The sequence below is a fragment of the Chiloscyllium plagiosum genome, unplaced genomic scaffold, assembly GCF_037043375.1.
Source record: "Chiloscyllium plagiosum isolate Xiang-an unplaced genomic scaffold, Cpla_swu_hap1 HiC_scaffold_39, whole genome shotgun sequence".
Taxonomy (NCBI): domain Eukaryota; kingdom Metazoa; phylum Chordata; class Chondrichthyes; order Orectolobiformes; family Hemiscylliidae; genus Chiloscyllium; species Chiloscyllium plagiosum.
The window spans coordinates 101,948,884-102,020,972 of record NW_028270177.1 but is presented as its reverse complement, the minus strand read 5'-3'; positions in this window follow the sequence as shown (position 1 = coordinate 102,020,972).

Genomic DNA, 72,089 nt, shown 5'->3' with positions numbered 1-72,089 from the left:
GAATTTCTCACCCCATCAATGTCTCTTTTGGAAATAAGTGATCGCTGCCACTCCTCGCATCACCATTTCTTCATCTCTCACAGTTCTACAGATCAAACACTCAGCGTCTTCACTCTATCCTCATGTTACCATCACCCGTATCTGTGGTAAGGAGATAATTCCTTACAAAGGAGATCAACTCTGTAGAGAGTGTCCCTAATGCTCTCTCAGCAAGGCTCTACAACTGCAGGAAGATGGCTTTACTTATGTACTCGAATCATCGTGCAATGAAGGACATCACACCATTGTCTGCACCCATTACATACACAGGGTTTGATTCGGAGCAGTCAACATAGACCTGTAAGTGGGAGATCATGCTTCCCAAATTTGTTAGAGTTCTTTGATGAAGTGACCAAGAAAGTTGACGAAGGCAGAGCAGCAGCCATAGTCTCTATGGATTTCAGTAAGACCTTTGATAAGTTTCCACATGGCAGGCTGCTCAGGAAGGTTACATCATATGGAATGCTGGGGAAACTGGCCAATTGGATACACAGTTGGCTTGATGGTAGGAAGCAGAGGGTTTAGTGGAAGGGTGCTTGTCAGACTGGAGGCTAGGTCCATTGCTGTTTGTTATCTATGATTTGGTTGAGAATGTACAAGATATGATTAGTAAGTTTGCAGATGACACTAAAGTGAGTGGGAGCATGTTCAGTGAGGAAGTTTATCAGAAATTGCAGCAGGACCGTAATCAGGTGGGGAAGTGGGCCGAGAAATGGCAAATGGAATTCAATATAGAAGTGTGAGGTCTTGCATTATGGAAAATCAAATCAAGGTAGGAGTTTCACGGTGAATGAGAGGGCCTTAATGGGTGTAGTGGGCAGAAAGACCTTGGTGTTCAGGTGCACTGTTCTCTCAGAGTGGAGTCACATGTAGAGAGGGCAGTGAAGAAGGCTGTTGGCACACTGGCCTTCATCAGGCAGGATATTGAGTAAAGAAGTTGGGAATTTATGTTGCAGTTACACAGGACTTTAGTAAGGCCGCACTTGGAGTATTGTGTTCAGTTTTGTCACCTTTGTTATCAGGAGGATGTTATTAAACTAGAAATAGTGCAGAAGAAATTCACAAAGAAGTTGCCAGGACCCGATGGTTTGAGTTATAGGGAGATGTTGGACGAGCTAGGACATTTTCCTTAGCGTGTAGGGTGTCCTAATAGAGCTATATAAGATCACGAGGGATATGAACAGGGTCAATGCTCTTCTTCCAAGGTGTCGAGAATTGAGGACTGGATGGGATCAGTTTAAGATTAAAGTGGAAGGAATAAAAGGGAACCTGGGGGGTCACTTCTTTACCCAGAGATGGTACGTGGTTGAGCTGCCAGCAGATGGGGCTGAGGGGGTACATTAACAATATTTCAAAAGCATTTGGATAAATATGTGGATAGGAAAGGACTGGAAGGATATGGGCCAACTGCAGGGAAATGGGGTGAGCGTGGGTGGACATTTACAAAGTAGAGTTGAACCCCTCTGTTAATTAAAGCCAAACACCCACAAAAGCTCGTAATCTTGTAAAATATGAGCAACACAGATCTCCTACATTCCACTATTTAAACAAAAAATAACAAGTTAGTTTCTTATCTTTAATAGTGAATACTAAATAACAACTATTCACGAATACACGCCCCTCTTTTCTTAGCTACTTACTATCTGACTCCAACTCTGTAAAAATATGCTGTTCCAACAACCCACATATTAAACATTACAATCTCAAGACCACACAGAATCTATCTTCCCTGCTGTGTTCACTCTGCCAGCTGCTGATCTCCCTGGGTCATGTTTTTTTTATATATTGCAAGTAGCTTTTAAATGGACATGTATATTTGATAGAAAGTGTTTGAGATGAGCAGTTAGCACTCCTGCTCTACAGCAGTTGCACTGCTGTTGGATGGCAGTGGCTCTCCCTCTAGAGTTCAAAATGCTGGGTTTATATACTCCCGATGATACAATAATTCTCATAATTTGATTGCTTTCCAGGTGTCCAAACAATAATATTCAAATTCCGTTGGCTTCTGGTATCCTGAGCGTTATTTAAACTCTTTGGTTTTATTTGAATTGTTGTCAAAACAGAAACCAAAACTCAGGTATCCATTTCCCAGCTAATGGTGACATGTGGAACAGAGTGAACTTTAGCTGGCATCTGTGGCTGTACTTTCTATTCAGCAAAACCCGTTCTGTCTGAAAGTGACTGGACATGCTTTCGGCTTCATAACACCTCCCCACTTCAGAGAAAAAAAAACATGAATCAGCAGAATGAAAAAAATGGTTTCATTTCTTTTCCTCTAATTCTTAATCCCATTATTATGAATTCCAAAAGTATTAATCTCAGCCATACATATTATTTCTGCTCACATATATAACACTGCAATAGGTCAAATCTTATCGAAACTTTTTCCTTTAAATCTAGCATAACACATCTACTATTGCATTTTAGGACCCACTGCATGTACGTTTTGTAAGGTTAAAGTCGGTAACATAAGACTCCAATGAAATAGTCTCATATTCTGTTCTTTAAATATTAAAAAAAAAGCGAGAGGGTTGTCGTTGCCCACAACCATCTCTGACAATTTGTTTGTCATATAAACATCAAAATATTGAGGTAAAAACAATGACTGCAGATGCTGGAAACCAGATTCTGGATTAGTGGTGCTGGAAGAGCACAGCAAATCAGGCAGCATCCAAGGACAGGCAAAATCCTCGGACTGCCTGAATTGCTGTGCTCTTCCAGCACCACTAATCCAAACATCAAAATATTGTCAGTCCCGTGCGAAACTTAATCATTCTTTTACAATAAGGGAGATTTTGTATTTTTTTTTCTGGTGGATATTGTTTTTTCCGACAAGTAGCTAATTGGCCATTCAATTCCAACATCATCTTGCTGTATCAATACTTCTCCAACACCTATACCCCTAGCATCAAATACAATTTTCAAATTTTTCAAAATATTTGGTGCAGCTAAAACTAGTGCGATGATTAATCCGGCTTTAAAATTCTCGAATGCCTCCTGGCATTGTTCTGTCCACCACAATTCTGTGTCTTCTTTAATAAATCCAGCAGTGGTGCCAATACGCTGCTGAGGTTTGCAACAAACTTCCGATAGAATCCACTCAGTTCCAAAAATCGAAGCACCTCTTTCTTCGAGAATGGTCGTGGAAATTCCTCAAAGCCCTTCGTCTTTGTGTTCCATGGGGTCAACCTTCCATGTCCAATGTAATGTCCCAAGAACATCACCTCTGCCTTCGCGAATTCTGTTTTCTTTAAGTTTATTACCAAGTTTGCTTCTTGCAATCATTCAACATTCTCTGCCAACTGTAACATGTGAACTTTCAATCACTTGCTAAAGATCACTACATCATACAGATAAACTGCACAATTTATTCAGCTGGCCACAACTCTGTTCCGGAGTCTTCAATGTATCTGGAGCATTATTCATTCACATGACATTCTCTGGCATTTTTTGTCATATCCAGTACCTTTACCAGATAGATTAACTGACTCAACATTTTTTTTAATTTGAAAGGGGCCACTAAACCTGGCTTTGAAGGGATTTCCTACCACTGCTGGCAATACTAATATGTCATCCCACGGGAAATCGTCAAAGTTTCAGCGTTTTTATCTGTCACCTGCTTCATTACATGCTGTGCCCTCTTTAGGTGTTGTTTAGCTAACTCACCTACTCCATCTAATTTCTCCCTTACCTCAGATACATCATCCAAGTGTGAGATCTCCGACTTCAGTCTGCCAATTTAAATTTAATTAATTTCAAAGGACCTCTCACTTCATATATGAATATTAACTCAAAGGATGTAAAGTGAGCAGATTTATTTGGGGCATCTCCAATGGCAAACAATATAATGAGACGCATTTATTCCAATCATTTGGGTAATTCTGACAGTACGCTGTTAATATTGTCTTCAGCTTCTGATGCCAACTTTCCAAGGCCCCCTGGGATTCGCGATGGGATGCACTTGATTTAAACTGCTGCGTGCCGAAGCTATCCATGACGTCCTTAAACAGCTGAGCGGGAAAATGAGACCCTTGGTCTGTCTGAATTACACTGCGTAGCTCACAGTGAGTAAAGGTACCAACAACTCCTCTACCTCCCTTTTTGCCTTAACACCCCATAATGGAATTATCCATGGAAATCTGGTAGACACATCCATTATGATCAGCAAATATTGGTTTCCACTTTTACTTTAGAAAGGGGAGCTCCACAATTAATCATAAGCCACGTGAAAGGTTCTACGAATACAGGAATTGGCAAGAATATTGGAAAGTTATCTTTTAACTCCAATTGCCCCACTTGCAATTTAAGTTTTTTTCCAACTCGACTGCAGTTTCCTGCTTCTCTGATACACCAAAGTGCTTGACCAACTCCATTATGGTGACAGCTTTCCTTTTGACCCTGGTGAAACCCAATTCTAATCTACATGTTAATTCTAAAAGTATGCCCTTCCTTTGTCTTTCTAAACTTTGTCGGCAAACTTGTGAATCATCTTCAAATCTCAGAACCTTTTTACTAATGTTAAAAGCCATTTCTTTTCATTTAACCAACCACAAGGAAGCAAAATTAAATGAATTTTGTCACCTGTTTTATTTGAAGATCTAGGTCACTAACTACCAAGTGATGGAATCTGCTGGACCTTTTGTATCCCAAATCTGTTCAAATCCCATACGACAAGCCCTCAAACCGTTATGATGTCGATGTCTAACCCCTCTGTTAATTAAAACCACACAGCCAAAAAAGCTCACCTCGCCTCGTAATCTGTTAAAAGCTGAATAACAGAGAAGTCCCAAATTCCACTATTAAGAGAAAAATAACCATATATAAGTATGTAAGTGAGCTCGCTGAGCTTGAAGGTTTGTTTCCAGATGTTTCGTCACCATGACTAGGTAACATCATCAGGAAGATGCTCTGGTGACGCACTGTTGGTATGTCCTGTCTTTCTATTTATAGGTCTTGGTTTCTTAAGGCGCATGATGTTATTTTCAGTTTTTTCAAGGGAAGGTAGATAGGATCTAAATTGATATGTTTATTGATGTACGTCTGGCTAGAATGTCATGCCTCTCAGAAGTTTCGTGCGTGGCTTTGTCCTAGGAAGTGTGTGTTGTCACAATCAATGTGGTGTCCTTCTTTATGATAGTGGGTCATGTCTTTTGATGGCCAGTTGGTGTTCATATGTCCTACTAGCACGACAACAGGACAGTTTGAAATGGAGGAAAAATGATTTTATATACACTGTTTAATCAGTGTGTGTTCACATAAATGCAATTTTTCATATGTGTACAACACATTCTGAATGAACAACGGAGACACAGTTAACGAAAAATGATGCACATGATGTACAACATTTATAAAGCATTAAAACATTATTTGATCCTCATCTGAAGTGATACCTTCCCTTTCTCTCAACTTTCCCCCTTTTCTGATATTCCCAACTCTAGTCTCATTCTTATCAGGATGTGTGTTATAAATTCTTGCTTCTCATATCCCAACTTATTTTAGTTAATCCTCTTTCTTCCGGGAATTCAATATATTGGCCTGCTAGGTTCTTTCCAAAGTTAGTGTCTGTCATATTATTGGAAAGAAAAGTTCTGGCATCAGACCCAGCATTTGAACATATTGTATGTGCACTGTACAAAGGACCACAGCACACAGGAATTGCCAAACATTGAGGGACAAGGCAGCCATGAGTGATAAGGCCTCAGACCAAAAGAGAAAACATGCAATGTGGTGAAGATGATTGGGAATCCAGGGAATTCAATGGCTCTGAAACTACATAAGGCTGGCATCATTGACACTACAGGGTCCAAGGAAGTTCCTGTGGAGTGAAGAGTGAGGCTTTTGCTCAGAAGTCTTTGACAAGGAGGTTGAGTGAAGTGATTACGCCACAGTTGAAGAGGATGAAGACATGACTGCCCAGCTGGTTCAGTGCGCTACGTGCTTGATGTGGGAGGTCAACGACTCTGGTCTGTGTGGCTCGTTTAAGTGTGGAAAGTGTGTGCACATTCAGCTACTGACCGAGCATGTTGCAGCGCTGATGAAAGAACTCAAGGACCTTAGGCTCATCCGAGAGAACGATATCTTTCTGGGCAAGACCTTCAGTGAGGTTATTACACCGACCATACCAGAAGAGAGCAGAAGAGAGCAGACGATGTGGAAGGCAGAGAGGAGACAGGTGCAAGAGACTCCGGGGAAAGTACCTGTCAGGAACAAGTTGAATCTTTTGGAAACAGTAGAGACAGATGACACTGCCAGTCCACCAGGCGGCCAGGTCTGTCAATCAAAAGTTGGCGTGGAGACAGAGCGGTAGAGTCGGACATCGCACAGAGCGGTGGTAATAGGGGACTCCACAGTGAGAGGAACTGACGGGGTTTTGTGGCAGCAGGCGGGACTTAAGGATAGTGTGTTGCCTTCCTGGTGCCAGGGTTAAATACATCACAGACAGAGTGCAGGAAATCCTCAAGGACTAAGGTGAAGAGCCAAACGTGGTGGTACATGTTGGCACAAATGATGTTGGGAAGAAGAGGAGGAACATACTACAGCGGGACTTCGGAGAACTAGGAAGAAGGCTGAAAAGCAGGATGTCCAGGATGGTTATCTCCGAATTGTTTCCAGTTCCTCAGTCTGATGAGGCCAGAAACAGGGAGATAATGGACTTGAACGTGTGGCTGGGGAACTGGTGCAGGAAGCAAGGATTTAAATTCTTGGATCACTGGGGTATGTTTTGTGGTAAGCATAAATTATACAAGAGAGACAGTTTGCACCTTAATAGGTTGGAGACCAGCATTTTGGCAGGCAGGTTTGCGACTGCAACACAGCTGCGTTTAAACTAAGTGGGGGGTGGGGGGTGGTGGAGGGTGGAGGGGACAAACTGGATGTTGAAGAAGGAAATTGAAGGGAAAGTTAGAACAAGGGAAGTCAAGAAAGACAACTGTATCAATGAAGCAGAAAACGCAAAAAGGGATCATACTGTCAGGTTGCGTGAAATAGGAGTTGATGAGAAGAGTGAGGGCAGTAACAAATTAAACAAATACTTTAAATATGAATGCATGAAGTATGATAAATAAGATGGATGAGCTTGAGGCTCTTTTGAAAATTGGCAGATACCATATTCTAGTGATAACTGAGACGTGGCTTCAAGTGGACAGTGCTTGCAAAATGACTATTCAAGGCTACACGTGCTATCGTAAGGACAGACTGACGGGCAGAGGGGGTGGGATGGCCCTGTTGGTAAGAGGTGATATTCAGTCCCTTGTGCGGGTGGAACCTAGAGTCAGGGGATGTAGAGTCAGTGTGGATAGAGCTGAGAAATTCTAAGCGTAAAAAGACCATCTTGGGAGTTATCTACAGGCCCCCAAACAGTAGTCTGGATGTCGGATATAAGTGAAATCAGGAGCTGAAATTGGCCTGTCGCAAAGATATTACTACAGTTGTTATTAGGGATTTCAACATGCAGGTAGACCGGGAGAATCAGGATTGTATTGGACCCCAAGAAAGAGACTTTGTGGAGTGCCTCAGAGATGGATTCTTCGAACAGCTGGTGCTAGAGCCGACCAGGGAGAAGGCAATTCTGGATCTGGTATTGTGCAACGAACCAAAATTGATCAGGAACTTCGAAGTGAAGGAGCCATTGGGAAGTAGTGACCATAATCCAATAAGTTTCAATCTGCAATTTGAGAGGGAGAGAGTACAATCGGAAGTGACAATATTTCTGTTGAATAAAGGGAATAATGGAGCTATGAGGGAGGAGCTGACCAAAGTTCAATGGTGCAATACCATGGCAGGGATGACAATGGAGGAATAATGGCAGATACTTCAGTGTATAATGCAGAAGATGCAGGATCAGTTCATTCCAAAAAGGAAGAAAGATCCTAGGAGGAGTCATGGGTGGCCGTGGCTGATGAGGGAAGTTAAGAAACATATAAAGTTAGAACAGAAAAAGTATAACTCAACAAAGATAAGTGGGAAAACTGAGGACTCGGAAGCTTTTAAAGAACAAAAGAGGATTACTAAGAAGGAAATATGCGGTGGAAAAAAAATGAGGTACGAAGTTAACTGGCCAAAAATATAAAGGGGGATAGTAAGAGCTTTTTTAGGTATGTGAAAGGCAAAAAACAAAATGGTTAAGACTAAAATTGGGCCATTGAAGACAGAAACAGGGGAATACATTATGGGGAACAAAGAAATGGCAGAAGAATTGAATTGGTACTTCTGATCTGTGTTCACTGGGCAAGACACAAACAATCCCTGAGGTAACAGTGGCTGAAGGACCTGAACTGAAGGGAATTTATATTTGCCAGGAATTGGTGTTGGAGAGACTGTTAGATCTGAAGGTTGATAAGTCCCCGGGGCCTGATGGTCTAGAACCCAGGTACTGAAGGAGGTGGCTCGAGAAATCGTGGATGCGTTGGTAATTGTTTTCCAGAGTTCGAAAGATTAGGGATCAGTTCCTGCGGATTGAAGGGTGACGAATGTTGGACCACCTTTTAAGAAAGGTGGGAGAGAGAAAGCAGGAAATTATAAACCAGTCAGTCTGACATCAGTGGTGGGAAAGATGCTGGAGTCGATTATAAAGGATGAAATTACGACACATCTGGATAGTAGTAACAGGATAGGTCAGAGTCAGCATGGATTTATGAAGGGGAAATCATGCTGGACTAATCTTCTGAATTTTTTTGAGGATGTAACTCTGAAGATGGACATGGGAGATCCAGTAGATGTAGTGTACCTGGACTTTCAGAAAGCTTTTGATGAAGTCCCACACAGGAGGTCAGTGAGCAAAATTAGGGCGCATGGTATTGGGGGCAAAGTACTAACTTGGACTGAAAGTTGGTTGGCTGACAGGAAACAAAGAGTAGTGATAAACAGCTCTATTTTGGAATGGCAGGCAGTGACCAATGGGTATCGCAGGGATCAGTGCTGGGACCGCAGCTTTTTACAATATATATTAATGATATAGAAGATGGTATTCGTAATAACATTAGCAAATTTGCTGATGATACTAAGCTGGGTGGCAGGGTGATATGTGAGGAGGGTGTTAGGAGATTACCGGGTGACCTGAACAGGTTAGTTGAGTGGGCAGATGCATGGCAGATGCAGTTTAATGTGGATAAATGTATGGTTATCCACTTTGGTGGCAAGAACAGGAAGGCAGACTAGTACATCAATGGAATCAATTTAGGTAAAGGGGCAGTACAAAGAGACCTGGGTGTTCTTGTACACCAATCAATGAAGGTAAGCATGGATGTACAGCAGGTAGGGAAGAAGGCTAATACATTGCTGGCCTTCGTAACAAGAGGGATTGAGTATAAAAGCAAAGAGGTTCTTCTGCAGCTGTACAGGGCCCTGGTGAGACCACACCTGGAGTATTGTGTGCAGTTCTGGTCTCTAAATTTGAGGAAATACATTCTGGCTATTGAGGGAGTGCAGCGTAGGTTCACAAGGTCAATTCCTGGAATGCGGAACTACCTTACGCTGAAAGACTGGAGCGACTGGGCTGGTATACTCCTGAGTTTAGAAGACTGAGAGGGGATCTGTTTGAGACATGTAAGATTATTAAAGGATTGTACACTCTGGAGGCAGGACACAGCTTAAAAATATGGGGTAGACCATTTAGGACAGAGATGAGGAGAAACGTCTTCACCCAGAGAGTGGTGGCTGTGTGAAATGCTCTGCCCCAGAGGGCAGTGGCGGCCCAGTCTTCAGATTCATTTAAGAAAGAGTTGGATAGAGTTCTTAGGGATAGTGGAATCAAGGGTTATGGAAATAAGGCAGGAACAGGATACTGATTAAGGATAATCAGCCATGATCATATTGAATGGTGGTGCAGCCTCGAAGGGCAGAATGGCCTACTCCTGCACTAATGGTCTATTGTCTACAGAGATGTTAATCATGGTCAGGGAGAGAAACAGAGGAAACACATTCACTTTAAACACAGAAGATGGCATTTCGCAAGGAAAAAGATTCAGCTGAATTAAACATTTGAATTAAACATTTAAATTAAGATCAGTTAAATGTTTTTGTGGAATGTGTCAGATTGGAAGCAAGACCCAGGGAGACAGACCCTCAGCAGAATGAGTGTTTGAAAATGGAAGTATTTCCACATCAGAAACCAGGTTAGGTCACTGAGTGCAGGGCTGATGGGTGAATAGGTTTCTGAGAATTGGGGAACAGACAGCAGAATTGCATTGCAGATATTGCAGCTCGAAACTGCGTATTTATGTAGTTCTGTAAACCACAGCATCAGGAGAAGCAGAACAGCATTCAACCACAACCTGTAACATTTTGCCAGGATGACACCTCAGTCTGTCATTACCATCAACACCATCTATGGTTCGGTGACGAGTGTGGGTGAACATGTCAGAGTCAGTATCACATGAACCTTAACCTGATGCTAACTCATTAAAGCTACGGGACTTGACCTAAAGATCTGAACGAAGCCCAGCAGTTCTGCCACAGTCAGTCATAAATGGTGATGGACAATTAAACAAATGACTGGAGGCGAGGGCTCCACAAACGTCCCCGTCCTAAATAATGGAACTGACCTGCACATCAGTGTAAAAGAGAAGGATGTTTTATCTGCACCATCCTCTGCCAGAAGTGTTGAGTCGATGATACACTTCACTCTCATCATCATGCCAACAAAATCACAGATGGCAGTCTTCAGCCAATTTGATTCGCTGCACGTGACATGAAGAAACAGCTGAACACAATAGATACGACACAGACAATGGGTCCTGACCCCATTCCTGCAATGGGACTGAAGATTTGTGCTGTGTTAACAAGCCGTGTCCCTGGGGAAGCTGTTTCATTCCAGCTCCAACTCTGACATCTCCCTGGCAATGTGGAAAATTATTCAGCTGTGTCCTGTCCACTAAGACGGGAAATATTACAAACTGACCAATTGCTCCCCCCTCAGTCCCATCATAACAGCCAAATTGGTGGGACTGAGTGTCAAGCAGCACAGAAGTAACCAGTTCAGTGTGGTTTCCGATAGATCCCCATGTGGAGATGGTGCTGTAGAAATGTCACTGGATTACTAATCCAGACCAGGCTAATACTCTGGCAGCGGGTGGAAGTTAAAAGCAATTAATAAAATATCGAGATCTAAAATCTGGTGTCAGTAACAGTGACCTTGAAGCCAATATGGATACAGAATTTCCTTCTCCAATATACTTTTAGGAAGTGAATCTCCCGTGATTTCCTGGGCTGGCCTAAAACTGACTCCAAAGACCCTGACATGTGATAAACATGTCAATGGTCTCTGAAACGGTCAATCAAGGCACTCATTTGTATCAAACTACTCCGAGGTCTGAAAGGATGAAACCGGACAGAACACCCGGACTCAGCATCAGTGTCGGAAAAGGGAATGGCAACACAGTCCTGTCGACCCTGCAGAAACCTCATTCCTAACATCTGAGAGCTTGTGACAACATTTACCGAGCTTTCCCACAGACTGCACAGAAACATCGGGAAAGGAGTAGATCATGCAACACTTTGAGCCTCCCCATTCTAGTTCATGAAAAAAAATGTTCGCAATGCACTTACCCCACACAATATACATATCCGTTAATGTGAGTAACCTTGGGAAGCTATAAAACAGGCGGTGCAATAGTACGTTTGGTCCATCGAGTTTGCAACCCATTCAATGAAATGATGGTTGGCCCTTCATTTCCACACCGTGCTCCTGCTCTCCCACCATCCCTTAACTGTCTCTAAATCCTTATTGATAATCAGTGTCTCGGTTTCCAGGTGCGAGTGAATTCCCCAGGTTCCCCAGTCAGTGAGTACATGCATTTATTCTCATCTCAATGCAGAGTGACCTGCCTGTACCAGCCAGGGGAATTATCATTCCTGCTTCCAATCTGTCTCACCCTGTCAGAGTTTTGTATATTTCACTGATTTCTCCACTCATTTTCCCAAACCCCATGGAATACTGGCTCAGTCACCACAAACTCTGCTCCCACAACAAGCTCGCCCGCCGTCCCAGATATCAGTCTGGTCATTCTTCACTGCTCTCTGTCAATGTCAGGTTTGTCCTTCATTAGATATGGAGATGAGAACTGTCCACAATACTGCACAATGTTTGAGATGATGTCTCACCAAGTCCCTGTACAGCTACAGTAAGACACCCTTTATCCTGGACTCACATCCCCCTGAATTGAAGGTCAGCACACCATTTATCTTCTTTCCTGCTTTCTTTCCTGCAATATGCTTTCAGTGACTGGTGTACAAGGAGATCCAGATCCTTTTCAATGTTATAGCTCCCCACTTGCTGGTTGTATATACACTGGTCAGCGTGCCAATGCCATGCCCAGTATTGACTTCTGGTTGCAGGACTCACTGCGCTGCAGGGGCCTCAGAGGTTTATGCAGAAGGAAACAACAAAAAGGAGCATACGTCCCTTTGTAGATCAATATGTTTCAACCAATCCCTTTCAAATGGTAGGCTGCCAATTTATCGTTTCCACCAAAGGGCACACCGTCACCTCTATCCACATTGTTTTCTCTCTGTCACGTATTTACCCATTCACTCCACTTGTCTTAGTCTTCTCGGTGCTTTTTTACATCCTCCTCACCCACTCACAATCCCACATCCGTTAGTGCTGTCAGCAGGCTGGGATATATTGTATCTGATTCCAGTAACCAAATGTTTAATGGGCGTTGTGAACAGCTGGGCCCCAAGCACCGATCCCTACGACACCTCAGCAACCTTCCTCTGTTCATTTCTATTTATTTATTTCGTGAATATGGGTGTCACTGGCTGGGCCAGCATTTATTACCTGACCCTAGTTGCCCTTGAGAAGGTGGTGGTGAGCTGCCTTGTTGAACGCTGCAGTCCACCTGCTGTGGTTGACCTCCAATGCCATTAGCAAGGGAATCTCAGGATTCTGATCCAGTGACAGTGAAGGAGCGGTGATATATTTCCAAGTCAGGATGATGAATGGCTTGGAGGGAACCTAAAGATGATTGTATTTCCATACATCTGCAGCCCTTGTCCTTCTAGATAGACTTGGTCGTGTGTTGGGAAGATGGTCTCTGAGGATCTTTGGTGAATCATTTCACTGCAGCATATAGATAGTAAAACACTGCTGCTGATGAGCGTTGATGGTGGAGCATTGTGGGTGTAGGGACAATCAAACTGGCTGCTTTGGCCTGGATGGTAAAAAGGTTCTTGAGTGTTGTTGGGGCTGCAGTCATCCAGGCAAATTGGGAGTCTTCTATCACACTTCTGACTTATGCATTGTAGATGATGGACAGACTTTTGGAAATCAGGATGTGAGTTTCTCGCCACAGTATTCCCAGCTTCGGACCTGCTCTTGTAGTTACTGTGTTTATGTGGCGAGACCAGTGAGTTTCTGAGCAATGATTACCCACCAGGACTTTGATACTGGGGGATTCACTGATAGTAACACCATTGAATACCAAGGGGCAGGTTAGATTGTATTTTATTGGTGATGGTCAAGGTCTGGCATTTGTGTGGCCTGAATATCACTTGCCACTTGCCAGCCTGGATACTATCCAGATCTTGTCGCATTTGAACATGGACTGCTTCAGTATCTGAGGAGCCATAAATGTTGCAGAACATTGTACAATCATTGGTGAACATCCCCACTTCTGACCTTAAAATGGAGGGAAGGTCATTGATGAAGCAGCCCTGAAGAAGTTTTCGGCCACTGCTCGAGGGACTCCTACAGACTTGGAGCTGAGTTGACTGACCTTTATCAACCATGACCACCTTCCTACGTGTCAGGTATGATTCTAACCAGCAGGAAGTTTGCCTCTGATTCACATTGATTCCAGTTTTGTTTACGCCCCTTGATGCCACACTTGGTCGAAGGCAGCCTCGTTTTAAAGGACTGTCACTCTCACCCCACCTCTGGAATTCAGCTCTTTTGTCCATGTTTGAACAACGGTACTGAGGTCAGGAGCTGAGTGGCCCTGGTGGAGCCCAAACTGGTATTCATTGAGCAGGTTATTGCTGAGCAGGTGCTGCTTAAAAGCACTGAGACCTTCCACCACTTTACTGATGATCGAGAGTAGACTGATGAAGTGGTAGTTGGCCGGATTGTAGTTGTTTTGCTTTTTATATACAGGAGATACTTGGGTAATTTTCTACATAATCGGGGAAAGCCATTGTTGTAACTGTATTGAAACAGTTTGGCTAGGGGAGTGGCAAGTTCTGGAGCACAAGTATTCAGTACTATTGCCAGAATGTTGTCAGAGTATGGACCCTTTGGAATATCCAGTATCTCCAACCATTTCTGGATATCGCGTGGACTGAATCAAATTGGTTGATGACTGGTAACTGAATTGCTGAGGACCACTAGAGGAGGCTGAAATGGATCATCCACTCAGCACTTCTGACTGAAGATTGTTGCGAATGCATCAGCCTTATCTTATACACTGAAGTGCTGGGCTCTTCCACCATGGAGGAAGGGGTTATTTGTGGAATCTCTTCCTCCAGTGAATTGTTTAATTGTCTCCAACGTTTCTCGACTAGATGTGGAAGGACTGCAGAGCTTAGATCTGAACCGTTGCTTGTGGGATCATTTAGCTCTGTGTATCACTTACTGCTTATGCTGTTTGGCGCACAAGTCGTCCTTTTTGGTGGTTTCACCAGGCTGAGACCTCATTGTCAGGTATGCCTGGTGCTGCTCCTGCCGTCCTGCACACTCCATTGAACCAATGTTGATCCTCTGGATTGATGGTAATTATTGCGAGGGGTATATGCCAGGCCATGCGGTTATGCGGGAGTACAATTCCACTGCTATTGATGACCCACAACACCTTATGGACATCCAGATTTGAGTTGCTAGATCTGTTCGAAGTCTGCCCTAATAAGCACCGTGATAGTACCACCCAAAATGGTGGAGATGATTCTCAATGTGTAGGTGTGACTTTGTCTCCACAATGACTATGCGGTGGTCACTCTTACCGATACTATCATGGACAGATACTTCTGCAACTGGCAGATTAGTAAGGCTGTGGTCAAGTATGTATTTTCCTCTTATTGGTTCCTTCACCACCTGCCGCCAGTTATCTCCTTTAGGACCCGGCCAGCTCGATTAGTAATGCTGTAGCTGAGATACTGTTGGTGGTGAACATTGAAATCTCCCACCCGGAGTAGATATTGCGTATGTGCTACCCTCCGTGCTTCCTCCAAGTGTTGGTCAGCATGGAGGAGTACTGATTCATCAGTTGAGAGAGGCTGGTACATGGTAATCAGCAGGAGGTTTCCTTTCCCATGTGCAAACTAATGCCATGAGACTTCATGTGATACGGAGTCACTGTTGAGGACTCCAAGAGCAATTCCTTCCAACTGTATCCCACTGTACCTCCACTTCTGCTGTTTCCGTCCTGCTGATGAGACAGGAGATATTCAGGGTAGGTGATGGGGAATCTGGGACATAGTCATACTCACAAAACCATACCTTTCAGAAAATGTCAGGCTATTACTTGCCGAGTCTGTTTATTTCTATTCACTGTTTCCTGCCAGCTGTCCCATTCTAGAAACATGTCCATATATTAGTCCCAATCCACTCAGATTTGATTTTGCAAATTCGGCTTGGAGCTTTACCAACATTTTTCTAAAAATCAAAATGTTTTACATGCACTGCTTCTCTTTCATTTGTCTCCCAGTTTGTTTCTCAAACATAATTCCCATTTCATAAATCTATGTTAGTGTTGTCTATGACCATTACTTTCAGCCACAATAATTTCTGCTGAACCATTCACTTACTATGTTTATTGTTCCATGTACTCTACCATTTTCCCACACCAGACTCGGTTTTCCTTGTATTGTTAGAAAGTTTTATGAAGACAGAACTGAAGTAGTGGCTTCATAGTTCTGCCATTTCCCTGTTCCCCATTTTCCATTCTCTGGTTTCAAACTGTAAGGAAACTGCACGTGTTTTCTCATAGTTCTTACATTGACATAATTTAACAAGCTAATACAGTTCACTCTTATAACCCTTATGAATATAACTCTTCAGAAATCCATCAATTCCTGTCTTAAACTGCTCAATAATTGACCTTCCACACCATACACTCACAGGAGCATAGACTCTGTGCCAACAGAAATACAGCACGATCTATAATAGTCCCACTTTCCTACAGCAGGCCTCTAGCCTGGAATGTTCTCACTTGCAATTGCTCATCCAAGTACTTTTTAACGATTGTGAGGTGACATTCCCCTCTCAGGAAGTAATCCCAGAACCCCACACCTCGAGGTGAAAAAATGTTAAATCATCTCTGAACCTCAAACCCTTCACTTTAAAAGTGTTCTCCTTTGTTCTTGACCCTCTCACTAAAAGGAACAGCTGCTGTCTATCCACCCTGTCCATATCGCTTATAATCTTATCCTTCTGAATCACTGAACCCTCAGCTTTCTCTGCTCCAAACTAAACAACCCGAGCTTATCCAGCCTCTCTCCATAGCTGATATGCTCCATCCCAGGGAGCATCCTGGTGAATCACCTCTGTACTCTATCCAGAACAATTACATCCTTCCTGGAATGTGGTTCCCGGAGCTACACGTTAGGAGGCATGGGATAGAAGGAAATTTGGCCAATTGGATAGAAAACTGGCTAACCGGTCAAAGTCAGAGAGTGGTGGTAGATGGTAAATATTCAGCCTGGAGCCCAGTTGCAAGTGGAGTTCCACAGGGATCAATTTTGGGTCATCTGATGTTTGTAATTTTTATTAACGACTTGTATGAGGGAGTCGAAGGGTGGGTCAGTAAATTTGCAGATGATACGACGATTGGTGGAGTTGTGGATAGTGAGGAGGGCTGTTGTTGGCTGCAAAGGGACTTAGATTTGATGCAGAGCTGGGCTGAGGAGTGGCAGATGGAGTTCAACCCTGCGAAGTGTGAGGTTGTCCATTTTGGAAAGACAAATAAGAGTGCGGAATACAGGGTTAACGGTAGGGTTCTTAGTGAGGTGGAGGAACAGAGGGATCTTGGGGTCTATGTTCATAGATCTTTGAAAGTTGCCACTCAGGTGGATAGAGTTTGTAAGAAGGCCTATGGTGTATTAGCGTTCATAAGCAGAGGGATTGAATTCAAGAATCGTGAAGTGATGTTGCAACTGTACAGGACTTTGGTTCGGCCACATTTGGAGTACTGTGGGCAGTTCTAGTCGCCTCACTTTAGGAAAGATATGGAAGCTTTGGAGAGGGTGCAGAGAAGATTTACCAGGATGTTGCCTGGAATGGAGAATAGGTCGTATGAGTATAGATTGAGAGTGCGAGGCCTTTTCTCGTTGGAACGGCGAAGGATGAGGGGTGACTTGATAGAGGTTTATAAGATGATCAGAGGAATAGATAGAGTAGACAGTCAGAAACTTTTTCCCCCGGGTACAACAGAGCGTTACAAGGGGACATAAATTTAAGGTGAAGGGTGGAAGGTATAGGGGAGATGTCAGGGGTGAGTTCTTTACCCAGAGAGTGGTGGGGGCATGATATGTGCTGCCTGTGGGAGTGGTAGAGTCAGAATCATTGGTGACCTTTAAGCGGCAATTGGATAGGTACATGGATGGGTGCTTAAGCTAGGATAAATGTTCGGCACAACATCGTGGGCCGAAGGGCCTGTTCTGTGCTGTATTGTTCTATGTTCTATGTTCCACATACAGTACTCCATTTTGGCCGAACCAAAGCCTTGTATTGCTCTTATAGTCTACACCCTGATTAGGAAACGCTACACCCAAGGGCCAATTCTTAACTAGTCCATTAACCTGTCCAGGAGAAAGTGAGGAATGCAGATGCTAGAGATCAGAGCTGAAAAAATGTGTTGCTGGAAAAGCGCAGCAGGTCAGGCAGCATCAAAGGAGCAGCAGAATCAACGTTTTGGGCATAAGGCTTCTTCAGGAATCTGCCAGAATCATCGATTCTCCTGTTCCTTTGATGCTGCCTGACCTTCTGCGCTTTTCCAGTAACACATTTTTAAGCATTAACCTGTCCAGTCACATTCAAGGATGTGTGGAGAAGCACAATCTGAGCTTTCCAGTGTGCTGCCATTCATTGAGTCCTCCCCTGCCAGGTTCCATCTCCCAAAGTGCATCGCCTCATATTTATTAGGGTTACATTCCATCTGCCATTGATCTGCCCATCTGACCATTCCATCTGCATCTTCCTGTAACTTAAGGCCTTCCTCCTCACTGCGAACCACCTAGTCAATCTTTATGTCAAACATACACTTACTTATCACACCTTCCCTCCTCTCCACCTAGCTCCCTCCACATTCAGATCTATATTTTGTTATAAATAACACAAACAATAAGGGACACAACACTGATCTCTGTGGTACACCAGGGGACACTAGTCTCCAGTCACACAAACAGCCTTCTCCCACCATCCTCTGTCTCCTGCTACTAAGACAATTTTCGTTGTAACTTGTCAAGTTATCCATCATATTGTGAGATTTTACTTTATTTTTCAGTTTCCCAGGTGGAAATTTGTCAAAGGCCTTCCTACAAAACTAAATAATCGACCTCCTCAAACTAATTCAATCAAATCCATGAGATGTGACTTCCTCCTGATAACGTCATGATGATTATCCCTGATCAAACCTTGCGACTCTGATTGGAGTTCGATTTTCTCCTTCCCTATTTTCTCCAGTAGTTTCCTTAACGGTGATCTAATACTCGCTCGTATATAGTTCCCTGGTCTATCTCTCCCACCCTTACTGTGAAGTGGAATCGTATTAGCAGTTCTCCAGTTCTCTGGCACCTCCCCTATGGTCAGATTCTAATTGAAATATTCAGTCAGGGTCTTTCCTCCTTTGACCCCAACAGCCGCCTGTGATACAACTCATTCAGACATGGAGATTGGTCCAAATTTGGACAGAACAAAGCCTCAAATCCCTGCTCGTATTTTACATCAATCTGTTCAAGAGCTTCCCAGTCCATCTTCTTGAATTCTGTACCTGCCTCCTCCTTCTCCCAAGTAAAATAGATGTGAAGGTCTCATGTAACAATCCATCAATGTTATCCAGCTTGACACACAGATTGCCCCTTTGGTTTCTAATGGACACTAACTGTTTGCTGATTATTCTGTTCGACTTGTCCGTGTAGAATATCGTGGGATTCTCCCTGATCTCGCCTACTTGTACTTCTTCATGTCCCTCTGTTATTCAGTCCTTTCGATGTTTCTAAATGTACGACAATCACCTCTTATGTTCTGAAACTCGAGATTACAGGCTGAGGTTCCCCAGCAGACAATCTTGGCATTTAACGGATTAATCCAGATAATACCTTTTGCAGTTCCTCTGTAGTCAATATGTTCTTTTTGAGATTGGGACTCCGAACGATACACAATACTCTAATTTTAGTCTCACCAACGCTCAATGCAACTGGTGCACGACATCCTCTATCTTCCAATTACATTCACATGACTGTAAACCGAATTTTTACTTTCCCAGTGGCATATTTTCTTCCCAATACCTCTCGGTTTAACTTTTCTTATGAACTTGCTGTGTGTATTCTTTAGAAAAATCTCAGGAATATCCAACTATACGTTATCCAATGGTTCATCATTGCCTATGTCCACAAGAATCATCTTCAAACCATTCCAAAAAAATGTTTGCCACTTCTGGGTTTCCTTTCATCGATACATTCTCACACTCCCCAGTTATGTTATTACCTTCTAAATATCTAGTAGCATGTTCTTTGTTATCGAGTCCAACAGATACCCGGCTGCGGATGACAAGATAACTGGTCTGTCGTTCACCATTCTCCAAATTCACCCTTTCTTGAACTGTTGGATAATATTTATAACCTTTGCCTTATCCAGATTGGCTAAATGACTTTCGGGAATATGACAGAAAATAAAGTGAAAATCCGCGATGCAATCAAACAGGTCAATTGCTGCTTCCTCTGAAATTCTTGTATGAAGTACATCTCGTCTGTCAGATTAATAAATACTCAATCCAGCTTTCTTTTCAAAGATGATCTCAACACTGATAAGAATGACCTTAGACTTTACTTACACAAGTTCCAGGGTCACTTGGTATTTCTGGAAGAATTATCTGGACATTCTTCCATGAAGATAGACAGAAAGAAACTGTTTCTTTCCCCTGCGATTTCTCTGTTCTCTGCAATAAATTATCCTGAACGCGCACCAACTGTTCCACATTTGGCCTTGTTTTTTTTTTTTCAGACATTGGTAGACGCTTTTTAGCAGTCTCTATGTTTTTCTTTCATTTGCACGCTTTTTCTCTTTGTGATTTTCTTCTCAGTTTCTTTGTCATCCTTTGCTGGTCCTACATTTCTCTGAATCCACTGGCTTACTGCAACACTTGGCATTTTTCTAAGCTGCCTCCTTTCATCTAATAGGTAGATGAAGGTGGGGTTGAAAGTGATAGTCGGAGATAAGGGCGGACCAGATTGATAGGAAGGAAGGTGGACACATGGGAACATTCAAAAGGACTGACTTAGAAGGTTGGAGTGGGATAAGGTGGGATAGGGGAAATGGGGAAATCCACTATGATCCCCTGTGGTTGGAGGGTCCCAAGGCAGAAGGTGAGGTTTTCTTTCTCCAGGCTTCTGGTGGCTCCGGTTTGGTGATGGAGCAGGCCCAGGACCCTCATGTCCTTGGCAGAGCGGGAAGGGGAGTTAAAGTCCTCAGCCACAAGGCGATGGAGTTGTTCAATATGGCTGTCCCAGAGATGTTCTCTGAAATAATCCACAAGTTGACCTCCTGCCTCGCCAATGTAGAGAAGACCACACTGGGTTTAATGGATGCAGTAGATGAGGCGTTCTGTCGCCCTTTGTCACCTATCACTTTCGACCTCACCTTCATCTACCTATCACAATCCCAGCTACCTCCCCCATGCCGCACCCCCTTCTCATAATTATCTCTTAGCCCCTTTGGCCCATAAACTTCATTCCTGATGAACGGCTTATGCCAGAAACATCGATTTATCTGCTCCTAGTATGCTGCCTGACTGTGATTTTCCAGCACCATACTCTTCGTCTCTGATCTCCAGCATTTGTAGTCCCCACTTTCTCCTCACACCTTCAGGACTTGCATGACTCAGATTTATAACGGTTACTTCAAATAAAACAAAAACTGTCGTGTACTCAAACAGCATAAAAGAAAACCAATACATTGTGGACACTGTTCCTAAAAGGTCCTTTCCAGCAAAATTGTCAATTAGCTCTTCTGATCACTCAATACCAATTCCTAAATAACCTGATTCTCGAGCTCAGTGCTTGACATCATGTTCATGTAAACCATCTCACACTTGGTCATGAAATCCATTTTTCCCAGCATGAGCATTCAATTGGGTTAACACAGTTTAGATATAATTTAAGCAGTACATTATTACTGCAGTACTCACAAATGTGTATATCTCATTTCCTGTTTTATAACATGTCCAGCATTTGTATTGCAGCTTTCACTTTGATATATAACTCCCATCAATGTTTGCTCCTCCTTGCTCTTTTTGTACTCCACCTTTATAGATTCTGTGGAATCTGAGCGACGTGGGCTTTGGTGAGATTAATGGCAGAGATCATCTCGCCACATCATTTATGATCTTCTCAAACTTTAATTTCTCCAGATCTCCCGTTTTGCTCATGGAGTAGAGAAGGATAATGATCTTCCAACAATGCTCTGTATTCCCCCAGAGAGCGGAGACAGTTCTAAGCTGGGTGGGAACCTTACAGCAGGCTGGTAATGTGCTGCTGCTGCTGTAAAGTGAGATCACATCTGGAGTAGTGTGTACAGAGATAGCCTCTTCTATGAAGATAGGATGTTGTTATATTGGAAGCAGCTCAGAGATGGTTCCCTCACCTGATTCCTGCAATGAAGGTGCTAGCTTATAACGAAAGGATGATCAGGTTGACCCAGTAGCCATTGGAGTTTACAAAAATCAAAGATGAACTTATTTGAACATAGATGACAGAAGGAGTTAATAAGTGAAGTGAATTACACTGATAGTGGAGGAATCCATTCCATTCTCCAGCCTGTTACACAGGAACAACAGGAGGATATTCAGACCTTCGACCCTGTTACACCAAAACTGGACAAAGCTATTCAGCCCCTGGAGCCTGACATATATTTACAGAAGGAGGCCAATCAGCCACTCGAGCCTACAACACTGGTCCCAGAGTAGGCCATGCTGCACCAGTATCCTGTTAAACAGCAACAGGATCAGTCCATTCAGCCTCCTTAAGTCTGTAACATAGGAACTGGAAGAGGTCACACAGTGACTGGAGATTGTTACACTGGGATAACAGGAGACCATTCAGACCCGCCGAGCCTATTGCAAGGGAATTGGATAAGGATAAAAACAATATGAGACTTCTTTCATGAGAAAGGGAGAAGTAATTTAGACACGTGTCTGTTGTATGGGAGAAGAGAAGACCAATCAATCCCTCGGTCCCATCTCCGGGATACATGAGGAGACCGTTCAGTATATCCACCTGTTATGAAGACCCATCAGCCCCTCAAAATGTTACCCAGCAACAGGAAGATTCCATAATCTCCCAATCCTCTACAGCATCAACAGGAGGAGGTCATTCTGGTCTTGGAGAAGGCAACATGGGAACACCAGAAAGACGTCAGCCCTTCGATATTGTACACCAGCAGGATGATGAGTCCATTCAGCCACACATGGCTGTTACTCAGCAATTGGAGCAGATCTCTTAAAGTCTTGTGCCCATTTAAAAAGGAATTCAAAGAAAATGTGAAGGTTTTCGAAAGGGAAGAACTTGTAATAATGTTATACATCAGGGACTAATATGTAACAATAAACTATTGTAATTTAAGGCAAATTTTTAGAGTCCATTGTTCAGGACATTTGCAAACTCAAACCACAATTCGTCAGAGTCAACATGGTTTTACGAAGGCTAAATCGTGTTTGAGTTGTTTGCTTGAGTTATTTGAAGATGTCACAAACAAGGTGGATCATGGGAATCCTGGAGATGGAACATATCTGGTCTTCCTGAAGGCATCGGATATGTCGCTTCTCCAAAGAGTAAATGGTAAGATCAGACAACATGGGTTTAGGAGTAATTTATTAGCTTGGATGGAGGATTGGTTATCCAACAAAATGTAGTCAGATGGAATAAATGTGTCATTTTCTTTTTAACAAATGCAGTTTGTGCCATTGATTTCAGTACTCATGCCTCAACCATTTGCGATCGATGTTAATACTATACTTGGTTGACTGGAGAGAAAATACAATGCCACATTTTCAGATGTCACTAACACTGGTGGGAAATTACTTCGGAATGATGATGCAAGAGATTTTAAAACTATATGGATAGGTTGGGTGAATGGGCCAACATTTAGCAAGAGAAATTAAAGTGAATAAATATGGGGCTATTCAAGTTAGCCAGTTGAATAGAAAGACAAATTATTATCTAAATGGAGAAAAAGTTCAAAGTGCTTAGGTGCAGAGGGATCTGGGTGTCTGCTTGCATATCACAGAAAACCTGCATGCGGGTACTGCAAGTAATGAGAAATGCAAGCATAATTTCAGTGTTTATTTAGTAGGGAGGTAGGGAGTGTTGGTGCAGCTATGCAAGGCATTTGTGAGGATGCAACTGGAGGACAGTTTGGGTGTCCTGTGGAATGAGGTATTTCCATTGGAGGCAATTCAGAAGAGCTTCATTAGATTGATTCCATATTTGAAGTGTTTGTCTTATGAAGAGTAATTGAGCAGTTTAGGCCTATACTTTCGAGTTTACAAGAATGAAAGGAGATCTCATTGAGGTCTGTAAAATGCTACAAGTAATTGAAAGTGTAGATGTGAAGTGGATTTCTTTTTTCATGTGGCGCAATCTACAACAAGAGACTAGAGTTTTAGGATGGAGAGATGGCAGGAAAGTGGAACCGAGGCCGCGTCGACATCTGCCTCATCGAGGAGTTGGATACCTCACAGATGCTCCTTGTTCTTATTCAACTCTTCGACTGTGTTGGACAGGAATGGGGGAGGACTGGGTATCATACAGGAAGCAGGCGCTCAGGATAAATCAGTTAGCGAGAACGTTACCAGTAGGGTCACACAGTGACCAGCGCTGGGTCTCAATTATTTCCATTCTATATTAATTGTCAGGAGGATGGAACAGGTATACAGATGCCGAGTTTGGTGATGTCCATAAGAGCATAAGACCATAAGACATAGGAGTGGAAGTCCGGCCATTCTGCCCATCGAGTCCACTCCGCCATTTAATCATGGCTGTTGGGCATTTCAACTCCACGTACCCGCATTCTCCCCGTAGCCCTTAATTCCTTGTGACATCAAGAATTTGTCAATTTCTGTCTTGAAGACATTTAGCGTCCTAACCTCCACTGCACTCTGTGGCAATGAATTCCACAGGCCCACCACTGTCTAGCTGAAGAAATGTCTCCGCATTTCTGTTGTGAATTGACCGCCTCTATTTATAAGGCTGTGCCCACGGGTCGTAGTCTCCTCGCCTAACGGAACCAAAGTCATAGCGTCCACCCTTTCCAAGCCATGTATTATCTTGTAAGTTTCTATTAGATCTCCCTTAACATTCTAAACTCTAATGAATACAATCCCAGGATCCTCAACCGTTCCTCGTCTGTTAGACCTACCATTCCAGGGATCATCCGTGTGAATCTCCGCTGGACACGCTCCAGTGCCAGTATGTCCTTCCTGAGGTGTGGGGCCGAAAACTGGACACAGAACTCCAAATGGGGCCTAACCAGAGCTTTATAAAGTCTCAACAGCACATCGCTGCTTTTATATTGCAACCTTTTTGAGATAATTGACAACATTGTGTTCGCTTTCTTAATCACGGACTTAACCTGCATGGTTACGTTGAGAGAATCCTCGATTAGCACTCCCAGATCCCTTTGTACTACGGCTTTATTAATTTTCTCACCGTTTAGAAAGTAGTCCATGCTTGTATTCTTTTTTCCAAAGTGCAAGACTTCGCATTTGCTCACATTGAATTCCATCAGCTATTTCGTGGACCATTCTCCCAAACTGTGTAGATCCTTCTGCAGGGAGAAAGTGAGGTCTGCAGATGCTGGAGATCAGAGCTGAAAATGTGTTGCTGGAACAGCGCAGCAAGTCAGGCAGCATCCAGGGAACAGGAGAATCGACGTTTTGGACATAAGCCCTTCTTAGATCCTTCTGCATCCTCCCCACTTCCTCAGTACTACCTGCCTGTCCACCTAACTTCGTACCATTGGCAAACTTCGCTAGAATACCCCAGTCCCTTCATCCAGATCATTAATATATAACGTGAACATCTGCGGCCCCAACACTGAACCCTGCAAGACATCGCTTGTCACTTGGTGCCATTCCGAAAAATAACCTTTTATCCCAACTCTCTGCCTTCTGTCAGACAGCCAATCCTCAATCCATGCCAGTAGCTCACCTCGAACACCATGGGCCCTCACCTTACTCAGCAGCCACCCGTGTGGCACCTTATCAAAGACCTTTTGGAAGTCTAAATAGACCACATCCACTGGGTTTCCCTGGTCTAACCTACTTGTCACCTCTTCAAATAATTGATGTGTCGCTGTGATAAGCAAGAGATTAAATTATCAATAGAGGGTGGAGAGTCTGCAAATAGATTCAGAGAGGTAAAGACAATAGCTAATAGTTTGGCAGTTGGACTTTAACATGATTTAACCTGTCATTCAATTTACAGGAATAATGGAAGACAATATGTTACTGAAATGGAGAGGGATTACAGGACGTAATGATACTGTGTACTGGGGGCTTTCACTTAAATCCGTTCAGACATGGCAGGTTTTGCTCCATCCCTGATCGTCAGCTCCCAGACACTCCAAGTGACCCTATTGCTTTTCATACACATGGAATACTTTGATGTGGTTGATTGATGGTGGGGATGGTGTTTTGAAACGTGCATCAAGGGGACGGCCTTCATTCCGAGTTATATTCATTTCTTTCTAGGTGGAGACCCGATGACGATGGGAATGGCTGACTGCTTCTGAATGAAGAGGCCGGGACTGCTGCCAGGTCAGTGGGTATTCACCAACATGATGTACTGTGCATGGGTATAGTGTAACGTTAATGGAGAGAGAGCTCCTTCAGTTCCTCTACCTCTCCCCATTGACATGGGTACTCTGCAGATGCCATGTACACCATCGGGAATCCCACTATACTGGATACACCCGGCAGCTCCCTGCTGAGTTAGAAACAATCTATTTACCTCATCCACCATATATATCCTCCATCACAGAATGGTGACATTGATGTTGAGATACTGGGAAATGATGGATATGTCACCTCGTCCTGCCTGGAAAGGTCTGGTTCATAGACGTTGAATGAACCAGTGACCCTAACAGCCACTGGCAGCGCCATCCTCCCCCGGGTGTGAAGCTGCGGGTCATGTTGAAGGAGGTGACACCGCTCTGTGATCAGCTCCTTGTTCAGTCAGTGTCCCCTCACACTCTGCTCCTGGTTAAGTGAAGCTTGGGAAGCTGTTCATGGAAAACCCGATGTGGATACAGCAGATCCGTTTCATCATACACATTCACTGCGTGGTTTCAGAGCTTCCCGTCTCTGCAGCCTCTGCTCCGTTTGTTGATCATTTTACAGACCCAGATGTTGTAACTACAGTCTCCATGCTCCATCCAGAGTTGGGTCACCAAATCCTCAAGTCTCCTTGAATGTCTGAGGCAGCTCACAGCATAATCGCCAGCAACCCATCCCCAGCCCCTCCACTAAATTTTCAATTACAGGTGTCAGTCAGAAACCCCTTTGTACAAGTGTTGTTGACCAGACCAGATCCCCCCAGAATGGTTTAAGCAGCTGGGGATCATATATTGAAACTTCCAACCGTTTTGTGATCCCCAGCAACTTCTGAATGCTTCAGCTAAAAACAAAATGAGAAACCCTGGTCTGGGAGAGCTGGCCACTGCCCTTACATTGTTACAACCGTTTTAATAAAACCTAAAGGCTTTCTCAGTTATTTACTTAAACTGTTTTCAGACAGCAGTTCTGCACCTCTGCCTTTAAAACCTCTATTCAAAAATAAACCCAAGAGAAAATAACCTTTTTACATTGATAGCATCTTCCAACTCAATTTTTAAGAAAATAATCCATCAATATACAACGTGGATTCTTTTTGACCTCCTAATCTTCTTCTATTAGTAGACTGAAATGCATATACTTTACATTGACTCTGAGCGTACAAATGTTCACAACTAGTTTCGATTTCAGTCATCTTACTCCTGCCACAGAATGCCTTTGTCTCTCTTCATCCAAGTCTCCACAACGTGTCAAAATTTCGGTTTCCTCGCCCTGTCACCTATATAATTTGAAACTGAATGGCAGCAATAATAAGCTCAGTTGAATCAGGCTGGTATTCTTCTCCCTAAACTTCTCCAAAAAAACTTTACCTGGTCACGATCAGTGATAAAGATTTTTCGCATGTATGGTGTTCTCAATTTAAATGCTGAAATATTGTAACGCCAACACCAAGCTCAAGGCCTCCTTCCCCATTGTGGAATTTCTGTTGATGTTTCCACTGGACACTCCAACCACACGTTACATAATGGAGCACTTCTCATCTCTCCAATACTCCCTCTGAATGAAATAGCTCCTCATGTTTCGGCATAAAAGAGTTACCTATTTCTGTACCTCTTAATGCTGTAACCTCTTTACCTGCTACTCCTGGCCTATGCCAGTAAACCTTACTCTCACAGATTTTAAGAAGATCTCGCACATTCTTCTCAATCCCTCACAGAAACCAAACTTTGATTTCTGAACTCAATCATCATCATCAGCCATTACAGTTTCTAATCTTGCCATTGTTTCTCTCTGCTCTTCCACACGAGTTCTCACGACTGCACGAAGTGAATTGTTGAACTTCTCCAAAATAAGAAACTCTCTAAGAGTGTCATAGGTTTGCTCTGTTTTAATACTCTTACCCACCTTTCAAAATTACTTTGTTTTATCCTTTCAAACTCAATGTGCGTTTAACCAGGGACCCTTTTTCTAGATTCCTGAAACGCTGACTGTCGGCATCTGGCCCAAGCTTATATGCACTTCAGACGGCTTTCTGCACCACCTCATACTCCCCAGATACCTCCTCCGATAGGGATGCAAATACCTATCAGCTTTGTTTGGATAAGCTAAATCCACATGGTTACTGGCCACTGCATTGGTTTAGCCACTTTCTCAAATGAAATTCAAAAGGCTTTCCCATCCTTCTCATCAAATTTAGATAATGGCTGGGTGTATTTAAATAGTAGGCCATTGGCTACTATAGGGTTACTCAACCTTACTAACCTCCTCATCCCGCCGACCGTCAACCTTCATCTCCGCCTTCTATGTCAACTTTCCTCTCTAATTGCTAACTTTTGAAGTTGGAACTCTCTGCTTTTCTTCTCTCCTTTTCCCTCTTTCTTCTTCATTTCCTTTTCTTTTATTTGTATTTTTCATCATAATTCAAACTGTTTCAATTATTCCTCATGTTCAAAGTACCTTATTTGAAATTGAGTTCTAGGCATTTCCAAAGAGTCTGATGGCGGTTCCACCAAATGTAATTGCCGAGCTATAGCTATAATTATCTCTCGTTTTCTCACAAACACAACCCAAACTCCAGCTTGTCTGTCAATTGCTACAGCTTTGCCTTCATTACCTTCTGTAAAACCCTCAACTTCACTTTTTCCACACCCAGAGAACTCTCAGTGACTGAAAGATTTTTTATACACAAAACACTGCTTAAACCAACCGAATTCAACATCTGGAACCAAAGACACTAACACATACCAGATGCGACCTTTGAACCCAATAGCCTACTGGTGCATACTCTCCAGTGTCTGCAGGAGCATATTCTGGATTTTCTGGTTTCCTCCTATAACCCAAAGATGTGCATGTCAGGTGTATTGGCCAATCTAAATTGTTCGTAGTTTTCAGGGCTGTGTGTGTTAGGTGCCTTGGGGTAAATGTGTAATAATAGAGTAGAGAAATGGGTCTGGGTTGGTTACTCCTCGGAGGGTCGGTGTGGCCTTGTTGGGTCGAATGGTCTGTTTGCGCATGTAGGGATTGTAATTCTAAATCCAATTTGGTGTTATCGATTTAGAACCAGACAAGGGCCTCCAGTTTAATATAGACCAACCAGAATGCCTCAAACTATTTTAAAAAGGTAGCTTGGATGCCAAACCTTTCTTATTTTAAAGGCAAATGGGAAGTGGGTGTTACAGATGTGATTCTACTAGTCAAACCACTCACCATTATGCAAAACACAATATATTTAAACACTCGAATGAAAAATCCATAGGAAATGAAGAGGAATTTAGAATAACTTAACTATTGGAAACCTTAACTGAATGATGGATACAGTACCTTCTACAAATGAACTGTTCCAATTTATTAACATCACCTAAACACAGGGCAGCACAGTGGGGTGGCACGGTGGCACAGTGGTTAGCTCTACTGCCTCACATGCTAAAGACCGGGGTTCAATTCCCACCTCAGACGACTGACTGTGTGGAGTTTGCACATGCCCACGTGTCCGCATGGGTTTCTTTTGGGTCCTCCCACAGTCCAAAATTGTGCAGGTTAGGTGAATTGGCCATGCTAAATTGCCCGTAGTGTTAGATGAAGGGGTAAATGTAGGGGAATGGGTCTGGGTGGGTTGCTATTCAGTGGGTCGGTGTGGACTTGTCGGGCCTGTTTCCACACTGTTTGTAATCCAATCTAATCTGAAACCCACCTTGGCAAAAAGGATCATTCAGACTTACATTCTAGCATACAGTCCTCCAATTCAGGAGGAAACAGCTTCAAGTGAGGTTTCAGAGTGAATAGCATCGAGGGGTAATTTGCTAAAACTTCAAGCCCTTCTGGGACCCCAAGCACCTGGTAACTGTTGCATCTACAAGAAAAAGCTGGAAAGCCTGTCTGTGTGAGCTGGCCATTGTTACTACTATTTATTAAAAATCCTAAAAGCCTCATAAGTTGTTTACTTGAGCCGTTTTCAGTAGGCAGTTTGGCCTTTAAGATCGCTTTCTAAAAAAAGGAGAAAATAACATTTTTTAAAAAAAGAAGTGACAGCATTGTCACACAATTTAGATTCCTGGTCGTTTACTCAAGGGGCTTCCTCGTGTTACTGATAGCAAGATGACCTGAAAGGGGAAAACACAGGTACAGACCAAGTTACAAGGATGTGTCTCATGACTTCTGAAACAAGCCTGTTCATAGATTATCACATGGGACATACCGAGAAGGGAACAACAGCTTGACACATCCCATCTCATTATTTCTGAGCTACACAATTCCAGCACTCGATACACTAGGGAGCCAAAACCCAGGGCCAGGGAAAGATACAGAGGGGCAGAGAGATTCACAGTAAAGACAGAAACAGACTGTTAATTAACTGAAAAGATGTGGAAATATGGGGAAAAAGACAGGGCAGTGGGACTAACTGGAGAAGTGAGATCTTTGTGAGTAAAATTACAAGAATGAGAACATTGTCAGATCAGCTGGAATGGTTTGTTACATCAAATTCTGAATCTGCTTCACAGAACACCACAAACAACATAAACTGGGACAAGATGACAGCCCAGCATGGAGAGCTGTGCACACCATGCTAGAGTGTTGTTCAGTAAACTGCACTATCTGCCCAGCATGGAGAGCTGTGCAGACCATTTTAGTGTGTTGTTCAGTAAACTGCACTATCTGCCCAGCATGGAGAGGTGTGCAGACCATCTTAGTGTGTTGTTCTGTAAACTGCACTATCTGCCCAGCATGGAGAGCTGTGCAGACCATGCTAGTGTGTTACTCAGTAAACTGCACAATCTACCCAGTATGGAGAGCTGTGCACACCATGCTTGTGTGTTACTCAGTAAACTGCACTATCTGCCCAGCATGGAGAGCTGTGCAGACCATGCTAGTGTGTTGTTCAGTAAACTGCACTATCTGCCCAGCATGGAGAGGTGTGCAGACCATGTTAGTGTGTTGATCAGTAAACTGCAGCATCTGCTCAGCATGGAGAGTATTGCAAACTTTATTATCATATGCTAACTATACTCGCATCAGATTACTGCCTACAACGGGAAGGTTTGCTCTCTCTGCGTGTGTGTGTGTGTGTGTGTGTGTGGTTGAACGTGAAACTCATTGTTTGAGAAGGAACACACATGGAGGAAACAATTTTAAATACCAACAACAGGCAGGCTTTTTGTTAATCAACAGAGAGAACGAGAGAATTTTCATGGACAGATGAGGTAAAGTGTTTGAGAATGTTTAACTAAAGTCATTGCCAGACACAACAGCAATATACATCGGTATACACATGAATGACGGATGGATGGGGGTTTGGTGTGAGTTCGAATCAGATTTGCTTCGGCAGGATTGAAGCCAGGAGCATCAGCAGCAGATTATTGGCTTCATTAAGACTGTATTTCATAGCTCATGATTCAAACAGCAGATGGAATAAGCAGTGAGATATATTCTGGAGTAGTGAGTATTTCAAGTGAGAAATGGTCAGGGAATGGTGTCAAGATACAGCTCATGGTCAAAGGGATGTCCCACAGTTGTGTCTTGTGTTCTTCAGCCGCAGATATTGGCCAGGGAATGGGATGGAAACAGTGGAAGGAAGTGGAATTTGTAACCAGAACAGTGGACAGTGACGTCCATGCTCTTAATATTTAAATAACAAAGGCAATGATGCAATGCATTGTGATTCTCCGCTGAAACTGAGTAGGTCAAGATAGAGACCCGTGAATAACACTGCCAGAGCAGAGATTAAAAAACTGATAGAGGGTTCCATGATGCTAATCATGGTTCCATTGTTTGTAGATCGTGAGCTACTTTAACAAGGTTTGCTGGCAGTGAGGAGGGAAGCCAAGTGATTTGTGCCAAGTCTCAAGGAGGCAATTTCCATCTCGGAGAAGACACATCCATGTTTTCCATGGGGTCAGAATCTGGTGGGAAAAGGTAACTGTTTTAGCATGAACGTGTTGTGGCTGCTGCAGGGATTGCGGATAACGAGACTTTCAGTGTCGGAGCACACACCGAATGCACTGTATTAATGTGGGTAGGATTTATTCAAAGTCTGGTCCGCTGTCTCTCTCATGCGAAATGGGGATTAGGTGTGGAATGAGGGGAATATTCTTAGATGCTCTGAAACTATTGACAGTCATGTAACCCGAGTAAAAAAGAAGCCATGGAATTTTTCACCGTATCAGTGTCTATTTAGAACATCATGAGTGACTGTCCCTCCCCCCCAAGGTTCAATGCAATCGCCTCTCATTTTCATCATTAATCATCATTCTCTCCTCATGACACCACCATCCCAGGGATGAGTCTGATGAAACCCCATTGCACTCTCTCTGTGGCAAGGCGATCGTTCCTGAAAAAGGAGAGAAAGTCTGTCCACAATATCACAAATGCTGCCTCAACAACACTCTCAGCAATGATCAAAATAACTCTTTTTCCTCTGAGACATCTCTGTTTCTTTCCTGTAGCATAAAAAGACTTTCTTTCTCTCTAGACTGCTGGAAAGAGTTAAAACTTTTATAATGAAGGTATTGTTGTTGCTGTCGGGATTATGGATAACATGACGTTCATTGCAGGATCACGCACCAATTGAACTGTATTAATGTTGGGAGAGTTTATTCAAAAGCCTGAACCTCTCTCTCTCTCCCACCCCCCCCCCCTCTCTCTCGCCTCTCTTTCTCCTCTCTTTCTCAGTCGAAATAGGGAGTGGGGGTGGTTAGGTGAAAAGTTCTCAGAGGCTCTTAAACTATCGAGAATCATGTAATCTAAGTGAAAAAAAGCCATGGAACTTATCACCGTATCAGTGTCTGTTTAAAACATCATGAGTGATTGTCCATCCCCCTTAAGGTTCAATGCAATCACCTCTTATTCTCTCACTGAGCTTCATTTACTGCTCATGGTGCCATCATCCAGGGATTAGTCTGGTGAAACTTGGGAGAAAGTCTATCCACAGTACACCAAATACTGCCTCAACAGCACTCTCCTGGATGATCACAAAACATCTTTTCTCTCACTTAGACATTGCCATTTCTTTCCTGTGCCACAAAAAGCCATTCCTTCTCTATGAACTACAACTCACATGGAATTTATAAGTCCCTTATAACTGTACGTCGGCATCAATAGAGCGAGCACCAGAGGTGCCTATGGAGCTGTGCATCACTCTCAGGGAGAATTTCAATGAGATTGAATGCACTTCAAATAGGGGATGATCACCTACCTGAATGGAAATGAGATGTAGCAATACAGAAAACAGGCAGAGAAAGGGAGCGATCTTTACTTCTGTTCTTCTCTCACAGCATGTATGCAGATCTTGAACTGAGTGGCTGGTTCAGCTGTTCCACAGTACCGTAAACAATAAAAAGCATAGCTGTGGGTTTGTAGTGTTACAAGACAGGATACATCTTCCTGCTTAATTAAAACCAGCAATAGAGAAAAAGATTTATCCCACGCAGTAATCTGTCATAATTCTCGAGTACAAATCTATTTAAAGTAAAAATTAACAACTTTATTTCTTAAAGTATAACAGAGAATAATAAACGAATGACTAATTACAACTTCTTCCTCTAACCTGTCTTTTACCTTCCCCCTCCACAATACTAGTCCGATAAGACTCCTCATTAAGATTTACAAAACAAAACTTCTCACCTCAAAATCAGGAAGCTTTCAGTTCTTCTTCATATTCCTGTCTTCTTTTCTTCTTGGGGACTCTGTTTCACCAATTACTAATCAATAAAGGTACCAATAGGAGAGCTATTTTTCAGGCAGTCTTTGCATGCTGGTAGCTTGGCAGTTCTCCTTCAACTGTTCAATTTTCCATGGTCTTGTACCGCCAAACTATTGGGGATTGTATCATTGGCTTTTAAGATTGTCAATATCATAAATTCATACTTGGTTGGAGGTGGTTATTTTGGGGTATAATTTAAAATGTTTTGCTGAATTTGTTTTTGTTTCGAGACAATGAGCTAATCAGGTTGTTCGACCAAATGTTACATTATATCTATTTTTCAGAACACTTGGTGCTGTCAGATAGTTATTGCTGGCTTTTAATTCTCTCAATGGTACAGTATACCCATGTGTTCATCACATAAGTCACACCGAAACCTGACAAAGGAAGCATGATACATTGACTTGCCTCAAGGTCTTGAGGCAAGCAGATTGGTTTTTAAAACAAATGATAATGGTTGCTTTTAAACACCCTAATGTCCTTCATGTGATATTAACAGACCATTATTCTGTGGCTCTTGATTATCAGTCAATGGCTTGACCACCATAAACTGTCTTCCCGTACGTGCAGATAACAAGTTAAATATTCTCAAGAGCAATTATTTAGTGACGGACATGTGGTTAGAAGGAACGTGAAACTATTGCATTCGGATTGAACAAAGGCACAAATGGTTTATTCATAGGTGGCACTGAGACTGAAGGCGAGACTGGAATATCATGATGGTGGTATTGGACAGGATTGGTGAGTTGGGAGGACATTGAGATGTAAATCTGTGAAGGACAAAATGGATTATGGAGTTTGAGAACAGTCTGGTTCCTTCTCGCATATCAGTGAGTAATTTATAAATAGTAGTTTAATAGTTATAATATATAAGGAAAGGAATTTTTGTTTGGAACTAAAGGCATTGACTTGCACTTTACAAAATTTATATATAATGAGCAGAAATTCAGGTCAACCCGGTTTAGTAGACAAATATAATGACTTGAAAGCTGAAAAATGTGTTGCTGGAAAAGCGCAGCAGGTCAGGCAGCATCCAAGGAGAAGGAGAATCGACTTTTCCGGCATAAGCCCTTCTTCAGGAACTTATGCTCAAAACGTCGTTTCTCCTGGTCCTTGGATGCTGCCTGACCTGCTGCGCTTTTCCAGCAACACATTTTTCAGCTCTGATCTCCAGCATCTGCAGTCCTCACTTTCTCCTATTAAATATAATGACTTACCAGGAATACCAACTATAGCGAGGATGGCATAGCAACCACCTTGAATAATCCAAAGGATATCCTGGATCCGCCATGCTAATGATATCGAAGGCAGGGAAAGCCAGTAAAGACCCCAGGATAAACTCCTGTCCATTGTTGGAACATTCCAGTCTAATATTCTCAGATTCTGATCTCTCCTCCGCATCTCTCTCTCTTTCAAGCTGCTGATCCCTGTTAGTGCTGTCAGTGATGCTCCTACTCATACTATGGGATAGCACATTGAACAGAGTTCGTTTATCTTTCAACAATGAAGACTCTCCATTGTGATAATTAGGATCCACAGAGATTGACATTAATCACAGTCACTGATCAAATAGCTTCAGTTAACCCCTTTGAATTCAATATTGATATTATTAAAATTTAAAAAAAAAACGTTTAAAGTTACACATTTGGTATGGTATATGTGTGGGGGGGATGAACAGAGGGAGGAAATATTTGAGATATTAGATTGATTGTACATCATCATTCGGGACGGCACGGTGGCTCACAGTGCCAGAGACCCGGGTTCAATTCCTGCCTCAGGCGACTGACTGTGTGGAGTTTGCACGTTCTCCCCGTGTCTGCGTGGGTTTCCTCCGGGTGCTCCGGTTTCCTCCCACAGTCCAAAGATGTGCAGGTCAGGTGAATTGACCATGCTAAATTGCCCGTAGTGTTAGGTAAGGGGTAACTGTAGGGGTATGGGTGGTTTGCGCTTCGGCGGGTCGGCGTGGACTTGTTGGCCCGAAGGGCCTGTTTCCACACTGTAATGTAATCTAATCTAATCTAATCTAATCAATCTGCCTCAGATATGCGAGTAACATCAAAGGATTGTCAGAACTTAAAAAAGTTTCTCCGTTTATAAATCGAAACATATAGTCTGTATCTACTGATCAGTGATTATAATGTCAGTACAATATGGAGAGAAGTTTCTAGTCCATAATCTGACAGGAAAATGTGCATACAACATGAGTGGTAACAGACCAATGGCATGGATATGTGAACAGATGTGACACACAATTCAAATGGTTATTCGAGGATCAGAGAGGGCAGGTGAGGGTCATGCTGTTCATGTTGTCGATGTCAATGAACTATGATGAAGTAAATTTCACTGGATTTCTATTGCAGTGTAATTATGATATTGGGGATATGGCTGCTGAAACTGCAGGGAGGGAATATGATATTTCCCAGCCATCATTATTGGAATTTTATTCTTCATACATCATATGAAGATCAAATTTCGGGATACAACTCCAATAAGGAATGAAGAGAGCCAATATTAACTATACAACCAGAAGACATTGGAGAATAAATTTGGCCATTCGGCCCATTGAGCCTGCTCCGCCGTTCAATGATGGCTGTTAAGCTTCTCAACCGCATTCTCCCGCTTTGTACCTGTAACCCTTGATCCCCTTTACGTTCAAGAACCTATCTGTCTCACTCTTAAATATACTCAATGACCTGGCTTCGACAGCCTTCTGTGGCGGTGAATTCCAAAGATTCACCACTTTATGGCTGAGGAGGTTCGTCCGTATCTCTGTTCTGAAAGGTCTTCTCTTTACTCTGTCTGCTCGGGGCCTAGTCTCACCTAACATTGGTAATACGTTCCCAAAATCCACTCTGTCCAGGCCATTCAGTATCCTGTAAGTTTCGAGTAGAATTCCTAACATCTTCTGAACTCTGCCATATATAGACCCAGAGCCCTCAGATGATCTTCATATGTTAAGCTTTTCATTCCTGGGACCATTCTCGTGAATCTCCTTGGAAAATGCTCCAGGGCCAGTACATCCTTCCTGAGATATGGGACCCAAAACTGTGCACAATAATCCAAATGTGGCCTGACCAAAGCCTTATACAGCCTCAGAAGTACATCCCTGCTTTTATATTCAAGCTCTCTTGAAATAAATGCCATCATTGTATTTGCCTTCCTAACTATTGACAACCTGCAAGATTACCTTTCGAGACTCCTGGACTGGAACTCCCTCGGCCTTTTGCACTTTTGACTTCTGAACCTGCTCGCTATTAAGAAAATAGTCCATGCCTGTATTCTTCCTGGCAAAGTGCATGATGTCACACTTGCCCACGTTATGCTCCATCTGCCACATCTTTGCTCGCTCCCCTAACCTGTACAAATCCTTCAGGAGGAGAAAGTGAAGACAGCAGATGCTGGAGATCAGAGTCAAAAAGTGTGATGCTAGAAAAGCACAGCCAGGAGCACAGCCAGTCAGGTTGCATCCAGGAGCCGGAGATTCGATGTTTCAGGCATAAAGTCTTCGTCAAGAACGACGGGGTTGGGTGGAAGTGGGCTGAGAGATAAATGGGAGGGGCTGGGCCTGTGAGGAACGTAGCTCGGACAGCGATAGCTAGATGAAGGTGAGTGGTGATAGCGAAAGGTCAGAGTGGAAGATGGAGTAGATACATGGGAAGGAAAATGGACAGGTTGGACAGTTCAAGAGGGCGGTACTGAACTAGAGGGTTAGATCTGGGATAAGGTGGTGGGAGGGGAGATGAGGAAATTGGCGAAATTGCCTTTGATATGATGTGGTGGAGTGTCCCTTGGTGGAAGATGATGAGTTTAGATTAGATTACATTACAGTCTGGAAACAGGCCCTTCAGCCCAACAAGTCCACACCAACCCGCTGAAGCGAAACCCACCCATACATTACCCCTTACCTAACACTACGGGCAATTTAGCATGGTCAATTCACCTGACCTGCACATCTTTGGACTGTGGGAGGAAACCGGAGCACCCGGAGGAAACCCACGCAGACACGGGGAGAATGTGCAAACTCCACACAGTTAGTCGCCTGAGGCGGGAATTGAACCCGGGTCTCCGGCACTGTGAAGCAGCAGTGCTAACCACTGTGCCACCGTGCCGCCCATGAGTTCTTTCTCCAGACGACTGCTGGCTAGAAATTGGCCATGGAGGAGGCCAAAAACTTGCATGTCCTTGTTGTAGTGGGAGGGAGAGTTGAAGTAATCAAGGATAGGGAAATGGGGTTGTTGGGTGTGTGTGTCCGAGTGTGTTACCTGAACCGTTCTGCAAGTTGATGTCCTGTCTCCCCAATGGAGAGGAGATCCGGTGCAATGGACAGAGTAGATGTTGTGTTTGGATGCACAGGATGTTCTTTGCCTGATGTGGAAGGATCCTTTGGTGCCTTGGATGGAGTGTTGACACAGGTTTCGTAGCTCTTGTAGTGGCAAAGAACGTGTCAGGAGTGGAAGGTGGCTGGGTGTGGTTGGAAGGGCGTGAATCTCACGAGGGAGTTGTGAAAGGAATGCTCTCTGCTGATATGGGTGGGGAGGGTGGTGGGGTCTGACTGTTGGTGGCGGAAATGTCGGAGGATGATGCGTTGTATCCTGTGGGTGGTGGGATGGAAGGCGAGCACCAGAGGGGTTCTATCCTTGTTTTAGTTGGAAAGGTGGAGATCAATGGCGGAGGTGCGGGAAGTTGGGGAGATGCGCTAGAGCACCCTCCTGCAGCCGAACCACCTCTTCAATGCTACCTGTCCCTCTATCTATCTTTGCACTGCTTGAAAACTTAGCCAGAATCCCCTCAGTTCCTTCACGTAAATCATTAATGCATAATGGAAAAGTTGTGGTCCCAATATGGAGTCTCGTGGAAGACCACTTATCCCTGTCTGCCATCCTGAGAAGGACTCTTTTATCCCAACTCTCTGGTTTCTGTCAGACAGCCATGCTACTATCCATGTAAGCACCTTGCCTCTAACACCATGGGCCCTTATCTTTCTCAATAGTCTTCTGTCAAAAGATTCTTGAGAAGCACGCGGATAACATCTATTGTTTTTCTTGGTCTAATCTGCTTTGTTACTCCCTCAAGGAATTCTAACAAGTTAGTCAGACCTGACCGCCTCTTGATGAAACCATGCTGACTCTATTCTATTTTACCAAAGACCTCAAAGTATTCAGAAATCCCATCCTTCACGATGGATTCTAGGTTGTTACCCACAACTAAGGTAAGGCTAATCAGTCTGTAATTTTCCGTGTTTAACTCCCTTATTCAACGGGGTGTGACATTAGCAATTTCCAGCCTCTTGGCCCTTTCCTGATTTTAGTCATTCCTGAAAGATTACTCCTTATACTTGCATTACCTCTTCAGCTATCTCCCTTACAAGGTTGGGGTGTAGTCCATCTGGTCCAGGTGATTTATCCACATTCAGGCCATTCAGTTTTCTAGTATGTTCTTCTTGATGATGGCCACCATTATCAGCTCTGCCCTCTCACTCTGTTCAACTTTTGTGAAATTATTCATGTCTTCCACAATGAAGACTGATGCAAAGTTCCTCATTCATTTTTTTGTTTCCCATTACTGTCTCTCCAGCATCATTTTCCAGGGTCCAATATTACTTTTACCTCTCTTTTGCACTTTATATGTCTAAAGAACCTCTTACAGTCTCCTTTATATTGCTGGTTTGCTTACCCTTATATTTAATCTTCTCCCTCCTTATTTTTTTTGCCCTCTGTTGGTCTTTATAAGTTTTCCAATTCTCTAGTTTCCCATTGCCCTTCACCACATTATATGCTTGCTCTTTTGCTTGCATGCAATCCCTGACTTCCCTCGTCAGCCCTGGTTGCCTTATCCTCCCTGTATCTTGCCTCTATTCCTCAGCATGAATCTCTGCAGTGTCTGCTGAATTAATCTTGGAATCACCTGCCATTGCTGTTCCATTGTCTTTCTTGCTATACCCCTCTCCACATATCGGAGGTCGCTGCCAGTTCAGGTCCATCCTGTCCTTCATGTTTTGGTCCAACCTACATGGGAATCCCAATGATCCACATATCAGAAGTGCTGCCTCTCCTGCCAGCTGTTGGCCATATATATGTAACTGTGCTACCTTCCTATTCCTATCCTCACTCGCACGTGACATATTCTAGTGCCTCCAAAGTTCAAGTATCCTTTCAACACAGTCCCAGCAAGGCCTTTTCTTTAAAGTGGATAGACTTGATAATAAAAACTTAAGTGTGACCTCAGGAAAGTGGAGTCCACTGAAGAGGATCTGATATCTATCCCCACCTGTTTGACAAGGTATACATATGGATTAGTGGTGCTGGAAGAGCACCACTGAACTGCTGTACTCTTCCAGCACCACTAATCCAGAATCTGCTTTCCAGCATCTGCAGTCATTGCTTTTTACCAAGGTATACATATGAACCATGTATTTGCAGATGGACGAAGATAAACAGAAAACTGGAAAATGTCAGAGCAGATGGATGTCATGCAGCTTGTTTACTCTGCTTTGCTGTTCAATTGGACTTTAGTTATTCTGTTCCTTTTAATGGCAGGATCTTTACCCTGCATCCCCACTGGGCCAGAAAGTGCCCAGTGTCGTTGTGTGCTCAGTCCTGTGAAGGGAATGCCCAGTGCCAGGCAATGGGGTGTGGGGAGTCCCAGGAGTGGCACAAGAAAAGGCTGTTTGTCGTGACGAAGGATTGAGGGACTGAAAGGGATGGAATGGGTATCCAGGGACACTGCACACACGGAAGGGGTCGGGCAAGATTCCTAAACAACCAGGGAGCCCATGATGCACGGCTGCTTTTACAAAAACCTGTCACGTTTGCTAGATTTCTTTGTCGAATCAAAGCAAAAATACTGTAGATGGTTGAAATCCGAAGCAAACACAGAGACATACTGTGGAGAGACGAAAGAGTTAATGTTCCCAATGCAGACACGGGAAGAATTTACAAAGTCCACATACACAGGGTCTAGAGATTGGAATTGAACCCGGGTCCCTAGCACTTTGAAGCAGCAGTGTTGTGTCACCGTGCCGCCCAATGATGGATAATTGGAGTTAGAGACATAGCTACTGTTCTCTGTGATTGGGATTGAGAGTCCTGAATGATGTGTTGCCTTCTTGGTGCTTGGGTTTGGGATATGTCATCTGGGCTGCAGAAGAACTTGGATTGGGCGGGGAATGATCCAGTGGTCAGGGTCCGTCTAAGTACCAACGGTAGGACAAACAAATGACAGTGAATGCAGCGACGTGTAATACAGGACTAAACTATCATATCGAAATGCATGCAGCATAAGGAATAAGGTAAATACGCTTGTGACTCATTCACAAATTGGCAGGTACGACATGGGCATTACAGTGATATCACTGCAAGAGGATCAGGATTAGGAGCTGAATATTCAAGGATATTCATCCTGTCGAAAATATAGGCAGGTGTGCAGAGAGATAGAGTTGTTTCATTATTAAGAATGGAATTGAATCAATAAGCAATAATAAGAAATGAAGTAAGGTCAGATCGTGTAGAATCTGTGTCGGTAGAATTGAGGAATCAAAAATGTGAAAGAATGCATTTGAAGTTATGTATAGGGAGCTGGGGTGCAGGATACACCAGGATCTAGAAAGTTCTGTAGGAAAGTCAAAGTTACAATGATCATGTGGGATTTCATGATGCAGGTGGACTGGGGATTCAGGTTGGTAGTGGTTCGCAAGAAAAGGAATTTGTGGAATGTCTATGAGATGGCTTTTTGGAGCAGCTTGTACAGGCGAACTAAATGAAGGAGCTTAAGGTGAAGGAATTCTCAGCAGGCAGTGATCATAATATGATTGAACTTACTCTGCAATTTCAGGTGGCGAAGGTAGAATCAGAAGTAACGGTATTACAGCTGAATAAAGGCAATTACAGAGACATGAGGGAGGAGCTGGGTAGAACTGACAGGGAGACGGGCCCAGCAGGAAAGACAGTGCAATGGCAGGAGATTTTTGGAGTAATTCAGGATACAGGAGAGATTTATCCTGAGGAAAAAGAAGCATGGTACAGGGAGGATGAGGCAACCATAGCTGACTAGGGAAGTCAGGTATAGCATAAAAGCAAAAGAGAAAGGATATAATGTGGCAAAGTGCAGTGGGAAACCTGAGGATTGGAAAGTTTACCAAGATAAAACAGCGGGCAAACAAAATAAAATAAGGAGGGAGATTATTAGTCTGGGGTGATATAAAGGAAGTCTGTAACAGTTTCTGTCGATATATAAAGTACAAATGAGCGGCAAAAGTGAACATTGGACCTCTGGAAAATGATACTGGAGAGATAGTAGTGGGGAACGAGAAAATGGCCAAGGAACTGAAGAATTACTTCGCATCAGCCTTAACGATGGAAGACATCATTAAACATTCAAGCGATTGAGAGGCCGGAGCTGAGTATGTTGGCCACCACAATGGAGAACATGCTAGAAAAGAATTGAAGGTGGTTAAATAATCTTGACCAGATGGACTACATCCCAGTGTTATATGGGAGATAGCTGAAGAGAGAAGAGAGGCGATCGTGGTGATCTTTCAGGAATCACTACAGTAAGGAACAATCTCAGAGCACTGGAAACTCACTAAAGTGACATCCCTCTTTAACAAGGGAGTAAGGAAGAAGACAAAAAATCCACAATGAATAGCTTAACCTCGGTTGTGGGTAAGATCCTGGAATCCATTGTGAAGGATGAGATTTCTGAATACTTGGAAGTGTTTGGTAAAATAGGGCAAAGTCACTACGGTTTCATCAATGGAAGATCATGCTTGATAAATCTGTTGGAATCCTTTGAAGACGAAATGAGCAGGCTCGACCAAGCACAGTTATCCACCTTGTCTTCAAGAAGGTCTTGGACAAAGTTTCACACAAGAGATGACTGAGTACGATAAGGGTCCATGGTGTTAGAGACAAAGTAGTGGCATGGTAGAAGCTTGGCTGTCTGGCAGAAAGCAGAGAGTGGGGATGAAATGGTCCTTATCCGGAAGGCAGCCAGTGACAAGTGGTGTTCCATAAGGCTCAGTTTTGGAATCATAATTTTTAATCGTAACATTAACAATCTAGATTTGGGAATTAAGGACACTCTGGCTAAGTTTGCAGATGATACAAAGATAGGCAAATGGACAGGTCATATTGAGGAGGCGGAGAGGCTGAAGAAGGAGTTAGACAGGTAAAGAGATCGGCAGATGCATTCCAACGTCGCAAAGTGTGAGGTCATGCACTTTGGCACGAAGAATAGAGGCATGTTCTATTTTTTTAAATGGGGAGAAAATTCAGAAATATGAAGTGCAAAGGGACTTGGGAGTTCTAGTGCAGGGTTCTCTTAAGGTAAGCTTGCAGGTTGAGGCAGTAGTAGGAGGACAACTGCATTTATTATTGATGGCATTTATTACGACAGGATTGAATATAAAACAGGTTGTATACGGCTCTGAATAGACCACATTTGGAGTATTGTGCGTAATTTCGAGCCCTATATTCCAGGAAGGATGTACTGGCTCAGGGGTATGTTCACAAGATCTACACGAGAATGGTTTTAGGAACTATCGTATGAGGCTTGTTTGAGACTCTGGGTCTATATACGATAAAGTTTAGAAGGATGAGAGGGATTGTAACGGAAGCATGCATAATACTGAATGACCTGGACAGAGTGGATGTTGGTAAGATGTTTCCATTGGACTAGAAGCCGAGGGCACAGCCTTAGATGAAAGGGAATACCCTTTAGAACAGTGATAAGGAGAAATGTCTTTAACAAGAGAATGGCGAATCTTTGAAATTTGTTGCCACAGAAGGCTGTGGGGGCCAGGTCATTGAGTACATTTGGGACGGAGATAGATAAGATTTTGATTATCCAGCGGATTAAGGGTTACAAGGAGAAGGTCGGAGAATGGGATTGAGAAACCTATCAGCGATGATTGAATGGTGGTGCAGACTTAATGGGCTAAATGGCCTACTTTCTGCTCCTGTGTCTTATCGTCTTATGATTTAAACCTCAAGGAGGCAGCTTGCATCTCCGAGAAGATGGATTCATGTTCTTCATGAAGGTCAGAAGCTGGAGGGAATAGTTAACTGTTTTAGAATGAAGGTATTGTGGCTGCTGTCAGGGTGGTGGATAATATGACATTCAGTGCAGGATCACACACCAATTGCACTGATTTAATGTGGGGAGAGTTTATTCAAAACCTGGACCTCTCCTTCCCTGTCAATTACCGTGGGGAGTGGGAGTTGGGGTGGGAGGGCGTAAGGTCCTCAGAGGCACTTAAACTATCCAGAATTATGCATCCTGAGTGAAACAACAGTCATGGAATCTATCATCTTCTCATTGTCTGTTTAGAATATAATGAGTTATTGCCCATTCCCCTCCAGTGTTCAATGCAATCACCTCGAATTCTCTCACAGCGCTACAGATCAACCTTCACTCACTCCTCATGGTGCCATCATCCCAGAGATTAATCTGGTGGAACTCCTTTCCACACTCTCTGTGGTAAGATCACTTCTTATAAAGGCGAGAAAATCTGCCCACAATGCCCCAAATACTGCCTCAACTACAATCTCAGGTTTGATCGAATAATTCCTTTCCCTCACTTAGTTGGCTCCGTTCCTTTTGTGTGATATAGGAAATCATTCATTTACGATGCACTGTCACTGATTTGGAATTTAAAACATCCTTACATCTGTAGGTCAGCATCAATAAAGCCAGCACCGAAGGTGCCTATTCAGATGGACATCAGTCTCGGGGAGAGAATCTATCACAAAGAATACATCTAAAACAGTGAATAGCCACCTACCTGAATAGAAATGAACTGCTGGAATATTGGATACAGGCAGAGGAAGGGAGCTATCTTTCCTTTTGATCTACCCTTGCGGGATCTGTGTAGACCTGGTCAGGCCAGCATCTTATGCCGACCTTGAACTGAGTGGCTAGTTCAGCTGTTCCACAGGACAGAAAAGAGTAAAACACAGTGCTGTGGGTTTGCAGTCACACAGAAAGCTGACCAGGGAAGGATGACCAACTGCTTTCTCTAATGGGCATGAGGCAAGCCGATATCAACAGATTATAATTCTGTGGCTCTAGATTATGAACCAATGACGTGACCACCATACACTGTCATCCCAGCTTTCAGATTCTGTGCAGAGAACAAGTTAAACATCTCAAGTGCAATTGTTTTGCAATGGACACGTGGTAGAAGGGACGTGAAACAGCTGTATCCGGAATTAACAAAGGCACAAACGAAGGTTTATTCAGGAATTGCATGAGGCTGAGGAGGACACTGGATGTCACAAGGTGGTACTGGAAAGGATTGGTGAGAGGGGAAGGTATGGAGATGTAAATTGGGCAGGAGAAAATGGATCAAGGAGGTTGAGAACAGTCTGTTTCATCCTCGCATATTGGTGATCAATTTGTATTGAGTAATTTGCTCGTTACAATTTCTAAGGAATGGAAACTTTGATTGAAAATGAAAACGTTGACTTGCACCTGTCCAAATTTTACATATAATGAGCATCAATTCAGTTCAGACCGTTTCACTAGACAGCTTGAGTGACTTACCAGGAGCACCAACTATTGCAAGGATAGGATAGTAACCAGCTTTAATAACCATCAGTACATCTTCAATCCGCGATACTAATGATATCCAAGGCTGGGAAAGCCAGTAAAGACCAGAGGATAAACTCCTTTCCATTGTTGGAATATTTCAGTCTCCTGCTATCAGTTTCTGATCTCTCCTCACCCTCTCTTTGAAGCTGCGGATCCCTGTTACTGGTGTGGGTGATGCTCCCGATCACACGATGGGATAAAACACTGAAAGCATTGCCTTATTCATAGAAGAGATAACTTCTCTAGGGACGAATGGAGACTGACATAATCACAATCGCTGAATAAACAGCTCAGTTAAGCCCTTTCAATTCAATCCTATTTCATTAAAATTAAAAATAACTTTGAACATTCATGCATTCTGGGTGTGATATGTGAGTGTGACTGAAGGAAGGATTGTTGAAGATGGAACATTGATTGTGTGTAATCATTCAGTCTGCCTTGGATATTGAAATAATGCCAGAGGTTTAACAGACCATAAACATGCTTCTCTGCTCATACATGGAGAAACAGATCCTGTAACTACAGATCAGTCATTGCAATATCAGTAAAACATTGAGAGAACATCTTTCATCCATGATCTGATGGCAAAATGTGCCTGAGACAATGTGGCTTTATAACAAACAAATCGCATGGATATGTTAACGGTGAATTGTACGTGACAAACACAATTCAGATTGTTATTCCAGAATCAGAGAGGGCAGGTGTGGGTCATGTTGTTGATGTTATCGATGCTAAAGAACTGTGATGAAGTATCGTTTACTGGACTTCATTTACATTGTGATTATGACATTAGGGAAAAGAGAGAAGATGGCAAGGGTTCGGGGACATGACTGTTCAGTCTGGGCGGAGGGACAGTGATGTTCCCCCACACTAGCATTGGAATGTTACTATTTATAACTCATATGAAGAACAGATTCAAGGGTACATCTACAATGAGGAATTAGCAGAAAAAATATTAATGAAATGCATTTATGCAATTCAAACTACAGGGAAAAGTGATTTTCTGTACAGACGGAAATATGCAAACTACAAAGAGATACGGTTGTTAAAATGCACTCCTGATATGGAGCTATATAAATTGAAATGTGGATTGCAAAATTATGGAAGTGGTGTGTGATATTTATCAATCATTATTTGATCCACAGCTGAGATCCTGATTTCCCTTCCGTCAGTGTAATAGAAAAGAAACAAACTTAACATTTTCTGTGAAACCTGAAAGAGAAACCTGAAACCTATGATAATTCTGAAACTTTTCTGAACGTTGCAAACACTTTGCTGAATTCTGCAGTCGAAGAGATAGCTTGACTTTGCTGAACTTTGTATACATTCAACTTGGCCTGGCGAGCAGGCGAATTCAGCAGAAAAGCAAAGGAAAACATAAAGACAGTTATGTCCACGGCAAGGGAATGAAAAAATAAGAACTTGAATGTTTCCCAGCCCATATCCTTGAGCGTGTGATAAGAAGAGCATAAAATGAATACGTTAATTATGTTCAGGGCCCTTACACAAGGTGTGTTTGCCAAGTGTATTGGCTCCCTGCAGTGGTTAAAAATAAAGCTTTTCCTTTGCTCTTGCTCACATCTGAGTCCAGTCAGATTAATTTCCATGACAGTCAGCGATCCATCTGACTGAGATGCTCTGGACCAGTGGGGGTTATTATCATTCCCTGCTGTTCTTGGCATAGTCTATTTTCTTAAAAATCCACCTTCTCCATGGTACTAATCTATTGGCCGAATGGATTTTGTTAGCTGTCAGTAATCTAGCTCTGTGACATTATTGGGAATAAGTGATCTGGGATGACAGCCAGTGTCAGCACACTGCTCACAGTGTATGCCACCCAGACAAAGGGTTTGCCGTCCAGAGGAATTTCTAAATAAAACTTCTTACTTCTATCAGTCCATATCTATCCATCTCATTACAGCCTTGGTTCAAACATAGAAAAAGGAGCTGAATTCCAGCCCTTGACATCATGCTACATTCTTTCAAATGTGGCATCATGGAACCCGAGCAAAAAGGACATTGCGGGAATATGCTCCATTATTGGTGTCATACCTGACTGATAGGAAGATGGTCATTGTTGTTGGAGGTCAGTCATCTCTGCTCCAGAACATTTCTGCAGCAGTCCCTCAGGATAATGCGTATGTAGTTTTGATTGCTGAGCTGGAAGTTTCATTAGCAGATGGTTCATCACCATACTAGGTAACATCTTCAGTGACTCTTCAGATAAAGCCTAGATCCAAGCACCTTCAAATGCTTCATCAATGACCTTCCCTCCATCATAAGTCAGACGTGGGAATATTTAACAATAACTGCATAAGGTTCAGCACCATTCGCAAATGCTCAGATATGGAAGTAGTCCATGCCCAAATGCAACAGGATCTGGACCCTCACCAGGCTTGGGCTGATAAGTGGCAAGTAACATTCACACCACACAGATGCTATACAATGACCATGACCAATAAGAAACAATATAACAATTTGGTATTCAGCAGCATTATCATCACTAAATTCCCCACTATCAATATCCTGGGGGTTATCATTGACCAGACACTCAACTGGGCTCTCTGCATAAATACAAGAGCAGATCAGAGTCGAGGAATACTGTGTGAGTAACTCACCTCCTGACTTCCCAAAGCCTGTCGATCATCTACAAGGCACAAGTCAGGAATGAGATGGAATTCTCCCAATTGCCTGAATGAGTGCCGCCCCAAAAACACCAAGAAGCTTGACACCATCCTGGACAAATCAGTCCATTAGATTGGCATCACATCCACAGCATTCACTCCCTCCACCACCGTCTCTCAATAGTGGAAGTGTGTACTATCTACTGGACACACTGCAGAAATTCCCCAAAGATCCTCAGACAGCATCTTCCAATCCCACGAACACTTACGTCTAGAATGGCAAGGGCTGCAGACTTATGGGAATACCACCACCTAAAAATTCCCTTCCAAACCAGTCGACATCCTGATGTGGAAATATATCGCCGTCCCTTCACTGTTGCTGGGAAAAAAACCCTGGAATTCCCTCCTCAATAGCATTGCGTGTCAGCACACAGCAGGTGGACTGCAGCTGTTCAAGAAGGCAGCTCAGTACCACTTTCTCAAAGGGCCAACGAGGGACGGGCAAGAAATGGTGGGCCCATCCAGCAATGCCCGCATCCAAAAAACGATTTTTAAAAAATAGTTCCAAGTTGAGCTTCTCAATGGGACAGGTTATCTGATTTTAACATGAACAGGAAAGCAATGTTTCTTATACAGAACATTGTAGACTTTTTGTTATTAGAAGGGTGTTCAGTGTTCGATGACTTATTGTTGCTATGTGCTGTGATAAATTGCATCTGTTTTGTTTAATTCAACAACACTGGCGTAACAGAATCGATCCTTCGAAAATACCAGACTGAAAATGACAATCATCGCAGAGACAATGTACTCCCGCCAGATGAGACGCACAGATCGCTGTTTATATTCAACGTTTAATGGACTACTGGCCGACACTGAATCCTCCCTCCATCCATATCACAGGGGTTACCATTGACCAGAACGTGAAGTAAAATAAACATAAAAATACAAGGGTTCCAAAAGCAGGTCAGAGACGTACAATTCTGCACTGAATAAAATACCCTACTACCTTAAGAGCATGAGATATAGTAATAGGTTTAGACCATTCAGCCCATTCCATCTTACTGAAACTGCCGTTTTGTCATTGTCCATATGACTAGTGGAACTATCTTCTATACACCGACTGTATCAATCTTTGCAGTGATCAATTAGTTTCTATCGGACACCTCACCTCCCATTCTTCTAAATTGCATCGAGTACACACACTGCCGTGCATATGACAAATCATCATCCCCAGGATGGATCACCTCCAACACCAGCAGATCCTTCCCCAGAGATAGTGCCCAAAACAAATTCCAAATGCCATCTGAAGATAACCCATTACATTCTCAGCAGTATGTCTCCTCTCTTGTATTCTAGATCCCTTGAAATGAATGCTAACATTGCATTTGCTTTCCTAACTGTCAACTGAACCTGTACATTAACCATAAGAGAGGATGATTGCTTCAAAATCCTTTTGTGCTTCAGATTCAATGGATCCTATTAGAACATAGTATCTGGCTCTATTTCGCAAATCAAAGTGCATAATCTCACACGATCCCATAATGTGTTCAATCAGCCACGTGTTTGCCCACAGCCCTAAACTGTCCAAGCTTTAATGCAGCCTCCCCACTTCATGAATATCGCCTGCCCATCCAAACATCACAGTATCATCTCCAAACTTAACAAAACTGCCCTCAGGTCGTTTGTTCAGGTGGTTCATGTAGATGGCATTTCCTGACTCCCTCAGGACTGTCCACCATTGAAAAGACGCAGCACTCAAGACGGTTTACACCATTCAGGTTAAAGCAGTGGCTTGACTGGAATTGTACCTTTAAAATCTTCACTTACTGCACCACTGACACCCAGTAGGAGCACACCCTGCCCCCGTTTTGTTGTGAATTAACCGCGTTATGGTGACAAAGGACTTGACGGTGCTCAATCCCAATCTAATGATATCACTCTGTCTCAACACTAACTGTGTGTTGCTCATAACAACCAAAATCACTGTGTGTTGATGATGATGGAGAGAGCTGGGGGAGGGAATGTCTATGATGAATAACTGTGTGACTGCCACGTTGTTTGGAATTTGACAACATTGCTGCGTGTGTACAGGGCGTACAGTAGGGGGTGAAGACAGAGATATGGGTGTAGGGTATGGGGATGAGGACACAACCTTGAGAGTAGAGGGAGTAGGGTCGGGGGATGAGGACACAGCCATGGGAGCCTCTGACAGCCTCGGATGTACCTGTGCCTGCTATCGCCACGGCAGACATGATCAGTCTTGCTGCAGGTCAAATCAAGAAAAGGGACAGACCTGCAGAGTGTTCCTGGCTGAGCACTCAGATGTTGTGAGGACCAACTAGCAGAGGTATTTAAAAAACAACTTCGCCTTCTCCCTCCTGAAGCCGAAATCCCACTTCATCATTGTAAGTGAGAAATCACATTCAACGTTCCTTAATGACTACCGCCCAGTGGCTCTGACTTCAATAAACATGAAGTGCTTTGAGACGCTGGTTATGGCCCACACCACCTTCAGTCTTCTAGCCTGACCTGCTGTCCTATAATGTGCTGACTGATGTAACGGGTCCACATCCGATGCCGGAAACCTGCCCTGCCCTCATCCATGGAACATCTGGACAACAGGGATGCCTACACCAGACTCCTGGTCATTGACTGCAGCTCCATCCTCAACATCATTATCCCCTCCAGACTTATCTCAATTTTCTGTGACCTTGATCACGGCTCCACCCTCTGCAACTGGATACCCTGGTTTCTGACACACAGACCACAATCTGTGAAGATACGTATCTGCACATTCTCCACAATACAACTCAACACTGGAACTCCTGGACGATATGTTCTCTGCCACCTATTGTACTCTCCGTGCACCCACAGCAGTGTCCTCAGCCCCCTGCAGTACTCCCTGTATATCCACAGCTGTGCCCTCAGCCCCCTACTGTACTCCTTGTACACACATGGCTGTGCTACTCCCTGTATATCCACAGCTGTGCCCTCAGCCCCCTGCTGTACTCCCTGTACACCCACGGCTGTGCCCTCAGCCTCATACTGTACTCCCTGTACTCTCATGGTTGTGTCTTCAGCCCCCTACTGTAGTCCCTGCACTCCCATGGCTGTGTCCTCATCCCCCGATCCTACTCCCTCTACTCCCAAGGTTGTGTCCTCATCCCCATACCCTACTCCCTCTACTCCCATATCTCTGTCTTCACCCCCTACTGTACGCCCTGTACACACGCAGCTGTGTTGTCAAATTGTAAACAACGCCAGCTACAAGTTCGCTGATGACATCACCAAATCAGGAGAGATATCAAACAATGATGAGTCCGAATACAGAAAGGAGGTTGAGGGCTTAGTGGCATGCTGTTATGATAATAACCACTCGCTCAAATTCGGCAATAGTGAGGAACTGATCATTGAGTTCAGAAAGAAAGGAGAGGAACACACCGTCATCTACATCAATGGCTGAGGAAGTGCAGAGCATCAACTCCCTCGGAGTGACGATAACTGACAGCCTTCCCTGGTCTTCTTGAATAGGTGTGACAGTCAAGAAGATGCAACAACGCCTCTTCTTCCCCAGGAGGCTCAGTAAATTCAGCATGTACTGCTTCGACAGATACACCATTGAAAGCATCCTGTCCGGGTGCGTCACGGCTTCATACAGCAACGCTCTGCCCAGGACAGCAAGAAACTACAGAAGGTTGGGTGCACAGCCAATCTCCCAACCATTAACTCTATTTACATGGTTCGTTGCCGCAGAAAGGCTGCCAACATCTAGAACACAGAACATAGAACAGTACAGCACAGAACAGGCCCTTCAGCCCACGATGTTGTGCCGACCATTGATCCTCATGTATGGGCCCTCAAATTTCTGTGACCATATGCATGTCCAGGAGTCTATTAAATGTCCCCAATGACCTTGCTTCCACAACTGCTGCTGACAACGCATTCCATGCTCTCACTACTCTCTGTGTAAAGAACCAGCCTCTGACATCCCTTCTATAGTTTCCTCCTACCAGCTTAAAACTATGAACCCTCGTGTTAGCTATCTGTGCCCGGGAAATAGTCTCTGTCTATCGACTCTATCTATGCCTCTCATTATCTTGTATAATCAGAACTGGACGCAGTATTCCAAGTGCGGTCTAACCAAAGTTTTATAGAGCTGCAACAAGATCTCAGGACTCTTAAACTCAATCCCCCTGTTAATGAAAGCCAAAACACCATATGCTTTCTTAACAACTCTGTTCACTTGGGTGGCCATTTTAAGGGATATATGTACCTGCACACCAACATCCATCTGCTCCTCCACACTGCTAAGAATTCTATCCTTAATCCTGTACTCAGTTTTCAAATTCGACCTTCCAAAATGCATCAACTCGCATTTATCCAAGTTGAACTCCATCTGTCACCTCTCAGCCCATCTCTGCATCCTGTCAATGTCCTGCTGCAGCCTAGAACAGCCCTCTGTACTGTCAACGACACCTCCAACCTTTGTGTCATCTGCAAACTTCGTGACACATCCTTCAATCCCCTCATCCAAGTCATTAATAAAAATTACCAATAGTAGAGGCCCAAGGACGAGCCCTGTGAAACACCAATCACCACTGACTTCCAGGCAGAATATTTTCCTTCTACTACCACTCGCTGTCTTCTGTTGGCTAGCTAAGTCTGTATCCAAACAGCTAAGTTCCATTGTATCCCATTCCTCCGGACCTTCTGTATGAGCCTACCATGGGGAACCTTATCAAATGCCTTGCTGAAGTCCATATACACCACATCCACAGCTCGACTCTCATCAACGTTTCCAGTCACATCCTCACAGAACTCGATAAGGTTTGTGAGGCATGACCTGCCCCTCACATAGCTGTGTTGACTGCATTTAATCAAGCCATGCTCTTGCAGATGGTCATAAATCCTATCCCTCAGAATCGTTTCTAACACCTTGCAGACGACAGGCGTGAGACTTACTGATCTGTAATTGCCGGGATTTCCCTATTTCCTTTCTTGAAGAGAGGAATTACATTTGCCTCTCTCCAGTCCTCAGGTACGACTCCGGTGGAGAGTGAGGATGCACCGATCTTCGCAAGTGGCGAAGCAATTGCATTTCTCATTTCCCAAAGCAGCCGAGGACAAATCCGGTCCGGGCCTGGCGACTTTTCAATCTTAATGTTTGAGAAAATATTCAGCACATCAGCTTCCTCTATCGAAATCCATTCCAGCGTGCACACCTGCTCTTCAAAGGTTTCATTCACTACAAAGCTCGTTTCTTTCGTAAAGACAGACGCAAAAAACACATTTAGGGCTACCCCTACCTCCTCAGACTCCACACAGAAGTTCCCTATGCTATCCCTGATCGACACCACTCTTTCTTTGACCATTCTCTTATTCCTCACACAAGTGTGAAATGCCTTTGTGTTCTCCCTAATCCGTTCTGCCTAGCCTTTCTCGTGCCCCCTCTTGGCTCTCCTCAGACCATTTTTGAGCTCCTTCCTCACCTGCCTGTAATCCTGTAGAGCTGAGCTTGACCCTAGCTTCCTCCACGTTATGTAAGATACCTTCTTCATTTTGACGAGAAGCTCCACCGCTATGGCAGATTTCTGAGGGAAGGGAGACAGGAAATAGCTGGGGCATTAATAGATATTTTTGTAGCATCCTTTAACACAACCGAGGTCCCTGAGGACTGGGAGGTTGTTGTTTAAGAAGGGTAGCATGAAAAATCCAGTTAATTCTAGACCAGTGAGCCTGCCATCAGGAGTAGGGGAGCTGCCAGAGAAGATACTGAGGGATAGGGTCTTTTCTCATTTGGATGAAAATGGTCTTATCAGTGAAAGGCAAGATGGTTATGTGCAGGGAAGGTCATGTCTTACCGACTTAATCGAATTCTTTGAGCAAGTGACAAAGTTGATTGATGAGGGAGAAACTGTAGATGTCATGTACATGGACTTCAGGAAGGCGTTTGATAAGTTTTCCCATGGTCGGGTTATGGAGAAAGCGAACTCACATGAGGTCCATGGTGTGCTAGCTGCATGGATAAAGAACTGGCTGGGCAACAGGGTACATAGCGTAGTAGGGGAAGGCAGTTTCTCAAAATGGAGAACTGTGACCAGTGGTGCTCCATTTAAGATGTTTCCAGAAAGATACATGAATGGGCAGGGAGCAAAAAGATACAGACCATTAGAAAATAGGTGACTGGTTTAGATAGAGGATCTGGATCAGCGCAGGGTTTGACCGACGAATGGCCTGTTGTACTGGAATGTTCTTAGTTCTAACATTACCAAAGACCCATCACATGCCTGTTAAGATCTCCCACGATCTCTTCCATCAGGCTAAAAGATACAGAAGCTTGAAAACACAGATCAACTGGTTCAGTAACGGCTTTTTCCTGGCTGTTATTAGACGGATGAATGGACTCTCTAATCTCAGATAATGCTGATCTTGTTCATGTTGATCTCACCTAGCGCATGGTCTGTGCAGCGTAACCTATACGCCTCTCAAACATGTTTTACAGCCATCGTTCTGTACATCCTTGCTTACTATGATCTGCCTAGACATCTTGGTACAGTTCAAAATAAATCCTCACCTCCACCCCCCCCCCCCCCATCTCCCTCCAGTGCTCACTCTCAGCTCTCTCCGGTCCTCACCCCCAGCTTCTCCCATACCCCCCAGCTCCCTGTGACCCCATGCGCAGCTCCCCGTGTCCTTTGTCTCTTCCTGTGTCTCTCTCCCTGTCTGTTTCCCTCTGTTTTCCGTTTCCCTGCCTTCTGTTTCTTTCTGCTCCCTCTCCATGTGACGGGTTGTTTCCTTGTTTTGTTTCTGTTCTCTCTTTGACTGACTGTCCATGTGTTTCCCTCGCTGTGTTCTCTCTCTCCTTTCCTTCGTATCTATCTCTTTCTCCCTCGTTGTGATGGTGATGGTTTCTCTATTCGTTTGAAGCTGGTGATGGCTCATTGGTTCGATGCTGGCAATGCAATTAACTCAACTGGGTTTTGATATCGAAGGCATAATTTAAAATTATCGGTTAAATTTCGATTGTTGTCAAAACAGCACCCAAAACAAGGGTATCCATTTAACAGCCAGTTGTTACATCTAACTATTTTGGAAGGTATAGGACAGATGTTAGGGGTAGGTTCTTTACTCAGCGAGTCGTGAGTTCATGGAATGCCCTGCCAGTAGCAGTGGTGGACTCTCCCTCATTATGGGCATTTAAGCGGGCATTGGATAGGCATATGGAGGATAGTGGGCTAGTGTAGGTTAGGTGGGCTTGGATCGGAGGAACATCGAGGGCCGAAGGGCCTGTACTGCGCTGTATTTTTCTATGTTCTATGTTCTATATTCTATGGAACACCCCGTCTCGCAATTTTCCGTACACTGGCATCTGAAAGCATTCTAGTCACGTGCATAATGGTCTGACATGGTAACTGCTCTGCCCAGGACCATAAGAAACTACAGACGGTTGTGTGCACAGCCCAGCCCATCACGGAAGACCACCTTCCGTCATTTATACTTGTCATTGTCGCAGAAAGGCTGGCAACATCAAAGATCTCTCCCAAACCGATAATGATCTCCTACAACCTCTTCCAACAGGGAAGAGACACAGAGGCTTGAAAACCTGGACCAGCATGCTCAAGAACACTTCCTTCCCTACTATAATTAGACTGACGAATTGGCATCTCTAACTTTTCAAATAATATTAATCTTGCTAATGTCGATTTTGCTTTGCTCACCTCTTGTGAAGCTGTAACCATGTATGCCTCACAGTGTGTAAGTACCCCACGATCTCTGTTTTCTTGTTTACTATCATGTGCCTGCACTACTCGCAAAACAAACCTTTCCATTGTACATTTGGCTGAAATAAATCAAATCAAATCAGATCAATCACGTGGACTGCAGTGGCTCAAGATCTTCTCAAGAGCAACTGTGAAAGTGAACTAATGCTGGCCCAGTCAGAGATACCCATATCCAGTTAACAAATGTAAGAAAATGACCACAGGCAGGGAATACTGCCAGGGGGAATCAAATCGCTTAAAACATGATCTTAGACAAATACAGGTTTCCCTCGCTATCTGAAAGAAACCGTTCACTAGCTGGTATGGTGTAAAGTGCAGTAGCACTAATTTATATGGGAAAAGCTTCGCCTTTCTTCGTAAAAGTGAAAATTCTCTTCGGATTTCTTTTGGTTAGCGAAACAAGGCCCTAATGTAGGTCATTCGGGAAGGGAAGTGGCGAAAAGCGAACTTTTGAAAAGCGTGGAATACCTGTATGTACATGGGCATGATATTCAGGAAGATGGGAATGTCGAAAAATAAATGAGGTTAATCTCACATTTTATTTCCAGCCCAGCTGATCATCATTCTCTTTGTTTCCTCTTTTTCTTCTATATCCCTCTTTCTCTATTGATTCCTCCTTCCCTTCAAAGCAGATTTCCCTGTCAATGGTATTAATCACACTCTTTTCCAGCTGCTTTCAGTTCAGGAAAGTTCCCCAGCACTTTCTGTTCGTTTCTTTGCATTTCTTTCTATTGTTTCAGATTTTCAGCTACTTCCTTTATTTGACTTCACCTTCAATTTTGTTATTTCGTGGGATGTTGGCATCTCTGCCAAGGGCAGCATTTGGTGACCATCACTAATTGCCCTGACTCTGAGGCCATTCCACAAGCCAATATAAAGTAAAACACATTGTCATGGGGCTGAAGTCTCACTTAACCCAGACCGGGTAATAACATTAGTTTTCTTTACCGAAGGTGATCAGTGAAACAGGAAGGCTTTCAGACAAAATGTTGCTTTTATGGTTGTCTTTGTGAAATTCACTTTTATTCCAATTCTTATCAGTTTTATTGAAATTCTGTCATCAGCTGTGGTGGAATTGAAACAAATTATTTGAAACAATATCTTTCGTTTAATAAGCTTTGCTTCTGAATTACATCCAGCGACATTCCTACATTCATATATTGTCCTAATCATGAAGTAACTTCCGAGATAAGAACAATTTTATGTTTGAAATATTTGTAATCGGAAAAGTGGTCAGAAGAGAGCTTGAAACATTAAGTCTGAATTTTACCAACGTGTAGGCAATGGATTGTTCAGCAACAGCACTGACGCAGAGATGGACATTAGGAGCTGGTAGTGGACAGGTTTGGTGACAGAGAGAACAGAAGACATAAATCAGTTCAGGGCAAAAAGGGATCTCGAGGTTTGGCACAGTTTTGTTCTCAGATGTTTTGAGGGAGTGGTCTGCAATTAATTGGTAATAAATGGAGACTGCAATTGAAACTGTAGACAATAGTTTCTTTGTCTGACAATATAGATAAAAGAAATTGCAACGAAGTTCAAACTTGTTTGCGGGATTAATGAATGGAGAGAGGTTAAGAACACCAACAGTGGCGATAATAGGTTAGTAGCACACCCTCCACCCCGCCCAGAATAATCATCAGCACTGCTGATATCCGATATGGTATAAATTTCCAACAGGGAGAAATCTTGAAAAGACTCAAGAAAAACCTCCTCTCCATTGTTGCAATGTTCCAGTCCGCTATTCTCAGATTCAGATCTGTCCTCCCTCTGTCTACGCAGCTGTTGGAATTGATGCATTTGCTACTACAGAGGATAGCGCACTGAATGAAGCCCTTCACCAATATGACAGGGAAACCCTCCACTGACACAATTACATTGCATGGAGACTGACATTAATCATAGTGACTGAGCAACCAGTCCCAGCTTTCAATCCAGGACATTCAGTTCACAATATGACTGGACTGAACTACATGTTGACATTGCTGGCTATTGGTCAAATCTCCCATCACCAATTGCTCTAGTGAAGTCAGTTGTGAGGGAGAATGATGGATGTTATCTTTTCGTAGGCTTGATGATTCTGCCTTGTTGTCCATTTACTATGCTGTAACCATGTCTCCCCAAATCCCTCCACCCCCCAAATGAAACACACTGTCACTGGGCACATTTGTCCTGAATATTGACAGGAAGTGTGGACTTCTCTGAATGTTCCTCTCATTGCTCTAATAAAGGCAACTTTGGAACTTCTTTAGGGAATATGCTTCAATAATTTATTTAGACAAATCGACAAACTTCTAAATGCAGTTTTATTTGCTGTAAAACCGTATTTGTTTATGCATTTTGGCCTCAGTCCAAAACCAAAAGTGATAATTACAATGAACTTACTCATTAAGACTTATGAATTAATGAGTCAGCTTCGAATGAACATGACATTGGCTGGGAGATAGGTCAGAATGGGGATAGTGGCTGTGGAGACTGCATGGGGAGTACAATGATATGCCCCAGTCATCATCACTCTTTCTGCCAGACAGAATTAAATCTAATGCACAACAAGGAAACCTCCAGCATGTGGGAGATGCAACGCTGAATGACAAAGTGAACTGAACAGGATCATTTTAAATGTGATAAAGTGAACTATATTTTATATACACACCATTTAATCATTGGGAATACAGATTGATTAGGATCACTGGACCAGAACATTAACTTTGATTTCTCTTCACAGATACTGCCAGACCTGCTGAGCTTGCCCTCTAAGTACTGTTTTTTTTTGTTTGAGTTTGATCGTATTGTCCATATCTGGCAGGAATCTTAAAATTAAAAGCAGACACTAATAACAAAATGTGGAGGGCTATGGGGTCAGTACAGGAGACAAAAAGGAGAGATATAGTCGTTCCAAGCTGGAAGAGACAATGGGCAGAGTTTCCCCCACTTTTGCTGTAAATAATTCGGTGATATGTAATCATAGCCTTTGGAGAGGGGGTAGACAAGCTGGTTCAACGAAGGACACAGAGTGTTCCACCATCAATATTTTATTCCTGTTATCTCATGAAATTTCAGCTGCCTCTGAAACGTCTTTTCAAACAAAGTGGCGTTCCTGAGATTTACAGGATATTCAGAAAAATATTATTTTTCCTTTGAATCTTAAAGAAGAAACAGATTTCGGGTGTCACAGACACACCAACGATAATAGGAAAAGGAAAGGACCACATTGTCCATATATAACCAAATTCAGCAGGTAACTCTGTCAAGAAAATGAAATGTAGTGATACGGAAACATGAAATACAAATAAAAAATGACGGAAAAGCGCAACAGATGAGGAAGCATCTGCAGAGAGAAACAAAGTTAACATATCGAATATGATGGGACACTGTTCTGAAAAAGTCACATTGGAATCAAAGGTTAATTCTGTGTATCTCTGCTCAGAGAGTGCCAGACCGGCTGAGTTTCCCTCTATCGATTTTTTTCTTTCTGAACTGTAACAAATTGATTGATGTGAACGATACAAGCAAAGCTGCTATCAGAGTTGAATCTCGAGTAATTTGTAATCAAAAGAGAAAATGCTGGAATATCTCAGCTGGTCTGGCAGCATCTGTAAGGAGAGAAAAGAGCTGACGTTTCGAGTCTAGCTGCCTCTGTGCAGAGAAATCAGAATTAAAGTTTCTAGTTCAGTGGCCCTTCCTCAGAATGGATGGTAGCCCTGAAAGTGTTGATTTATATACAGAAGAGACTGAATAGCTGTTAGTGGAGCCTGTTAGTAGCTTAAAATAAGCGGTGAGTAATGGAAGGATAAGTGACTACTAGGCCTGGTGGTATGGGTAGGGGGCATTGAGGAGGTCAGACCCTACAATTATTGAATACTATTTTGAGTCTGAAGGGCTGCAGGGTCTGCCCGTGGAAAATGAGGTGTTGTTCTTCCAGCTTGCGTTGAAATGTCCTGGAACACTGCAGCAAGCCTGCCACAGGGATATTGGCCAGGGAACAGGATGGGGTATTAAACTGGCAGGCAACTGGAAACTCAGGGTTTTTTGCATAGGTACAGCTTGGTTATTCTGTGAACTGTTCATTCAGTCTACCTTTAGTTTCCCCAATGTAGAGCAGATCAGAATGTGAGCAGCGAATGTAGTAGACCAGATTGTGGGAAATGTTGATAGGATGCTGCTTCACCTGGGAGGTATGTTTGGGCCCTTGGTTAGTGAGGAGAGAGGAGGTAAATGGGAAAGTGTAACACCTCCTGCAGGGGAAAATGAGGTTGACCTGTGGTGGGGGATGGGGGAGGTGGGGGGAGGTGTTGGCAGTGAATAACGAGCAGACCAGGGTGTCCTGGAGGAAATGGTCACTTCAGAAGGAGGGAAAGGGAGAGGAGGCAAACATGTGTCTGGTGGTGGCATCTCGCTGGAGGTGGGGAAATGCAGACTGATGATTTTCTGCATGTGAATGCTGGTGGGATAGTAGGTAAGGACAAGGGGATATATTAACGCTGTTGCAGGAGGGAGGAGAGAGGGTGAGGGTAGAAGTGCAAGAGGTGGGTCAGAACTGGTTGAAGGCCCTGTCGACAACAGTGCTGGGGAATTCTCGGTTGAGGACGAAGGTGGACATTTCAGAGGCCACATTTTTGAAGTTGACATCATCAGAAGCAATGCGGTTGAAAGGGAGGAACTGAGGGGAATGTAATGGAGTCTTTGCAGGAAACAGGGTGTGAGGGTGTATACTCCAGGTAGCTGTGGGAGTCGCTGGGTTAATACTGGATATCAGCGACCTGCTTATCCCCAGAAATAGAAGCAGTGATGTCGAGGAAAGAAAGGGAGCAGTCAGAGATAGACCATGTGAAAATGAGGGAGGAGTACAAATTGGAAACGATGAACTTTTCCAATTCTGGCCAAGAGAGAGGCGCAACAGCTAAGATATCATCTACGTGTCGGAGAAACAGTTGTGGGTGGGGACTGGAAAGAACTAGAACAAGGAATAGTCTGCATACCCATGAAGGAACAGGTATAACTTGGGCCCACGTGTGTATCCATGCACCCCCGCTGCATGGCATGAGCAGGCTGAAGCAATGGGTCTGCCCAAGCAGTTCTGTTTGTGGATTTTCAGGAGGACATAAAAGCAAGCTCTGCTATCAAAGGACTATCAGCTTCGGGAATTTAGGTGGGGGCGAGTGGGTGGGAATCTCCATATGAAATGTTGTCAGATTTAGTTAATAGAATGGCCTGATGTGCCATGGCAGGGTTATGGAACAGCAGGTGATATGTGGAGGTATCTGAGAGCTTGCACTCAGCCTCTGAAATGGAGAAGTGAGTCCACCAGACTACAGCAGAACCACCCTTATCGGCACAGGCTGAATAACACAGTCAGGGTTGGATCGAAGCATACAGCGTACAGTCTGGTAAGCGAGTGATAGGTGGGATAGGGTGAGGGGGATGCAGTGAAATTAAAACAACCAGTGTCACATCGAAAGTTCTCAAAGTACAGATTGAATCAAAGTAAACGCCAGAGGAATGTGTCCAGGTTGAGGGAGAGTGTTGGAGCTGGGCGAAGGGTCTGTGGAGTGGTGAGTGCACTCTTGTCCAAAGAAATGGACACCAAGGAGAAGACGGTGGAAGAGAAGTTCAATATTATGTCTTTCCTGAAATTCATGAAAGTGGGGGTACAGAGGGATAAAGCTGAGACCTTTGCTGAATACAGAGCATTCAACATTAGAGCGTGGAAGTTTAGGCGGGATGGTGAATACACGACATGAAGTGGCCGAGGGGGAGGGGATGGACACAGAGCGCAGGGCATGGGTGGGATGGCCGGGTCTAGAGCCTCGTAGGCCTCTCTAAGTTATTGTAGTCCTCACATAGCTGGCGAGCACAGCGAATGAGCTGGAGAATGAAGTAGAATTGGGTAATGGTGCAGCCTTGAGCCAATGTGATGAGATGCTGGTGGACAGAGAAAATGTTGATCTCAGTGGCAGTGACATCGCACAATCAGTCCTCAGAAAGTAACTGATTGAAAATAATCGTAATCGTTATTTTATTATAATGCTCTGATTTCATTGGGGTGACACTCAACCAGCAAGGTGTTAGTTTTCTGAGACTTTAGACCAAACCCTGAAAACAAATGATGTTCTTAGTAAGACAAATCCATCCATGGTTTTGGAACGCAGTAACAAAGGCAGAGTTTATTCCCAATAGCTCTAGGGAAGGTGTCATTGTTCATTGAGGAAATTACCAGCACAGAATTTCCTCTGATTCCCGTTAACCACAGTTTTCTGAGGGTTAATGATGCTACATGAGTCAAATATTACTTTGATGCGAGGGAAGTTACTCTGATCTCACCTCTAATGACATTGGAAAATCAGTTAAAATGGTACAGAGCAAATGATCGAACACGGCTTATTTGAACAATATGGTCACTATCCTCACAACGTCTAAGGAAAAACTGATGATTGGACGTCTGATTCTGAGGAGAGGTTTGTCCTATTTGCGATGAGGCTGTTTGGTTAAGCGTTCTGACACAGAGACAGAAATAAAGTTCCACTCTCTATGGGGAACAGAACCACCATGTTCACGGTGCATTGGACAGTGACAGACACGCACTATTATCTGTTTCAATTGGACATTGATCACCTCAATCTCATCATCCACTAAAGACCAATAGCAGCACAGAAGCCAGCAGTTCCCATCACCCCAGTTGGAAAGCAAAAACGGAAAGTAATGGCCAGTGGAAATGGGAGTAACTAGGGAACTGGTGTAACTTACAGTGGGAGTGGGAGAAGAAAGATGTGAAGAGATATCATCAATGGAAGAGTATGTAGAAGTAGAAGGGGTATTGCAAGAGAAGTAGGAGTGCAAAAAAAGAGTAAGAAGGCGGAGGTAGAATGGCTAATGAAGTATTAGTGATTGGAAAAAAATTCCTTTAGCAAATGTGAGGTTGGGTGAAATATATTACTGTTCAGGAAAATTGGGATCTGGTTCCATTGAAAATTAAGATTTGATGTACTTCATTTTCTATCACTTGATTCTTGTTCAGATTGCACATTCACTCTATTTCTGCATCTCCATCAAATGCAGATGACATTTTTTTTTTCCCTGGTGTGGTATCTCAACATTTTTGATTTTTTTAAACAGTATGTATTTGCTTCCAATTCAAGGTAGACATGAGCATATGATTTGATCTCCTGCAGTTTGTTCATAACGTAGAATTTAATTGAATATTTATCCTCATCACATTCACTGATTCAAGCAATGAGTCAGTGCCCATCCTGCAGGTGAAAAACTTCAGCTCCTACTATTGAATTAACAAGACAAGTGTGTACTCAAACTGTGAAGTGCGAGGGCTAAATTTACTCCTTTTTTCATTGCAGCAGGGAAGGTTGAGGAGGAAACCTGGTACAGGTGTACAAAAGCATAAGGGGAATGGAGACGATGAACAGACGGCAGCTGTTTACCTTACTCGAAGGGTCAAAAACAAAGGGATACATGCTAAAAGTGAAAGGCAGGGGATTGAGAGAGAATTTGTGAGTCTGTTTTGAACTGAGAGGGTGGCACAGACATAGAATATAAAATTCCGACCGTGTGGAACTAGGCTGTTTGGCCCAACAAATCCACACTGACCCTCCAAAGAATAACCCACACAAACAGGTTCCTCTTTTATTTACCCCTGACCTAGACATCCCTGAACACAATGGGCAATTTAGCATGGCCAATTCCCCTAAACTGCACATCTTTGGATTGTGGGAGGAAACCGAAATACCTAGAGGAAACCACGCAGACACGGGTAGAATGTGCAAAATCCATACAGGCTGTCACCCGAGGCTGGAATCATTCCTGGTTCCCCGCGCTCGAAGGCAGGAGTTCTAACCACTGAGCCACCGTTCTGCCCCTGGTGACATATGGCTGGAGTGCATTCCCTCGGCGGGTGATTGAGCAGATAATCTCACAAACTTTGAAAAAAAGCCTTTGGATATGCACTTGGTGGTGCAGACTTGCATTTTCATTCAATGTTTCTGTGTGGTGGCAGCCATGAACACTGATATATTCTGAAGCAATAGCTAATGGCAGTTCCTGGTTTGTTCCATTGACTGTCTCAGTAAGTGAGCCTCCAGTGAAGTGCTGGCGTTATCTCTCACTTTCTATTTAAGTGTTTCGGTTTCCTTGAGTTGGTCATGTAAATTCCTCTATCGATGATGTCATTTCCGGACCTTTTCGTCAGAGGGTGGGAGATGGCATCGAAATTGATGTGTTTGTTTATGGAGTTCCGGTTGGAATGCCATGTTTCTAGGAATTCTTGGGCTTGTCTCTGTTTGGCCTGTCCTAGGATGGATATGCAGATTAATCAGAATTGCGTACTTCCTTATCAATACACAAGAAATTAGTGTTGGGGTCATGTATTTTGTGGCTAGTAGAGTTTTGTACTCTATTATGTATCAGTTGTGAATAAAAGTCAGTATCCAATTATTTCACCTTGTAAATGCTCGCAAATATCTGATTATTTGGTGCAGCATAAGCATTTAAAATGCAAGTAATGCAAGGTCAGCTTCATTATGAAGTCTAATTATTACTCAGAACATGAATAATTTACATGTGTTGTTCTAATTGCTAAAACAAATATATCATTGCTTTGGCACAAAACCCTTTGGAAAGCTTTGACGTTTCTCTGAGACAATATTATGTTCGTTGTCTTTTTCACTCTCCACATTTCATATTAAATATCATTCATTCTAAAAATTGGAAGTTTTCAAATTATTAGATTAGGTTAGATTGCATTACAGTGTGGAAACAGGCCCTTCGGCCCTTACCTAACACTACGGGCAATTCAGTATGGCCAATTCACCTGACCCTGCACATCTTTGGACTGTGGGAGGAAACCAGAGCACCCGGAGGAAACCCACACAGACACGGGGAGAACGTGCAAACTCCACACAGTCAGTCACCTGAGGCTATTGTTCACTGAAATTTGATAACACAAATAATTTATTTAGTTTAATATTTACAGTTCATGTTGAATTATTGCCATTTTAAAATTACTGGCAAATAGCAGAAGATCGCACATTTCAGTGAGAAATTAAACTGATTGATATATATAAATGTATAAGAACGCTCATTCTCTTTGTATGTTCAATCTTCTGCTCACTCTGAACATGTAATCACCCAGAAGCCAACCACTTTAAAAATATTGGAGTGGCAAAATATTGCTTTGAATCTTGACATTGAATATCTAATTCTAATCACCACAAGTGTTGTGTTCTTTATTGATAAAATAAAATGTACATGCTTTATTTCTGTGTTAGGAAATTTTGCCAGGAGTTTATATTTTAGTTCCATAGATATAGAATTAACAGAATTGATTTAAGATATTATAGTTCAGTTGAATGGTTATCGTTCTCATCTTATTGTTGCCCAATTCATGAAATATAGCAAACATCCGAATATTGTTCGTGTCAGTAAACTCAACACCTTGCAATAAGCTACGCTAAAAATTGCTTCCAATTTATCTGAAATCATTTACAGTGCTATTGGACCTTACAGCTGCCTGTGATACAGAGAGACTCAGTGGCCTTTTCCAAAATCTGTGCATGGAGCTTCTAACATGGTTCAGGCCAGTCAGTCAAACATTACTTCAAAACAAATAAGTTGGAATCCTCCTTGGGCAGGGGGATAACCCGCCAAAAGACTATCACTGGTCTCAGTGCAGGTGTAAATATTGTCCAGGTTAAATGCTAATGGCTGACCAGCAACCAGGTTTTGAAATTCATCTTCAGTCAGAGCCTGGCCCAGAGAGCAGACGTGTTGACATGGAGAGCCAGAATCTCACCATACAAGTTACCAATGGCGATGAAACCTGACCTGTCTCCTGGACTCCATACTTCTGCATCCTGGACCAGACATGGGTGAAGACGTTAACAAGTTGACAATCTATTGCAGTGCCTTGTGTCTCACAAAGAAACCTCTAAATCCGTATCCAATAAATGTCACCTTCACATTCTCCGGTATCAAAATGAAATTGTACATATCTGTGAATGGTCAGAGATGACTACATGGGTCACACAGTAGAATGTATGAGAAGTAACCAGCAGCAAACAGCAATCCACAAATCACATTAATAACTGAACTTGGTGGAATCTCTCTAGTCTAAGTAACCACACATATTGTACTGGCTTTCAGGTGACTGTAACAATGCACACCATAACTGGAGGTTTTGGCCTTACTCCCCTCCAAAGCTTCCTGATCTCACACACATCACTCCCGCACACATTCAACAATTTAAGGGGAATCCATAAGCTGGGTGAAACTGGAAACATAGAACAGTGCAGCACTGTACAGGCCCTTTGGCCGTTGACGTTCTGTTGACTTTTTATCCGACTCTAAGATCAGACTCACCTCCATATCTTTCATTATACTGTCATTCATGTGCCTATCCAATTAAATATACCTAATAGAGCTAATTGTACTACAACTGTTGGCTGTTCATTGCACACACCCACCACTCTCTGTGTAAAGAACTTACCTCTGACATCTCCCCTAAACCTTCCACGAATTATTTTAAAATCATACCCCCTAGAGATAGCCATTTCCACCTTGGGAGAAAGTCTCTGGCTATCCACTCTATCTATGCCTCTCATCATCTTGTATACCGCTGTCAAGTCACGTTCCATTCCTCTTCGTTACAATGAGGAAAACACCCGAGCTTCCTCAAATTTTCTTTGCAGGACATGATGGGATTTAGATATGATGCAGAGCTGGGCTGAGGAGTGGCAGATGGAGTTCAACCCTGCCAAGTGTGAGGTTGTACATTTTGGAAGAACAAATAAGAATGCGGAATACAGGGTTAATGGTAGGGTTCTTAGTCAGGTGGAGGAACAGAAGGATCTTGGGGTCTATGTACATAGATCTTTGAAGGTTGCCACTCAGGTGGATAGAGTTTGTAAGAAGGCCTATGGAGTAGTATCGTTCATTAGCAGAGGGATTGAATTCAAGAGTCGTGAAGTGATGTTGCAGCTGTACAGGACTTTGGTTAGGCCACAGTTGGAGTACTGTGTGCAGTTCTGGTCGCCTCACTTTAGGAAAGATGTCGAAGCTTTGGAGAGGGTGCAGAGAAGATTTACCAGGATGTTGCCTGGAATGGAGAGGAAGTCGTACGAGGATAGGTTGAGAGTTCTCGACCTTTTCTCGTTGGAACGGCGAAGGATGAGGGGTGACTTGATAGAGGTTTATAAGATGATCAGAGGAATAGATAGAGTAGACTGTCAGAAACTTTTTTCCCCGGGTACAACAGAGTGTTACAAGGGGACATAAATTTAAGGTGAAGGGTGGAAGGTATAGGGGAGATGTCAGGGGTGGGTTCTTTACCCAGAGAGTGGTGGGGGCATGGAATGCGCTGCCCGTGGGGGTGGTAGAGTCGGAATTATTGGCGACCTTTAAGCGGCCTTTGGATAGATACATGGATGGGTACTTAATCTAGGTTAGAAGTTCGGCACAACATCCTGGGCCGAAGGGCCTGTTCTGTGCTGTATTGTTCTATGTTCTATGTTCTATGTTCTATGACATGCCCTCCAGTCCAGACAACATCTTGAAAAATTTCCTCAGCAACCTCAACTCTTCCACATCTTTCCTATAACGAGGCAACCAGAACTAATCACAATATTCTAAATGTGGTCTCACCAGGGCTGGATAGAGTAGCAGCATAACCTCGCAGCTTTTAATCTCAATCCATCGGCGAATGAACACATCAAACGACTTCTTAACAACCTTATAAACCTGGGTAGAAACATTGTGGGAGCTATGCCATGGCCCATATGATCCCCGTTCCTCCACCACATAAGAATCCTGCTTCTAACCCTGTATTCTGCATTCAACGTCGACCTTCCAAAATGAATCATATCCCACTTTTCCATATTGAGCACCATCTGCCACTTAGCAGCTGAGTCCTGCTCCTGTGAATGACCTGTCGCAAACTACAACAGTCCTCCACACTATCCACAATTCCACCAACCTGAATTACATAATCAAACTTACGAACCTACTCTCCAGTTGGTCATCCAAGTCATTTATCAAAATCACAAACAGCAGAGGTCCCAGAACCGATCCCTACAGAACACCACTGCTCACCTAGTTCCACACTGAATACTTCCCACTTACCACCACCCTCTGTCTTCTATGGGCTAGCCAATTCTGTATCCAGACAGATAGATCTCCTTGTATGCCATGTCTCCTTACTTTCTAAATGAAACTACCACGAGGAAGCTTATCAAACACCTTGTTAAAATCCATGCACTCCACATTCACTGCTCTACCTTCTTCAGTGTGCTTAATCCCATTCTCAAAGAATCCAATAAGAGTTGTGAAGTATGACCTGCCCCTCACAAAGCAGTGCTGACTATTTCTAATCAAACTATGATTTTTCAGAATCCTCTCCAATACTTTTGGCCATTACTGTTGTAAGACTGACTGGTCTGCTATTCTCAGGACAATCCCTGTTTACTTGCCTGAACAAGGGACGAACATTTGCCACCCTCCAATCAACCGACGCTACTCCAATGGAGAGTGAAGATGCAAAGACCACCGCCAAAGGCACAGAAATGTCTTCCCTCTCTTCCTATAGTAACCTAGGGTGTTTCCTGTCTAGCCAAGGGATTTATCTATCCTTATGTTTGTCCTTCAATCAGTCTGTATTTCACCTCAACTTGTTTACTCCCTGCCCAACCAACTGATTGACTGCTTTCAATTTCAGGGCTCTATACAGTGCTGCCTTCCGGAGCAAGTATGGTTCCCTATATCCTGTGTATTATGAATGGAAAACATGGGAAGGGCAGATGCACTCTGCTGCTCCGCAGATGCTGCCTGACTGCTTTTGCAACGGCACAATTTTCGACTCTAATCACTAGGATCTGCAGTCCTCACTTTCTCCATTACTGAAGGCTGTCCTCTCTGCACACTGAGCAGGGAACTAATCAGCAGAAACTCGTTGTATCTGGAGCTGACTGTTGAGTTCTGGAAAGTTGCATTTGATTAACACATTTACTAAAAACGAAATTAAAGTTCAACAAATATTCATTCAGTCCCAGAGTTACAGTTTTGGTTCATGAATTGGACAGGTTGATAACAAACAAGGAATGACTGAAGTACAGAGTATTCCAGGTAATATATTCCATGTTGGATGTGCTTTACCTTAAGGTTGGTAATATTATCAGGCAGACAGATATGAAAAGGAAATGAGGTGACATGTGGAATTGTAACATTTTTGCCAATTCTGAGATGTGTTTGAGGTAGGTCAGGGCTGACAACTCAATATTCTGTGGTACCAGAACTATACTCAGGACAGGAAAAAGGGGAAAAGAGGAGGTGATAGAACATAGAACATAGAACATAGAAGAATACAGCGCAGTACAGGCCCTTTGGCCCTCGATGTTGCGCCGATCCAAGCCCACCTAACCTACACTAGCCCACTATCCTCCATATGCCTATCCAATGCCCGCGTAAATGCCCATAATGAGGGAGAGTCCACCACTGCTACTGGCAGGGCATTCCATGAACTCACGACTCGCTGAGTAAAGAACCTACCCCTAACATCTGTCCTATACCTACGACCCCCCCCCCCGTAATTTAAAGCTATGCCCCCTTGTAATAGCTGACTCTATACGTGGAAAAAGATTCTCACTGTTGACCCTATCTAAACCCCTAATCATCTTGTACACATCTATCAAGCCACCCCTAAACCTTCTTTTCTCCAATGAAAACAACCCCAAGTGCCTCAGCCTTTCCTCATACGATCTTCCTACCATACCAGGCAACATCCTGGTAAACCTCCTCTGCACCCGTTCCAGTGCCTCCACATCCTTCCTATAGTATGGCGACCAAAACTGCACACAATACTCCAGATGCAGCCGCACCAGAGTCTTATACGTCGACAATATTACCTCTGTACTCCGGAACTCAATTCCTCTACCAATAAAAGCCAGTACGCCATATGCCTTCTTCACCGCACTATTTACCTGGGTGGCAACTTTCAAAGATTTGTGTACATGGACACCAAGATCCCTTTGCTCATCCACACTACCAAGTATCCGACCGTTAGCCCAGTACCCCATCTTTTTATTACTCTTACCAAAGTGAATCACCTCACACTTAGTTACATTGAACTCCATTTGCCACCTTTCTGCCCAGTTCTGCAGCTTATCAATATCCCGCTGTAACCTGCCACATCCTTCCTCACTGTCTACAACTCCTCCGACTTTCGTATCATCCGCAAACTTGCTCACCCAACCTTCTAACCCCTCCTCCAGCTCATTTATAAAAATGACAAACAGCAATGGTCCCAAAACAGATCCTTGCGGAACACCGCTAGTGACGGCACTCCAAGATGAACCTTTGCCACAAACTACTACCCTCTGTCTTCTTCCAGCCAGCCAACTCCTAATCCAAAACTCCAACTCACCCTCAATGCCATACCTCCATATTTTTTGCAGTAGTCTACCATGGGGAACCTTATCAAACGCCTTACTAAAATCCATATACACCACATCTACTGCTTTCCCCTCGTCCACCTCCTTAGTCACCTTCTCAAAGAATTCAATAAGGTTTGTGAGGCACGACCTGCCCTTCACAAAACCATGCTGACTATCCTTGATCACATTATTCCTATCCAGATGTTCATAAATCCTATCCCTTACAATTCTCTCTAAGACTTTGCCCACAACAGAAGTGAGACTCACCGGCCTATAGTTACTAGGGTTATCCCTACTCCCCTTCTTGAACAAGGGAACCACATTTGCTAGCCTCCAATCTTCTGGCACTACTCCTGTAGACAACGAGGACATAAAAATCAAGGCCAATGGCTCTGCAATCTCCTCCCTTGCTTCCCAGAGAATCCTAGGATAAATGCCATCAGGCCCAGGGGACTTATCTATTTTCACCCTTTCCAGGATTTCCAACACCTCTTCTCTACATACCTCAAAGCCATCCATTCTACTTAATTGTGACTCGGTACTCACATTGACAACAATGTCCTGTTCCTGATTGAATACTGACGAAAAGTATTATTTCAGTGTCTCCCCAATCTCTTTAGCCTCCACACGCAACTTCCCACTCCTATCCTTGACTGGACCTATTCCTACCCTAGTCATTCTTTTATTCTTGACATACCTATAGAATGCCTTAGGGTTTTCCCTAATCCTACCAACTAAGGACCTTTCATGTCCCCTCCTTGCTGCTCTTAGCTCTCTCTTCAGGTCCTTCCTGGCTACCTTATAACTCTCAATTGCCCCAATTGAACCTTCACGCCTCATCTTTACATAGGCCGCCCTCTTCCATTTAACAAGGGATTCCAATTCCTTATTAAACCACGGCTCCCTCACACGACCCTTTCCTCCCTGCCTGACGGGTACATACTTATCAAGGACACTCAATAGTTGCTCCTTGAACAAGCGCCACATATCAATTACACCCTTGCCTTGAAGATTACTTTTCCAGGACACACATCTAAGTCATGCCTCACAGCATCATAATTTCCCTGCCCCCAGCTATAACTCTTGCCCTGTAGTGCACACTTATCCCTCTCCATCACTAGAGTAAAAGTCACCGAATTGTGGTCACTGTCCCCAAAGTGCTCACCTACCTCTAATTCTAACACCTGGCCTGGTTCATTACCCAGAACCAAATCCAGTATGGCCTCACCTCTTGTTGGCCTATCTACATATTGTGTCAGGAAACCCTCCTGCACACATTGGACAAATACTGACCCATCTAACGAACTTGAGGTATAGCTTTCCCAATCAATATCAGGAAAGTTAAACTCCCCCATAACAACCACCCTATTACTTTCACTCTTCTCTTGAATCATCCTCGCAATCTTTTCTTCTACGTTTCTAGGACAATTAGGCGGCCTGTAAAAAAACTCCTGACAGGGTGATCTCACCTTTCCTATTCCTAACTTCAGCCCAAACTACCTCAGATGGCGAGTCTTCATCTTTCGTCCTTTCCACAGCTATCTTTGACAAGCAATGCCACACCTCCCCCTTTTTTACCCCCACCTCTGACCCTACTAAAACATTTAAACCCTGGAACCTGCAACAGCCAATCCTGTCCCTGTTCTGCCCATGTCTCCGTAATAGCCACAACATCGAAGTCCCAGGTACCAACCCACGCTGCAAGTTCACCTACCTTATTTCGTGTACTTCTTCCATTGAAGTATACACACTTCAAGCCACTTTCCTGTTTACAGGCACCCTCCTTTGAAATTGATGCCATGTTCCTAACCTCCCTACACTCCAGGTCCTGCACCCTAAAGCTACAGTCTGGGTTCCCATGCCCCTGCAGAGTTAGTTTAAACCACCCTCCAAGAGCACTAGCAAACCTCCCACCAAGGATACTGGTGCCCCTCAGGTTCAGGTGCAGACCATCC